Consider the following 71,368-nt stretch of genomic DNA (forward strand, 5'->3'; position numbering starts at 1 on the left):
ATCACAGGCCTGGAGGAGGTAAGACTCTGCTCCTGATGGCAAGAAACCAGCTTAGATGAAGTTATTATCATGGCGGAGCTATTAAAAGCATCAATGGAAAATGATGAAAGCTTCCATTTAGTTCAGTTACTTTTGCTAGTAAATGATGTAGACAAGTACAGAATTTTTCAGCACCTGTTAAAACATAGAATGGTACAAAAGCTCACTTGTTACGGTGATCTTTTGAAAATTGTCCAACATGATCATTTACCTGCAAACTGTGATTTTTGTTGTTGAACGTGAACTCAAAGGCTTCCAAAGAAAAAAACAAAACACAACTGTAAAAGAAAACACATTATTATGACATTATCCATCAGTGGGACAATAAGACATTTAAAGTCACGACTGAAGACTACATGCTTTTTACCTAATAACCAAACTCTTACGGTCTCAATAAAGATATTTCTGTTTTTCAGGTGAATTTTAGAGGGCAGAAGGTCCAGCTGATTCGGATCAGAAACCCCTGGGGTCAGGTTGAATGGAACGGCCCCTGGAGTGACAAGTAAGAATGCTTACTTTCATAATGCAAAAAAATTTAAAGTATACCCATATACAGATTATAAGGCAACAAGAAATGATCAGCTGGAGAAAGTACACAGCAGTTGTGTGTTCTTTTTTTGTCCCTTCTCAGCAGTTCTCTGTGTGTTAATGGCGTTTTTCACGTCATTGCCTCTTATAACTGTTTTTAATGTGTTTTTTTAGTGAATTGTTGCTTCTCCCTGATTCCTGCATGTTAAAATCTTTGGTCTGTTTCAGGTCCAGGGAGTGGAATTATGTTGACTCAGCAGAAAAAAATCGCATCCTACAGAATTCAGCTGAAGATGGAGAATTCTGGTGAGGCCACACGGTGAATTCAGATCCAACTCAAACATAAGATTCGTGTGTAAATGTGTGAAAGTTTGTCATAGGATTGGAGTGTAATATTTGTATGTAGTCATGGAACAAATGAAAGGTCAGGAATATTATGTTAATGTGCCACAGGAAGTGTGCAGTTATGGACCAAGACTTTTAAGCAACTAAATCTACAGGAAGATGAATTTATTATCACTAGATTTCAGAATTCTTACACATCTTTGACAAAACAGGAAAAAATACCTTAAAATTCCTGTGTTGGGTTTTAAAAAAGGAAGAAAAGATGTACAATATAAAACATCTGGATGACAGGATTATACAGCATAAATGAGGAGGACGTCAAACAACTTGCACATATCAGAAGGAACAAATCTGAAGTACATCAACACGTGTACAAACAGGGATCTGAGTGCATTTTCCGGCAAAATACACCTGAATCAAGAGCTCCTCATCTCAAGGATGATAAATTTCCAGAGCACACAAAGGGGCTGGACTCCACTGCTTCATTCACAGCCTTTAATGTGTAAACAGACAATCATTGCAGCACTGCTTTGTCTTTGATAGAGTCCAAAATATCAAGAAATGATTGTTAGTTTTGCTGGACCTCAGTGTGCTTTTGTTTGGTGCAGAGCCAAATCAGCAAAATGGATTTAAAAAATTGCATTCTCAACAAATTAAAATTGGCTGTAATGTATGGTTGTCTTTAAAGCAGTGCACTGCTTTATGTTTAAAGTCTGTGGGGATGTCTTTGAAGCACATTGTGAGTGTATTAAATTGATAAAAAAAAACAATGATTGTGGTGATTGTCACTCCAGGATGGAATTTGAAGACTTCAAGAGGAACTATGACAAGGTTGAGATCTGCAACATGACCCCTGACTCGCTGACTGATGACACCAAGCGCCACTGGGAGGTCAGCTTGTTTGAGGGAAACTGGATTCGTGGCTCCACCGCTGGAGGCTGCAGGAACTACATCGGTGAGACCACCAGATCTGAAAATGAAAGATAATTCTTTTTTCTATATTGACTTGTTGCCTTTGAACACAGAATGGCTGAAATTCAAGCATGCTTGTGGTGGCCTCTGTATCTTAAACTGATCTCTCTTAAGCTCAGCATCTTTAATCTGCAGACACATTTTGGACCAACCCGCAGTTCAAGCTGCTGTTGGAAGATGCGGATGACGACGATGATGTGTGCAGTGTGGTGATCGCTCTGATGCAGAAGAACAGACGAAAGCTGAGGAAAGAAGGCCTAGACCTGGAGACCATCGGCTTTGCAGTGTATGAGGTCAGACGGAAACAAGTTTGAAACTCAGACTTCTGCTTGTGTGTTTTTCGGGGCGGGGGTTTAGTTTATGCATAATGCCACTTTTAGCAGTTTGTGATCTATACAAGAGCTATTTCTTGGCAGTGTTGTCATCAGGACAGAATTTCCTAACCTATGAGTCAGGAGTCAACATTGGCTTCAACTACTCATGTTCCTTTCACTGTGCCAAGATGGACTCATTTTAAATGTAGGACATAATATCATCTTGGTATAACTAACTTAGTAAATATATTGTCGTCAGAGTGCTCTTGGAAAAGCAGTGAGGATATAATATTATATGGTTAAATACATTTACATATACATTAACAATAAAAAAAGTCAGATTGTATGCAAAGTTAATGTCATACTATATATTTAATCATATTTTTACTGTAATACTACAGATCAGCTAAAAAGTACAGATCTATGCAGTAAGCTGAGTAATATTTTCAACTGACTGTGTCACTGAGATTGATAATAACGAACAATATTGTATCATCTGCATTAAATTGAACATTGCACCTTGAAAACACTTATTACGTCAGAGTAGATAGCACAGGGCTTAATACGTATCTCGGTGGGACATCTTGATCAGCAACTTTACCTGAAGCAATTTGCAGTACTAATTTGAGCTAACTATGAACAGAATCACCAAGAAATAGAAATAAATTTAACAATAAGTATCCGCCTTGTTGCTAACTATATCTTTGTTCCTATTGTATTAAAAATTATGTGATATTATTCAGGTCTAATGATCACTTTAGATTTTGGATGCACATGATGCATATATAAATATACTACCAGTCAAACGTTTGGACACACCTTCTCATTCAGTGGTTTTTATTTAATTATTTCCTACATTGTAGATTAATACTGAAGACATCAAAACTATAAAAGAATACATTTGGAATTATGAAGTAAACAGAAAGGTGTTAATCTTCAGTATTAATGTAAATTGTAGAAAATAATACAAATAAATAAAACACATTAAATGAGTAAGTGTGTCCAAACCTTTGACTGGTAGTGTGCATTTTATAGATTTTGGGCTTTCCTAAGACATAAACAGATCTGCAAAATGTGCAGTCTGGGATTTTTTTTGGCTCACTGAATATTTAAATAAATCAATAAATGTATTGTTAGCATTGATGATGAAGATACTACACATGGGTGACTAAAGATTAAAGTTTCTCAAGGTTATTTTAGTTTTGGAACTTTTTATCATATCACTTGATGTCCATTACCAGATGTGAGAAGGAGAAGTAAACTTGAGCAAGTAATCTAAAACATGGACGGATACAGAAAATTAGGACATCTATGTTTCCATAAGTTCAGTTGATATGATCAGAATCACCAGGATACCAACTAACTGGACCAGTTTTTAAATCAGTCAATCATCTGGATTCTTTTCAAATACTTTAAAAACATGATACTCTCAGATTTACAATTATGTCACACTTCCCTCTCTTTACGGATGTACTTTATATTCAGTATCGTACACTTTCCAATTAGAATTAATGACCTTTTACTGTTCGTTCAGGCTCCAGAAGATGATGACCAAGCGGGGAAAGATTTCTTCCGCTACCATGCGTCCAAGGCTCGCAGCAGGACCTACATCAACCTGCGGGAGGTGTCAGAGCGCTTCACACTGCCTCCTGGAAAATACCTTCTGGTCCCCACCACCTTCCAGCCCCACCACGAGGCCGACTTCCTCGTCCGCATCTTCTCTGAGAAGAAGGCCTCGGCACTGTGAGTGTTCCGCTCTGGATTCTGGGACAAAACCCAAACGGCAAACAAAAAGTTGATGCAATCTTGAAAAAAGAAAAACACCCCCCTCCCCCCAAACAAACAAACAAACAAACAAAAACAGAGAAGTCTCAAGACCATATAATAATGAAATCAGCAATAGTGCTCTTCTCCATGTCCACATTTTATTTCTTCTGCTAAATACTTCAGAAACCTTTCTGTCAATCAAATGCACAATCAAATCAGACATTATATCATGGTTGTGGATTTAGTTGGATTCAGTTTAACCCTCTGAACAACAAAACCCAGCATAAAAATTATTCAGAATGGCAGCATTTATCAGAGCCAGAAACTTTGAAAACAGAAAGAATCATTGAATTTTCACCTTTCTGATGGTCCATCAACTAATTATGTGTGATGGAGTTTGACCAGGAAAAGGATCCAAAACTAAACACAGAAAATTGTCATATTTCATGTCTCAATCAAAAATTTGCCAAAAATGTAACTGTTTGCGGTAACCACATTCTGTAAAAAAAACAAAAACAAACTAAAATCCTGTGCTCCTTGGTGTAACCCCACAGCCATTAGTAACTCAGCTGCAACCAACTGTCTAATGCTAAAAATTCAGGGGCTATTTGGCTGAACTGCAGGATGTGTTTACACACAGGACACAAGTATGGAAAGAAAAGGAAGGTGTAACTGATAAAATATCTACACCACATGGAGCCACATTTTTTCCTGCTTTGGCAACAACTGTAAAAACTTTGTACATGCTGATTCCAGATGTCATACTGCACAAAAGCCATTTCTGAGTTCTCTCTACTTCTAGTCGTAGTTGTTCTGTTTCCAAAGAGATTGCAGGACTTAATATTGCAGTGAAAAATGAGTCCACACTGAGTAAAAATGCAATATGAGCAAAAAAAACCCCCAAAAAAACAAAAACAAAAACACCCCAAAACTGTTCAGGGCGTTAAGCTTACCAACTGGGTGTATATGTGGTGATTTTAATCTGATAAGAAGAACATTTTTAGGGTAATACAGAGTAAGTGTTAAAAATAAAAACCTATTAAAAAAAATAAAAATAATGAAGGTTACACTGGCTTGTCTTGAAAACTTTTGGCTTCTTTCCTCAGAGAGATGGGCAACAACATTGATGCTGACCTGCCAGATGTGAGTAGACCCGCCAGGCGATGGATGATGATCATTCGCCTGATCAGCCGAGTCTGCTCTTATTGATGCTGTGCTATGCTTGTTTGTTCCAGCCGCCCATGCCCACCCAACCAGAGGAGGAGACGGACGAGGAGAAAGGCCTGAGGAGGCTGTTCAACCAGCTGTCTGGAGAGGTGAAAATATCGCAGCTTCGTCCAAATGAATGATAATGTTATTCTATACAGTAAAATCAGATATCGTTCCTCCATGTCTCCAAATAAATAGCTGAGGAAGGTTCAATATTTTAGGAAGATGAGATCTAAGCAATTTTCAGAAACAGCCAGAACATTTTGCCAACATAAAAGAAAATGTGAATTTGATGGTAAATACTGTAAACCTCACAGGGCTTTTCAAACTAGAGTTTTATATTATGATAAAAAAAAAGTAATGTTTGTAGTTTAGTATGCATTGTGGTACTTTCTGTGTTTTACTTTAGTATTTATCAACTGAAGTGTCTTCCACCCTGTTGTGCCTACAGGACAAGGCTATCTCTGTCAGAGAGCTCCAGCAGATGCTGAACGGCGTCCTCAGCAGGCGTAAGTAAACAAGTGTTTTGACTTATTTTATGTCCATTTTCTTCAGTTTTCTTTAGTCTGTCTTCATTTTTGCATCAAATTCTGTCAGTGTTCTTTCAAATAAAACCTTTTCCAAACCATATGTGTAAAATAAAAATCAGATGGTAAAGAAAGTTGCAAAGAAAAGTATGTGAACCCTTTGGGATTACTTGGATTTTTGTATAAATTGGTCATAAAATGTTTTCCAATCTTCATCTAAGTCACAGCAATAGACAAACAGTCTGCTTAGACTAAAACTGCACAAAAAATTATATGTTTTCATGTTTTTATTGCACACAACATGTAAACATTCACAGTGCAGGGTGGAAAAAGTATGTGAACCTTTGGAATTAATAACTGGTTGACTCTCATTTGGCAGCAATAACCTCAACCAAACATTTCCTGTAGTTGCAGGTCAGACCTGTACAATAGTCAGGAGGAATTTTGGACCATTCCTCTTTACAAAACTGTTTCAGTTCAACAGTATTCTTGGGATGACTGGTGTGAGTTGCTCTCTTGAGGTCATCCCACAGCATCTCAGTCAGGTTGAGGTCAGGAATCTGACTGGACCACTCCAGAGAGTGAAGCTGTTCTGTTGTTGATTTACTTCTATGCTTTGGGTCATTGTCCTGTTGCATCATCCATCCTCTGTTGAGCTTCAGATGGTGGACAGATGGTTCTAAATTTTCCCATAAAATTTCCTGATAAACTTGGGAATTCATTTTCGGTTGAAGACAGCAATCCATCCAGGCCCTGAGGCAACAAAACAAACCATGATGCCCCCTCCACCATATTTTACAGTTGGGATGAGGTTTTGATGTTGGTGTGCGTTGTGTGCTCCTTCCAAACAACTCAATTTTGGTTTCATCCATCCACAGAATATGTTGCCAGTAGTGCTGTGGACATCCAGATGCTCTTTTGCAAACTTCAAGCATGCAGCAATGTTTATTTTAGACATTAGTGACTTCCTCCATGGTGTCCTCCCATGAACTCCATTCTTGTTTAATGTTTTACTTGTTGTAGAGGGTAGGATTCTAGGATTCTTATTCACCTCATTGAGCATTTTCTGCTTTTGCAGTCACCTTTACAGGACGACCACACCTAGGGAGAATAGCAACAGTGCTGAACTTTCTCCAACTGGAGACAATCTCTCTTACCAATGAAACATGAACATCAAGGTTTTTAGTTATACTTTTGTAACACTTTCCAACTTCATGAAGTCAACAATTATTGATCGTAGGTCTTCTGAGAGCTCTTTTGTGGGAAGCATGGTTCACATCAGGCAATGCCTCTTGAGAACAGCAAACTCAAAACTGGTGTGTGTTTTTTATAGGGCAGAGCAGCTTAAACCAACACCTCCAATCTCATCACATAGATTGAACACCAGGTTGGCTGACTCCTGGCTCTAATTAGCTCTTGGAAAAATCATTAGCCTCATACTTTTTCCACCCTGCACTGTGAATGTTTACATGTTGTGTTCAATGAAAACATGAAAACATATATATTTTTTTGTGTGGTATTAGTTTAAGCAGACTGTGTTTGTCTATTGCTGTGACTTAGATGAAGATCAGAACACATTTTATGACCAATTTATGCAAAAATCCAAGTAATTCCAAAGGGTTCACATACTTTTTCTTGCAACTGTATAACATGTATGGAGCTCCACAAGGCTTTTGTCTTGGACTACTTCTTTTTAATCTTTAAATTTGACTCTGATAAAAGCAAACAAACTAACAGCATATATGAAGATGATGTATAATTTTATATTTACAGTTTCCCAAGATACAATGATGACTTGAAGCTGACCTCAGTTGCTTTAAAGGCTGCAAAAGGCTTTACAGGGCATTTTAATACCTCCTGCAGTTAATGTTTGGTTACAAAGTTTCACAGGCAACTTTAGCCTGCTGACATGTTATAATGAATTCAGTTGTTTAGGCCAAAATTCACAGAAAGTGTCCCGTGTTTAAAATCTAGAGACTAGGTTGCTCATCCTCCATGATAATGTGTATAATTCTGGATATACACGAGTTGGACAAGATTACAAACGAGAACTGAATACACAGGACATCATAGCTGCTTTTTAGGTGCTTAGCAAACATAGAATATATAAAACAGTTCATCAACATGCTCATTGAAACAACAAATACATAAATAAAATATCTTTATTGAGATGTGAAGTTCAGATATTTGCTCGCATATATGAGTGTTAGGTAGAAACTGAAGGAAAAACCTCAGCACCAAGAATAGATGTGATTTGAAAATAACGTATAAAAATTACGAGTGACAACAATTAGATGTCAAAATCATTTTTAGCAATCTAATATGTTCAATGTGTGGCTGCTCTCCTCTCATCTTGCTGTGCTGTGTATTATTAGCGGTCAGATTCACTAAATATCTTCACAGATTTTTTTGCATCTAGTTATTTTGTTGAACTTTGTGTCACAGTTTTAATCCTTTGTCCTCAGGAAGAGAAATCAAATTTGACGGTCTGAGTCTGAGCACCTGCCACAGTATCATCAACCTCATGGATGTATCCTTCAGAGTTAACGCCTGACTGGTGATTTTAGACGACCTGTGTAGAAGTAAAGTTGTCTTGACTTTATCTTTTTTTTCTTTTGTTTTGATTTGTTTTGGTTTTGCTGAAGTACAAGCTACATGGGGTCTCTTCACAAAAATCTTCATCAGTCTGTGAGAAATATTTCAAAGGTCCTGGCATAACTTTTACACCAAGCACATCATGAACATAGCAAACCGTCTATACTTGGTATACTTTCACTACTTTTTCTCCTTTTGCCATGACAGCAGCTTGCCTGACATTAGTAATATGTCTGTCACTGCACATTTACCCAGTTGTTGCTGTTATATTTTAGAGGTGGACTCATGCACTCCACCGTTGTGGGTTTGAATGCATTCAGCAGTTGAAATAATTCCTGATGTGTTGACAGTGTTTTTTCAGGTACTGCATTACAGGAGATACAGTCCTCCAGTATCTTTCTTCCTGTATATAGTGAACTAAAGAATCAATCAGGACCATTTTTTCCCCTGATTTCTTGTTGATTTTTACAATCCAAGCCAAGTATTCAAGGCTTAATCATTTGCTTCTTCTGGCTGATTGATTCCTTACCATTCTGTTGGAAAAATCATTGCATTTATTTGCATGTTGGTTTATCTCAGCTGGCCTCATAGCTTCGTCTAACAGATCACACACTGTGGTCTTCCATCACTGCTCTCGATAAACCAAAGACTTGTGGTGAATTGGTGTTAGTTTGACTAATTTAAGTCAAGTGACTGCGATGAATGACGATTCAAGAGTTCACTGAGCGACCAGCATCATGGTGCCGACTGATAGCAGTTGTAATGTTGCTGATGTGTCACATCATATCAGAACTTTTATTTTGGCTCAAGGCTAGTTTGAGTATAAGTACCACAGTTGTATTTGTTTTATGGGACCATGCATTGCAAGTGGTGTACATGTACATGCACTTTTAATGAATCAATACAGTTTTACCAATATTTGAAGGATTTAAAGAATATTTTTCTGCTCTTTAAGAACCACAAAGCTATATTTAACCACTGTATCAGTGATTTCCTTGTGTTTTTTGTTGGTGTATGTATAAGAATTAGAAGAATGGTTTTAGTATTATGGATAAGTTGATTAGTAAAATGCTTTTGAAGTTTTTTCTTGACATAGTAAACCAGGTGGACAACACAGGGAAGCTGGAGTTCCAAGAGTTTAAGGTCTTCTGGGAAAAGATGAAGAAATGGATTGTACGTTGATTTATGTGTTAAAACAGTGAATCATCTGTAGTGGTGGAGGTTTGGGGAGTCTTTGTAGCTCAGATTGTGAAGAGAAGCTTGTGTTGTTGCAGATGCTCTTCCTGTCCTTTGACACAGACCGATCAGGGAAGATGTCGTCCTATGAACTTCGCATCGCTCTCAAAGCTGCAGGTAAGAGTCGGCTGAATTCTGTCTGAAGAACACCCTAATTTTTAGATTATTTTATTGGAAATTCTATATGTTAATGTCTCACTGTACTCTGAAATGAAAGCATAGAACAAATAAACAAATGAAGTTAAAAAAAATCAATGAGAAATCAAAATGTAATCTAAACTTCTGAGTCATCAAAGTACCACCTTTGACCTTTTTGTATAATTCTGAATTGTACATTATTTTTCAGTTTTGCATAACCTTACCCTTTTTTAAAAAAAAAACCTCTGGCAGTTCACGGCATACCTTTATTCCATTTTAAGCTATTCATTGGACTTGAATTACTTGAGTTTCAAAAAAAAACTGGAAAAATTGGAGTATTCTAAAACTTTTGACCGGTAGTGTATGTTGGCAACATTTAGTAGCAGACTATGTTCTTGTCTCTTTTCATAGTCACATGGAAATGTTCATCAAAATGCAATGCTGTCAATTTAAAAAATGTAACTGAAGGACCTTTTATTAACTACTTTTCTGAGTGAAGAACATCTTATAGTTATTCTTAGTGGATGGACCAAGTCTCAGTGACAAACGAGGAAACGCCATTCAAGTCAATAATTTGCAGATAAAAGCCCAAGATTAAACCAGTAAAGGGACTTTGAGTTGAACTGAACTTTCTAAAAGTGAGTCCATTATTTTGCATACTCAGTATTGCACATTATAGAATACTGTATAACTGTATTCTATTGAGAAATACTGTCTTCTTGGTGATATGCTTGCAGTTTATTATAGAACACACAGATTATCCCCATGTTTAATACACTGTATATTTCAATACGTTTGAATTCCATATTATGCATATAATTTCAGCAGCTAAATTACATTTGATTATTATATATGCTAATATGAGTAAAAGTGGTAGTCGACCAGTTTGTTCTGTCATGAACAGGGGGAGTAAAAAGGATAATAAAACTGACAAAAGCTATAAACAGTAAAAATTATGAAAAGAAGTAACAAAAAACCCCACTACATCCAATCAAATTAATAGCCATCAGCTTTTGGGAATGGTTTATTGTTTATTCATGTGGGTGTTTGGGTTTGAAAGCTAACTGCTGCTCTTTTCCTATGAAGGAATGCATCTGAACAACAAGCTCCTGCAGCTGGTGGGCTTGAGGTTTGCTGACGACAGCTATGACATCGACTTTGATGATTACCTCACCTGCATCGTCCGTCTGGAGAACATGTTCAGTACGTAAAAATGTTACAATGAAATTATCCACTAAGTATTCAGTAACTACATCTATACTTTGAAATGATCAAAGTTAAGATTGATGTTAAAATGAATCTGAAGAAGCTTTTGGCCACTTTAACTGACTGAAACTGTATGTTTTACACAGGAGCTTTCCAGGCTTTGGACAAGTTTAAGAGGGGGCGGGTGAAGATGAACATCATGCAGGTAAAACCACATCTATGCAACACCTGATTCACTTCATCTCTGCGAGTAATTCAGCTGTTTGTTTAACCAAACCTGCTACACAGATTGGAGGGATTTATCTGAGTCCTGTGGCTGCTTTTCAGGCTTTTGTTTAGGTCCCTTTACTCTGAAAATGTGAACAAATTTGTTATTTTCTGAGAATTTATTTTCATGCAGATCTTTTTGAATTCACTGTGCTTTTTCCTCTTTACTTCACAGTTCCTGATGCTGTCGATGAACGTTTGAGGAGGAGCTGAAAGCAAGCAAACACCAGCAGAAGAACAAAACACAGCAGACAGTCTTAGAATGTAATAATCAGACTATAGTGATGCATGCACACATTTTCGTTTTCCATGGTTTTCTTTTCCACATCTGTCCAGTCTATCTGCCATTATTTCATCAAATAATGTGAAATGCTGTCTGAGCTAAAGTTTTTTTTTGTTTTTTAATTTTGGGGAAAGGGTTGAACTTTGAATTTTGCTGACTTGAAATTTTGGATAAAATATTGGTTTATTTTCTCTGCTTGCTGGATCAGTGGAAATACATTTTGAATAAAATGCTTGTCTTTGTCTTTCCTCTCCCATTTATCATTTTACAATACCTTAGATGTTTCAGGTGACCCTTAGGGAGGACCCCTAGAATTGAAACCATTGGACTAAAGTAGGTATCTGTGCACCAGTTAGTTAAATTTGGCTCCATCTCCAGCAATTGCAACTGTAAAATGCTGCTTATATATTGATGCATCATAATATACCATCCATGGCAGAATGATACTTTTAACACATAGTACACTTAACTAATACTACCTCTGTTTGTCACTCAAGGGACATTTGGATTTGCATTTTTGCATTATTGTTTCTGTCATTTTAAAATTTAAGATAGTGAATAATCCAAACACACACATGTGAAACACATTAAACCCCGTCCCAACATTGCTTTGACCAAAAAGAAACTACTGAGAAATATCTCCAAAACTTTCATCAAAATTCAAACACTCAAAGTCTTTTTCTTTCTTCCTTTCTTTTTTTTTTGCAGTGGATGGATGGATATGGTGATTGCTTGTGATATGTCCGTTCACTTGTGTGTTTTCTTTGGTTGCATTTGAGACACGGCCACCATGGATTTTATTTTGATAAATGCAGATAATCTTCATGCAAGAGAAGTGCAGTGTAAAAGGTGTCTGGATTGTAGATTGGGTGGGAGTATTGTTACGGAAGACAAAAAAAACAAAACAAAACAAAAAAAACCTTAATTCAGTTGGAAAAACTGGAAGCAAAATGGTTCAAAACCATTAATGTCTACGATGGCATGTGGAAAAAAGTCATTTGATGGGTGGTGAACAAACAGCTTTTTTCAAACCAAGAAGTACTGCTAATAGGATAATGTTTGTGCTTTGGAGCCAATGATAGTCACACATTTGTTTATACCTGTGTTTTACCTGCCATGGCATTCTCCAATGTATTCCTTTAAATTAGCTCACAAACTCAGCACACAATAAATATTCCTCCTGGAAAACACCAGTGACACGGATTTTCTATGTATTAATTGGATGAGAGTCCCCTTCCCCCCAAATATATGTTTCAGTAAATGGTCCTTCTCTTTGATCTTCAGAGTTTCACAATATAAAGACATTTTCACGTCTTTTTTTTTTTAAAAATAGGAAATCACATCGTGAACATGATTTTCTGCAGACTGCACAGTAACAGGTTTGCTTTGTTTGGCTTCCTGCCCATCTACTGTAGGCGTGAAAGGAATGAAGGCCTGAACCTGCTAAACTGTCACTGAACTCACAAACTGATTTTGTTAAGTAAAACTCTGGTGTTCTGTATTTTTCTTATTGTCAACAAACAAAGGACTCAGGCCAACAATGAACCAATTCTACAAACAAGTATAGAATCTAAGGCCTGTTATAAATGACTTCTCTGTGCCATAGGCCTAAACTTTGTAGTTTATTTTAACTCAATCCCACATACACTGTCTTGCTATCGCACTGCTAATGAAAAGAGTCCTTTAGCAGTTTTACTTTTTGGAATAAAGAAAACAAGTCTTATAAAAACAAGACATAATATATATTAATAGACAGAAATATGCTTTTCTTTGATTTTCAGCACAACCTTTGTTATTTGTCATTGCAGTGCATATAAGAAAATCACAATATACAACATACTGCATGTCTTCAAAGCGTTGCATAACTTTGACTGATGTCATAAATATATCAGCAAACATAAAAATATTTCAGTTATCCTTGCCAAGTAAATCTGAAATACGATCATTTATGCACGTTTTTAAATCTGCTATTCCAAAAAAAACTATCTATCTGTCTGTATGTCTGTCTGTCTGTCTGTCTGTCCGTCCGTCCGTCCGTCTTGTTTTTAATTGTTTTATTTGGTTAAATTAAGCGCTGTATTGTCTTGTAAGAGCTGGTTTATCAATAAAGCTATTGCAAAAAACATATTTGGACTATACTAAGTCTGCCTTGTAGAAGAAGCACAACCACTTTCTAAAAAACGCACGTATTACGTTACTAACGAAACACACATATTGGTATTCGGTCATGGAGAAAAAAACAGGATAGTTTTCGGCAAAGAACGCAACATTATCGCATGTGTCTTTCGTATCAAATCGCACTGATCTCCTCGCCACACCCCCGCGGTTGTTGGAGATGGTTCTTTCCAGTAATGGCCGCCGCAGCATCGTGGTGAAGGAGAGTCCAGCGTGGATAAACAACGGCGACAGCTTGAGGATTTAATCGGTTTTGTGTTGTGACAGCTATTCGTAAGCCAATTTTTTTTAGGGTTCTTATCGTGACCTGTTGAAGAAAACCGTCAGAGATTCTGTGACAAAATGGTAAGATGACGTTTATACACTAAGCTAGCATGTTTAGCACAAAGCGGCTAATGTAGCCCATCAAAATACCACCTTAGTGGCAGAAACTGGTTGAAAAAGTGGTTAAGTAAATGTCTGTTTATTGCAATTTTTTTGCGAGTTTTAATTTAGATTGAAAGTACAACGATTCAATTTTGTTTTGTGGCCAGCCATCGTACCTGTTTCTTTACCAGCACTGGAAGACATTTGGTAGAAAATGAACTTTATTTTGATTCTGAGTTGAGATCCAGAAGGTCAAGTGTGGATTTAATTCTCCAGAAATCCCATGAGCAGTCGTTGAATTTTTACATCATAGGAAAGCTTAAAAGTTGGTTGTTGTTAAAATGACTAATCGCCCCTTTGCACTGTTTTGATATTAGGCACCTCTCATGAACAAGTTTTTAGTTTTTTACTTATTTCTTTACTACAGTCTTTTAAAGTTCAATTATTACTTGTATAAAAATAGGGTTATATATCATTCCAGTTAGTTCATAACTTGTTTACTCTGCAACACGTAACAAAAAATGTCACAACTTTTGCTGAACTGACGGTTACATCCTCAAATATCTTTCAGTCCAAAAAACCCCAGAACTTCAAATATCCAGTTTACAATGACTGAACTGAGTCATTATTAAACCTCAAAACTGAAAATCTTGAGCCATACTCATTTTGTTCTTCATACATCTTTGCGTACATTTCTTTCTGGTTTCTTTATATATTAAGGGAAATGGAATATTTTAAAAACTATTTAATAGGCTGTTGAAAAGCTGTGAAGTTGTGGGGTTATTGGTTTGTGTAAGGTACACTGACTGAGGGTCATAATGTAGAGAAAAATAATTAGTTTCTTTGTCTCTTCCAGCCTCACAGAAAGAAGAAATCGTTCATTGAAAAGAAGAAGGCTGTGACCTTTCACCTGGTCCACAGAAGTCAGAGGGACCCGCTGGCTGCAGATGAGAAAGCACCACAGCACGTCCTCCTGCCTGCCTCAAAGGTACAGGTTAGCTGTGTGGTATTTTAAATGTTACATTATTTTCTGCTGATAACTCTGATACAGAAATGGTGATTTTACAGCAGTAGTTCATTACCTTTTTTGCTTAATGACCAAGAAGAGCAATTAAGGATGCAAACTGCACACAATTTCTTTAACCAATAACCATTAAAATCCATATTTTTTTGCATTTGTTGATACATCCATTTTGAACTCCTACACATAACATTTCCTAATTGCTTTAATCAACATTGAAAACACAACACACCTGAAATATCAATCACCAAACACCTTGTTTAATTACTAGGATTTGAAAGTTCCCTTGGTACTCGTAATATATTTTTAATTAGTTAAATTATTACATGCAACTAAATGAAAAATAATTACTCATTAACACTTGTAAAATCAATAGAAACTAGTAACCTTTGGGTGCAGGTTGTATATATCAGTGAGTTCCAAATGGTACATCCAAATAGTTTGTAAAAGTTAAAGAAGCTAGAAGAGTTTAGCATCTCAAAATTAGAAGGAAATTACCAGCGAAACCTGTCATTAGATTTACCTGCCCGTCTCTTTAATTTGACCACACAATGTGATACAGTTGATTTCATAAATGTTCTGACTAATGTCATGATTGTGCATTTGACGTTCCTCAGGTGGAAGCGGAGAAGAGGCGTGAGGAGCAGAGGCAGTTTGGTGTTTTCTTCGATGATGACTATGACTACCTGCAGCACCTGAAGGAGGCGTCCGGCCAGTCTGAGCTGGTGGCAGCCGGGGCCTCATATCCTGACAGACAACCTTTACGGCTCCGAGATGAAGAGGAAGAAGACGAGGAGGAGAGAGACACAGACAAGGATATGCCTGTGAGTTCCCTTCAGCCTTGAAAGTCCTCACAAAAGTTCTTGTTTTTCAGTTTTGTTCAGTTACTTCTACTGAGATGCTAATATTTGTGGTTGTGTTTGTTCCTAAACAGTTAACTGATTTCAGTGAATCTTGGTAAAAAAGCAGGCAATTAGACCAATACATGACTGGCGTTTTTTTGTTTGTGTACAACGCCACCATGTGGCTGTTCAAGGCCCTTTTTACATTTTCAAATAAAGTTACTTCTACCTGCATTTTTACAAATACCTCCTAAACGGTGAAGCACAGAAGCAGTGGTTTACCTCCTGAATTTTTCTCTTTAGTCTAATATGTGACCATTGCTGTTTACATGTGATTTTACCAGGATCCCAAACAACTGCACATCCAAATGTCACTTTTTCCCTATTGTTGAAGATTGTCCAGTAGTGAATACAAGTATGAATCCAGCACTACAAAATGCTCCATTACAACTAAAAGTCCTGCACTGAAAGTATAATCAGGCAAATCAAAGTAAAAGTACTCAATGGGGAGAAGAGTGCCCTGTGACTGGAGCTTGTTGTGGTGAAACAACAATCTCAACACCAGAATTTGAAGCTGCAATCATGTCATCTGGGCTATTCTCCCATGAAAAACAGCATAAATGTTTTTCAGAATAGTCATCAATTAATTTTCTGTCAGTGGACAAATTTGTGGATCATTTCAGTTCTACTTGTATCATAATAGGGGAGAGCTATAATTCTAGAAAATGCTGGTAATGAGTTCAAATTAACCGCATATCCATGACAACTCAACTTTTCTCTTTCATTGTGTATTTAGAGTCGACTCTTCTCGGCTGCTGGCATGTATGTGAAAACCACAGATCTGTACATTTTGGCTTCAATAACACACTGAGAGTTTATCATCTAAATCATGTAGGCCATTATGTGTGGCCAAACTGAATGCACGCAATCGATTACTCATTTGACTGATGAATGTCTAGAAGATTTTAAGGAAAACTTGCCACTCGATAGACCATAAACAATAATAAGTTACCATATGACCACTCACAATATTTTCCATGTATTAAATTGCTTGCATTGTTGTAAGTCACAAGTGGCTGTTTAACCATCCCATTGGGGCTGGAGTCTATCTCAGCTGATTTAGGGTGAAGGCAGGAGACACCTGGACAGGTAACAGTCTATCACAGGGCTACATATAGAGACAAACAATCACACTCACATTCACACCTACAGACAATTTAGAATCACCAGTTAACCTCAGCATGTTTCTGGACTGTGGGAGGAAGCTGGAGAACCTGGAGAAAACTCACACATGCACATGGAGAACATGGAAACTCCATGCAGAAAGACCCTGGGATGGCTGGGACGTTAAATGGGGATCTTCTAGCTGCACGGTGAAAGTGCTAACCATCAAGACACTGTGTTTAACCAGCATTTTCAAAACATTTTGTCAATACCATAAACAAGCTACTACATTTTTGTATCCAGGCAGATCACACAGCATGATTGACATTGACAGACAAAAATAGGTAGTAAGAAGGAGGCTAATCTGCTGCATGTTGAGAACAGAAAACTTAGTATTTCGGTGGACCATCCACAGCAGCTGAGCATGTTGATGAGAAGCTGCAAAATACAGCAGATGACCTAAAGACCAAGAGAGAGAGATGAAGTGACAGAGATACCTCAGTATCACTACTAGATAAAGCCATGTCTTCAGGATGTTCAACACTGAAAATGCTTCCTCCTGAACAGTTTGGTGACAACCAAAAGGTTCTATTAGGAGGACCAAGGACAGGTCTACAGGGACACACAGACTTTTGTTTGGTCATGGAGCAGCTCTCCTTACATTAGGCCTTGACTGAATGAGCCTTTCGTGTGCCAGACATACAAGGATGCATATTGAACGTTCTCTGTAAAAATAACGATTTTGAGCATAATTGTGGTATTTCATAAAAGGCCAGTAGCCACAAGAAGCAAAAATCACAGAAAAATAAAGCTAGGATATCTCTGATTTAAACCCATTACCGGGTGTTTTTCCTCCCAAAAGGCATTTATAGCCTCCCCCTAATCATAGTTTAAAATCTCTGCATTTGTTCTATTTGTAAATCTTAATCTTGGAATGCTACAGGCAGCTACAGCAGTCAAATGTAATTTGGTATAAAGTACAATATTTATGTAGTGGAGCAGAATTATGATGTGGTATGAAAATAAAATACTCGCGTACCTTTAAATTCTACTTGGTTACATTCCTCCACTGGTTATTTGTAGATGCCACTCGTACTCAATACACACACTTGATCAATAAACAATGAGTAACATATTGAGTTAGCTTAGTTTTGTTGACATTTCTCTTAAGTCGTGTGCTTTGTGTGGAATCATGTTAAACTGATGTGAATTGATGTCCGTCTTGTTTGATAAACAGGCCGCTACCATCCATCTGCCCTCTTCAGTGTTCGCCTCAGAGTTTGAAGAAGAAGTTGGACTTCTGAACAAAGCTGCTCCTATTTCAGGTAAAAGGCTCACTGGTTACAGTTACAGTCATTAACTGTAGTTCCATACACTAGTAAAGACCGTGTCTGTCGTGGCAGCCTTGAGTTTCTTGTGACTCTTAGAACTCGGACTTTATTTTTTTGTGAAAAAAATCAGTCATGCAGTTTGGTTCATAGATTTATTTGAGGTTTTCTGGAAATCTAATAACATCTGCTGGGTCTTTCCAAATGAATGTAAACTTTTGTTCACAAGCAGCTCGTGATTTAATCAACCTCTGATGATCAGTAGGATCTACAACAGCTACCTGAAGCTGCTGCTTCGTCGCCTTCGATGTCACCATTTTGTTTGTTTCCGTTCAGGACCCCGACTGGACATGGACCCTGATATTGTAGCTGCTCTCGATGAAGACTTTGACTATGAAGACCCCGACAACATCCTGGAGGATGACTTCATCATGAAAGCAAACCGCTCAGGCGGAGCGGTGGACACAGAGTAAGGAGTGAAATATGACTAGATTTTTCTTTTCATTCTTGAGGTGATGTCATGATTTTATTTTAACCAGATTTTATTAATCAATCTGAAAAATTCAGCATAATACAGTACAATGCACAGATTCTATTCTAACAGATTAATTGTCTGCGTGATTTTGACGTTTGCTATCTATCACTGTGATTTCAATTTGTATTGTTGTTACAGCTGGTTGCTTAATGTGGCTCTGACAAAACATTCTGTCATTCTGGTTAGTAATAGTTTTAGTACATTTGTATTCTAAATACTGGCAGATTTCTTCTCACTGATTGTGAGTTAAATTTTGTCTTTGTCTTCTATCAGTTTGCTGAAATACACAGAATGAAAGGAAATGTTTCAGCATTTCCAGTTTGAGGATTTTCACATCGGACCCTGATTTCCTGTTTGTTTGTAACCTGTTACAGAGGAGCCTCTGATGATGACGACGACGATGATGATGAGTGGGAGGATACGGACGAGGAAGGAGATTTTGACTCTGAGGGTGGTTTTTCTGGCGATGAGGACATGGACGGTGACCGTCTTGGTCGAGAGTTTCTGTTCATGGACGAGGAGACCAAGAGTCGCTTCACAGAGTATTCGCTGACCTCATCTGTAATGAGGAGGAACGAGCAGCTCACCTTGCTGGACGACCGCTTCGAAAAGGTGAGATAATCTTACTTAGGATGAGTGACTACTTTTAAAAGTCCACTTCCCATCTGCACGTCATACTACTGTTCAAAGGACCAATTAAATTTTACTCCTATAGTGCCAATTACAATTCAGATCGTCTCAAGATGCTTTAAAGAACCCAATATACCTGAACTCCCAGAGCAAACCCTAAGGCAACAGTGGCAAGAAAAAACTCCCTTTTAACAGGAAGAAACCTTGAGCAGAATCCGGCTCATATGGAGGGACCCATCTGCCGCTGGCCTTCGGGTTGAGAGGGACAGAAGAGGTGTAGGGCGTAGGAGACAAGGAAACATATAACACACATTGGGAGACATGCATGATAAGAGTAACATAGATGATACATGCAAAGTACAAGCCAACATGTAAACTGATTCTTAAGTTTACTGTTATGGTGTACGGCTCTGCCATTAAATATACTACATGTATAGCTGGTAGTAAGATTCGAACAGTGTGTAGATGAGCATATCATAAGCATATCACGAGCATAACTGCACCATGCTGGTAAAATCTGTGACCAGTGTTTTCAAGCAGCATTTAGCTCATTTAATTTCTGGAATGAACCAAATGAATGACTTTGTGAAAGGTTTTTGAGAGTTCTTTAAGGCACAGAAAAGTGGCTTGATTCAAATAGGGACATTCTTCACCATTCTACTGAGTATTCAGATGGCTAGTTTTGTAACTGATTTGACTTCTGATCGTTCTGATTCATTCCAAGCAGTTTTTGCTGAAAGAAACAGGCGATCATATCAAACTTAATTTGGAAGTCTGTTTTTTTTTTTATGTGTTTTGGTGCAAGTTATGGGAGCTCCACAGAACACACACGAGTGTCTTTGCAGGTTTGAAACATATAAATGGTTTGTAATAATTCCTTGTTGATAATTACTCTCACATCCCGATTATTTTCTGGATGAATCAGTGAGGCATTTGGTCTATAATGAGACAGGGAAATAGGCCAATGCCAGTTACCAATGATCCAAAGTGAGGTCAGCAATTCCAAAAGGCAACCATGTACAGATTGCAATAATGTAGAGAAAAGCAGAAAGAGAAACAAAATAAGACAATAGAAAAACCTTCCAAACAACTATTACAGGTTGTTGATTAATTTCTTAAAAACTTATGTCTGTGAATCGTAGTTTCAAATTTAGAAGTTATTTCCATGAAAACAACACTTTCCTGCCCTAAAATAGTGTTGATGTAGCTTTGCAGTCTAGAATGTGCAGATTTGTGATTTCACAGTTCTTTCTCCACTTCTAGATGCTAAGACAAGTCCACACTACACAATGGCAAGCTGTAATGGAGTAATTCAATCATGCATGTTGAAGCCAGACACCGATTCTGAAGAATAATAACTCAGCACTACAAACAACTGTCCCATGTGGAGATGCTTAAATGGTGTAGTCCAAAGCAACCTTACAAATACATGTAGTTGTTAAACAGAAAACACTGCAGAGGCACAGAGGAGCCAATAACTGCCAGTTACAGCAGTGGTGAGCACATGACGTCGCTGCACACAGAAGCTGTTGTGGTTTGTCACCCATGGGTGTCAACCTGACAACAGTAAGCGTTCAGCCATCACGGACTGACATGGAACAAAAACATAGTGCTGTTGTGCATCCATGTACATAGACAGATTCACCTGTGAATGACAGGTCAAGTCATTAAACTTCTGGTATATTAAATCATGATAAAACGGTGAGACATTTAGCAGTTTAGTAGATAATTATTAACACTTAATGATAGTAAAAAGTGGTTCTATGTGGTTGGTACAAGGTGAAGTTAATTTTTATTCAAGGTTGTACCTGTGTAGAGTGCAATGCTCAATGTGCAAAGAAAAAAAGAAAAAAAAACCTGCTGATTAACTCAAATCTTATTTGTCTTGGACCTTATAATACAAATGTACAAATAAACATACTGTAACTACTCCGCTCTGATGTAGTAAAGGCCATGCATCATACAGGTGTCTTTTAACATTTATTTTTCTCCTCAGTCAGCTGACACTGTGAAAACTATGAAAATAAAGGACATACAAACCTTTCAAGTATACACAAAGTTGCACAAAACACTTCTCTAATTAGACAGATTTCAAAAATAAGTCTTCCAAGCTAGTTGTCTGTCATTAGATGGGTCCAATACATGTCTCCCAGTATCATAGCTCTACACTACATACTGGTTACCTACTGGTTCATACCCAGTGTGGATATTTTGATACAGTAGAGTCCTGAGCAGACTCATTTTTCCAGTCTTTTATATTTAATATGACATGCATGCTCAGTCCAAAACTGCATCCGTGTTGTTTCAGTTTTACGAACAGTTTGATGATGATGAGATCGGTGCTCTGGACAACGCCGAGCTGGAGGGTTTTATTGAACCAGACAGCGCTCGCCTGGAGGAAGTCATCAAAGACTACTTCAAGCAGAAAGCAAAAGAGTGAGCGGTTGTTATTTTTCCACCATTCTGATCTGAATCAGCTATTTGTTTTACGATGGAAAGTTTATTAAAACATACGATGAGTTGTTCATCATCAAATTATTGTTCATTTTAACATGGAATTGTGGCTTTAAATGACTAATGCGTGTCTTGTTTGCCGGTCAGGTCCCTGAGGCCTGAAGATTTGGGTCCTAAAGAGCTTCCTGCTGTGAAAGAGGAGGAGGAGGAAGATGAGGAGGGGGAGGAAGAAGAGATGGAGACTGTTGTCATTGAGGCTCCAGAAGAGAAGTGGGACTGTGAAACCATCATCAGTGAGTTTTATTTCACTTGATGTCACTTTATCGTGAAGTAATGTACTCTACCAGTCAAAAGTTTGGACACATCTTCTCATTTAATGGTTTTTCTTTATTTTCATGACTGTTTACATTGTAGATTCTCACTGAAGGCATCAAAACTATGAATGAACACATATGGAATTATGTAGTGAACAAAAAAGTGTGAAATAAGTCAAAACATGTTTTATAGTTTAGATTCTTCAAACATCCAGCCTTTGCTTTGATTACTGCTTTTCACACTCTTGGCATTATCTTGATGAGCTTCATGAGGTAGTCTCCTGAAATGGTTTTCCAACAGTCTTGAAGGATTTCCTAGAGATGCTGAGCACTTGTTGGTCCTTTTGTTGCCTTCACTCTGTGGTCCATCTCAGTCCAGACCATCTGGATTGGGTTTAGGTCAGGTGACTGTGGAGGCCAGGTCATCTGACCTAAGCAGCACTCCATCACTCTCCATCTTGGTCAGATAGTCCTTACACAGCCTGGAGGTGTGTTTAGGGTCATTGTCCTGTTGAAAAATAAATGATGGTCCAACTAAACGCAAACCAGATGGGATGGCATGTCGCTGCAGGATGCTGGGGTAGCCATGCTGGTTCAGTGTGCCTTCAGTTTGGAATAAATCTCCAACAGTGTCACCAGCAAAGCACTCCCACACCATCACACCTCCTCCTCCATGCTTTACAGTGGGAACCATGCATGTAGAGACCATCCGTTCACCTTTTCTGTGTCACACAAAGACACGACAGGTCAATTCAATTTCAATTCAATTTTATTTATATAGCGCCAATTACAGTCAAATTGTCTCGAGACGCTTTACAGAACCCGTATGCCTGACACCCAGAGCAAGCCAAAAGGTGACAGTGGCAAGGAAAACACCCTTTTAACAGGGAAAAAAACCTCGAGCAGAACCCGGCTCTAATGTGGGGGAACCTATCTGCCTGCTGGCCGGGCGGGTTGAGAGGGACAGAAGAGGTAGAGAGATAGAGATAGAGGGATGGAGGTAGAGGGATAGAGGTAGAGAGGTGGGGGGGACACAAGGACATGGAAAGTAATTATAGTTTACTGCAATGGTGTACGGCTCTGGCATTAAATATACTACATATATATCTGGTGGTAAATTCAAAAATATGTAGACAAGCAAATCAAGTATAGTAAGGGCAATGCAGAGTAGATCGGTGGAAATGGGCAGCTGGAGGTGGGAGAACAACCACACATCTGAAGCATCCAGCTCTGGGACCAGGGACACTCAGAGAAAGGACACAGGTGGAACCAAAGATCTGAAATTTGGACTCATCAGACCAAAGCACAGATTTCCACTGGTCTAATGTCCATTCCTTGCATTTCTTGACCCAAACATCTCTTCTGCTTGTTGCTTTTCCTTAGTAGTGGTTTCTTAGCAGCTATTTGACCATAAAGGCCTGATTGGTTCAGTCTCCTCTGAACAGTTGATGTAGAGATGTGTCTGCTACTAGAACTCTGTGTGGCATTTATCTGGGCTCTAATCTGAGCTGCTGTTAACTTGCCATTTTTGAAGCCAGAAGTCAGATGAACTTATCCTCAGCAGCAGAGATGACTCTTGGTCTTCCTTTCCTGGGGCGGTCCTCATGTGAGCCAGTTTGGTCGTAGCGCTTGATGGTTTTTGCGACTGTACTTGGGGGTACATTCAAAGTTTTTGCAATCTTCCAGACTGACTGACCTACAGTTCTTAAAGTAATGATGGACTATTATTTCTCTTTCCTTAGCTGATTGATTCTTGCCATAATATGGATTCTAACAGCTGTCAAATAGGGCTGTCAACTCTGTACCAACCTGACTTCTGCACAACTGATGGTCCCAACCTCATTAAGAAGGCAAAAAAATCCACAAATGAACCTTGACAAGACACACCTGTGAAGTGAAAACTATTTCAGGTGACTACCTCATGAAGCTTATTGAGAGAAGGCCAAGGGTTTGCAAAGCAGTAATCAATGCAAAGGGTGGCTACTTTGAGGATTCTAAAATATAAAACATATTTAGTTGAGTTAATCCACAATTGTTTGTTTGCTACATAATTGTTTATAAGTTGTTTCATAGTTTTGATGCCTTCAGTGAGAATCTACAATGTAGAAAGTAGTAAAAATAAAGAAAAAAACATTGAATAAGAAGGTGTGTCCAAACTTTTGACTGGTAGTGTATTTTATTAGCTTTATCTGCGACTGGAGGCAATCTAAATGAGTTTCCTTCTCATATAATGACTTTAATTTCATCCATTGAAACATCCAGTCAAAGTCCTCTTTAACGACCTGACCTGTGATTCATTCAGCAGCTCATGTAAAACCAGTAAATCCACTAAGGTCAGGTAATTATTGGTTTACTCACACAAGCTGGACATGTGCGTTGCTGTCTTTCCGGAAGCATTACTTTAAACACAGTGTGGTTAAAACTAAAGACCTGCTGTTTCCCTCAACTTTCAGTGGTGTTCAGATGCATAGCTAGGCTCAACGTCTCAAAATTCAATAAGAAAGAAATGCAGCATATGCCTTTAAAATGTTGAGGTATGCCTCCAAAGGTCATATTGTGCCGTTTTTCGACAAATCATCTTAAGTCTCATCTGGCCACAGAGTGTGTCTTTCAGTTTTTCTGCTTAAAATAATGCAAAGACGGTTCATTTTACAATGACTGTATAAGCTCTGGTTTTAGGGCTGTTCTGAACAGACTGTTTTGCTCAGAAAACCAATGAGATGCTGCTTTTCCCGTCTTTGTATCTCATGTTGCACCTCCAAATTTGTAATAACCACAGTAACAATTTATTTTTACCATATGGGACCTTAGCAACAAACACAGCTGTAATATTTGAGACAACACCTGCTAATGTGTCACACTGTTGGAAAGTCTGCGCTAATTTAAAAGAGATGTGCATTTGTCAAAGATCATAGTTTAGTGAAGTTGTCACACAGTCAGCAAATGGTAGAGGTAACTCCAAAGAAAAGGAACAAAAGAAACTTTATTAAATGCAATGACCAGGACTTTCTGTAAGAAAACATTAGGGTCCACGCTGCAGTGTTTTAACTGTCAGAGATACAGAATTTGACTCTGATTTGTAAAAAAAAACAAAACTGTAGTATAGTGTATTTAGTTTACTTACGCTGGACTCATGAGTTTCCAAATACCCTCTCCATTGTCAGAGAGGCACTCAACACAAGATTTGAAGAGATTATGGTGGCAGAGGAAGCAGAGGAACATCTCATGTGATCTCAGAAAACAAATGGAAACAAAATAGGGACTGTGGTGGAATGACTTGCAGGAACGCTAGCAATACATTCCAGTCAGAAAAACAAAAGCAGAAGACTAAATGAGGCTGGATGAGAAAAAGAAGTTGGGTCGGCGAGGCGAATATTCAGATCTCAAAATAAATATTCGGATACTGTCGTCATGACCGAATATTCGGATATTCAGGTCCAGCCCTAGATCATACCCATTTGTATTTTAACTTGTAAATACCAAACATGATTGATATGAAGGAGTCTTTGAGTAGGTTTCACACTGGATCTGTATGTAATTTGGACCAACATCGGTTTAGACCAAGATTCCATTCCAGAGTTGTCCACTGATTGTCAGAAAGGGTGAAATGTTGTCTCTGGAGCCGGCGTATTGAGTCAGTTTAGTTTAGCGTGGAGCCTAAATGTGTCATTTTCCCTGCATGTTGACAACTAGTAAGCATCAGTTGAAAATCAAAATTTCACACCTTACATGAGTAGAGTGAAATACAAAGTCTGCATCTTTATTTTTCAGGTTTTAAAGATTGTAAAAATTCTGTGATTTCTTTTGTTGTCTTTTGTTAAAGTCTCACATTTGGCAATGAAATTTTCAAATGTCAACTCATTGATGAAAAGTCAAATCTTATACATTAAGAAAACGTAATTATTATTTTAATTGAATGTGCAGTATTTATAGTGAGACACTGACATTAGTATATCTGCTTTAAATATTGACTGTGTTTCTTCCCCAGGTACATACTCCAACATATATAACAGACCCAAAGTCATTCAGGAACCACCAAAGGTATGAGAAAACTCCTTCTTTTATCTGCTAAACTATATTATACACATGTTGAATAAGAGCACGTGAAAAACAATCATTAGGTTAACCATCCCATACTGTGAGTGCTACTTGACCAGCTGCCACATACAACCTCAGACTGTATATAAACTGTCATTTATGGACCTTAAGCTAGTTAATTATTTATTTTAGTTTTGTTAGTCCTGTTTATCCAAGCTCAGATCTGATATTATCAGAAGCTATTGTCATATACCCGGGCTTGTTTCAGTTAACAAATCATGACACTGTATATTAAAAAATATATATCTAAACTTCTAAAGTTTATTTAAATGAAGTTGCTGCAGGCTCCTGTTTTTAAGAAGAGTCTCTGTGCACTAAAATGTCTGATAAACACTGTTAACGACGAGCTGGGGAACACAGCGGAGCATTTAGCAGAGCCACAGATCTCCTCAGGAATTGATAAAGACCAAACACAGAGCTAAAAGAGAGGACTTCGATTCTTCTGGATTACACAAACATGACTTCAAATGAATGATTATGTTGCTTCAATAAGTACTGGATTTATAATAACTGAGTAATTTTAAGCAAAGTGATGTATAAATGTTGTCTTCATTCTGCCACCTCCAGATGGCCAAAGAAATCTGTTATTGCATGTTTTAAAAACCTGAGATAACTGTAGTGACCTCGGACTTGGAGGTGCTGATCCACGTCTTCGCCACACTTTACAGCAGTATATATCGTAATACTGGAGTCACAGCAATTTTAGAAAAAGTCTAGAAATGAACAAGATGACAAATTTTTGGGTTTAACTGAGCAAGAGCCCGATATGATGAATATGACAGAATCTAGATTTCTAATTTCACTAATTTGTTATTGCTTGTAAACAGGGTATTGCCAACATAAGTAGAGTCAGCCATTCTCTCCCTTTTTCTTTGTCCTCAGCCCAAGCCGATCCGTGTGTCCAGTAAGACGGGCATCCCCCTGGACGTCCTCCCTGCCAGAGGCCTGACGGCCAAGCAGGAAGAGCGCATGACGAGAATCAACGACTCTGACCTGCCTCGTGTCTCCACTCAGCCCCGGAACAAGGAGGAGAGCAAAGAGGAGAGGAAGGCAAGGAAACAGGCTGTGAAAGAAGAACGCAAGGTGAGGACGCTGCGTAGAGTTTTACCCACAGGGTTGCTGGCATTAATAGTTGGTGTGTGGCTGTTTTAAATAGTTCTGTGTTGATTTTTTAACAGACTGTAATGCCTCGTTCATCCCTGAGAGAAGATGTGTTACTTGTCAAAGATTGTTGTGTAGTAGCAGGATGGCGAAGCAGCAGAATTCAGAGCTTTTCTACTGATAAGATAAATCTTTACTAATCCCACAGTGGGGGAATTTACAGTGTTACAGCAGCAAAGACAGTGCAACATTAAGGAAATTAAGTACAAAATAAAAAATGTCCAAAATAAACCAAGATATACATAAGTACTAAATAGAAATAACATTCTTGCACATGCCAGTTTTGCACAGATTCTTACATAAATGGAAATATTGACTTAAGTGTTAATATTGTACAGATTTTTATGCATTTAAATTAATACCTAAACTTACAGAGAAACCTAAAGATTTGAAACCGGGTCTTAATTGGTTTCACTTGACCCATCACTGTAACGTTTTTGTTCTAACACTTTATTCCATGTTATAATATAAAGCATGCTATAATATGTTTTTATAGCTAAATATACAACAAGCAAAGTTTAGTCTGCCTCACCAGGACTGTGTCAGTGTGGTTAGGACAGATTTTATTCACAGTAGGGCTGCAGCTGTCCATTATTTTAGTAATCGAGTATTCTATCGATTATTCTGGCGATTAATCAAGCAAGTAATCGGATTCTGCCCTTGGCATACGTGTTACAGCATCAAAAGCAGAAGTGAACGCGCTGTGCAACAAGAATAACCATCCCGGTGGAACATGGGCAGTCGTATAGTATAGTGTAGTGTAGTGTAGCATAGCATAGCATAGTACAAGGGTATTGTACATATATACTATAGAACAGAGGTATAGTACATATATAGTATAGTACAGGGTTATGTTGGTGATGCAGAAATCCACTAAACATATTTTTATGTTTGGTCCGTTTAAACTGCTGCGACTGCAGCTGATAAAACACAAATAAGAAACCTGATCAGTTTATTAGTATTGACTACAGAGAATATTCAATCAGGAACTTTAGTTTCACTTTGATTTGGTCACAAATTAAAGTGATTTCCTTCATTATGAGACAGTGTCAGACCTACATGCACTTCAGTACAATATCATGTTTGAATAGATGAAGTTTAATAGTTTTATTGTGCAGCTGTTGGAAAAGCATAAACAGCTGCATTGATCGGTAAAATAAATACATTAATGCATGTTTAACAGTTTTGTACCCTTGTTCCTGTCATACATCATTTCCAGTTGCAGCTTTTTACCATCATAAATGTTGATGTTCCTCAAGTCAGAGAATTTTGCCTTGAGGAGTTTTAGTAATTAAATTACTCTAATTACTCGTGGAATTGTTACAGCCCTAATTCACTGTGACCTGGCAGAAATAGCCCTACAACCCTACAGATGTCATGACATTTTGAAATAAATCTGCTGATTTATAAAGTCTGTGAATCTGGATAGAGATGGGTTGTATTTGAATAGTTAGCGTGTTGTTCCCACTGCCTCTTGCAGCACACAGTGAACAGACACCTAGCGTGCCACAATAAGATATTAACTGAATTTGATAAAATGTGTACTGGACTAGAATTACTGACTTCATCTTTAATTCTTTCTCATGTTTTCCAAAGGAAGCACTTTCTGCTTTAAACCAATGACATGAAGACAGACAGAAACAGAAACTTCTGAAGGAAAACAATCCAAAGAGTTCTAACTTTGACAGAAAATGGATCTTATCTTTTATACTGAGAGGCTGATGGAAAAATACAGCATAAAATTATAACGCGTGATATGAGTTTGAGACAATAAGAAAAATCTAGTATGATGCTGGTCTGATCCTATGACTAAACAAAATATTAATAAGATATTTGATGTCTGAGATTTAGGTGTAATGCAAGTGCAAATGACATGAGCACTATAATCTTTGTTCACATATTTACCAAGGCTATCATCAGTTCAGCGATTAATCCTTTAAGTGATAGGATAAGCTGCCAGCCATTGAGGCAAGGCTGCCAGCAAATAACTGAGGTGTGTAAACATTTGTACAGTAAGTCTTAAATCTACATCTATGTTTTGTTCAGGAGAGGAGAGCTGAGAAGAAAGCCAACAAGATGGCGTTCAAGGAAGAAAAAGTGCGACAGGAGAAACAAATGTTGAACCTGAGAACAAACGTTCAAGGCCTGAAGCTTTAGTGGACGACTGTTGGCACTCTGCCTGGACTGACTTTTTACATGTTGGTGTGTCATCAGTGGACACGCTGCTCCTCACTTCAGTGGACGAGAAAGGACCCTAAACAAGAAGGCTGGGAGGCTCTGGGTTTTTAGACCAGAGGGGAATTTTCTCAAAGCAAAAATTATTTTTGTCACCAATAAACCAGCTCAGAACTTAATGCCGTTACCATGTGGCATCCAGGAATACTAAAAGTTCTGTATCCAACTTCACTTTTTGGTACTAGCCAAATGTTTTCATAGTACTGTGTACTTAAAATGTCCTAATAAAACTTTTTTTAAAATCTAAATCTTAACACAGTTAATGTATTAACTTATTTTTGTGTGTATGCATGTATTTATTGATTTATTTAGTACTGTTAGCATATCAGAGTTCTGAGTGAATTTTTCTTAAGATAGGCAAAGGCCATTTATTGATTACATATAGGCTCTTAAATGTTTATTAAAAACTAAAAAGCATTTAAAAAAAACAACTTAGGCATTTATTGAGTCACTAAAATACTGTAGAGTACAGACCACATCAGCATGATTATAAGCATCCTCTGGTAAATGAACAACCAGATACTGATGTCTCTCACCATATGGACTTCAGGAGATGACTGGGGGATGATAAACTGTGACCTACTGGTTGGGTTCTCTCTGTTCTCATGTTTCTTACATGTTTGTCCCCTGACAGCCGGGTCCTAATGTTTTTCAGCAACACACCATACTATGACGTTTTTACAATGATGGTTCTACTATGGAACCAGTTTGACATGTTCAGGTGTTCTTTGTGTGAAAACTCAGAGATTTCAGGTATCAGAAGGTGGTTTTCAACTTTCTTTGTTAACTTTCTGCTTCAACTTTAAATTAAATTTCCTTCACTAACCCAGCCCTCTGGACTTCCAGGAAGCTGTGTTCCTATTGGCTGTCCAGGTGGCTGCTAGGTGTTATCAGGAACACCTGAGCAGCTCAGTGTCTTCCTGCTTTATTTAGCTGCAGACAAACATTTCCTCTGCTTCTGTTCACCACTGAACCGGGTTTAGCTCTGTTGCTATAGTTTGTTCTTTAGGCATTGGCTTGCAGCTTCCAGCAGTAAAATCGTCTTTAATGTGTTTCTTGGTGTGTTTTAGGGCTTTGTACTGGATAGTTGTCTTGGTAAAGGTGGTTCTTTAGCCACAGTTAGCACGTGGTGCTAATGTGTGCAGTGATTAGTGGATTTGATGCAGCTGAGTTGTGTCTTTATCTTGGCTGTAGTGAGTCTTTAGAGGTTTTTGGTCAGACACATTCTGTATTCTTGTTTGAGAACCAACGTTGGTTGTCCAGAAGGTAAGAGTTCCTGTCCTGATTCACTGTTCTCAGAGGTTCTCTGGTAGGCTGCAGGAGACTTTAGTGTTTGGGTTGTGCTAGTTTGGTTTTTGTATGGTTTCATTTGGACGACTATCTTGAGGCTCCTCCATGTGGTTTAGTGAGGTTTTCTGGAACAGTTCTACAAAGCAGCCTGCAGCAGAAGAGACTTTGAGAGTTTTTAGGAAGTTCTGGAGAGCAGACTTTAGAGCAGCAGAAACATTTGTCAGCAGTTTGAGCAGGAGAAGGTGATCTTCAGAGTAGAAATGAGAAGGAAACCTTCTTGACCCGTGTGGTGAGGTCCTGTACCAAGAGTTTGAGCAGGTTGTGAAGAGTCCAGTTCTTTGGTCTGAAAGCACAAGAAGAGTCGACTCATTAAAGGAGAAAACAGGAGATATTGTTGGTTCTTCTGTCACTCTGCAGTTTCCTTAGACTGAATATCAAGTTTACATTTTAAATGATTTCCCATGTGAGCCCAAGAAGACTTCAATAAACTCCCTCCATCCCCTGAACACAACATATTTTATTACCATGTTAAATCTTTTTTTTTTTTAATGTTTTTGAGTTTTAATCATAGTTTCAGCATAGTTTTTTTTCTCTTTGCTTGTTTAGTTTTGTCATCTGTGTAAAAGGTGCTAAACAAATAAAGGTGAATTGATAAACTGAATAACTAACTCATGATTGTGACAACAGGAGTATTTTCATTGTGATTTAAGGGTTTATTTCATTTTTAAGGTTGGGGTTAAAATCTTGACAGAAAGAAGATTAAAGAAATAAACTACATAACAAAAAGCAATTAAATCAGAGGGAAAAAAATTAATACAATAAAACTTTTAAAAAGGTTTATTATTAAAACGTATTTTTTGAATATTTAATGAAAATATTTTATCTGTAATTTTTAATATTTGTATTTGAAAAATTATGTTTAATTTCATAATGACATGTATTGTATCTTGTTTAATTATCTAATTCAATATTTTTTCTGTTTAATATCATTTAATTGTATTTAATGTTTAACTATATTAAACAGACAAAATATTGAATTAGATAATTAAACAAGATACAATACATGTCATTATGAAATTAAACAAAATTTTTAAAATACAAATATTAAAAATTACAGATAAAATATTTTTGATAATTACACATTTAAAAAATACAATTAAACAAGAAGAATATTAAACATTTAAAAAATACAATTAAACAAGAAGAATATTAAACATTTAAAAAATACAATTAAACAAGAAGAATATTAAACATTTTAAAAAATACTAAATATTTAATTAGATTATTAAACCTTTAAAAAGACAAAACATTCAATTAAAAAAATGTTTAATTAGAAAATTACATCTTAAAGACAATAAAACTTCAAATAGGAATTAAAGAGAAAATACAGTGAAGCATTTAAAAAGAAAATTAAACATTAAAAGGTGGTAAAACATTTAAAAAGAAAAACCGTAAAGATTTAATCGAAAAATTAAATATTGGGAAAGAAAAAAAAATTCAAACAAGCCGATAAAACATTTGAAAAAACAATTAAACATTAAAAAGACAAAACATTTCGAAATCAAATCAGACATTAGAAAAGAATAAAAGGTGAGAAAAGAGCAAAACTAAACATTTAAGAAGAATCAAACTAAAGACAAAACATTTGAAAAGACACCAGTTAAGCTTTGGAAGATCAAATTAAACAGAAGAGACAATAAAACGATCAAAAAGAGCAAAAACAGATAAAGGTCTTTAAGCATTTTGTAGTCTGAAATGAAAACAAGTTGTTTCTTCAAACATTTCCTCTTTGTATGTTCTTGGTTTGATTGCAGACAGATTTACTAAGTGCTCATTTCAGAAAACTGCTTTCCAGATAAAGTCTACTAGTAGTTGAAGGCATTGATCAAACTAATGTTACCTTCTGATCTCCATAAACTTTACTGTTCAGTGAAGAGAATCAAAGTTTGTTGAGGATTTCTAAAAAACCCACAAGTGAAGGTCTGAGAAGAACTCAGATCCATGGTCTAAATGTGAAATCAAGACTCATGGTCACAAGTTTTAAGGCTTCTGTTAACCAGAAAGTTCACACTAACAGAGAAGTACTGAGAAACTTTCAAAATTTCAATCCTCAGACTGTCGAAAGGTTCAAACTAACAGAGCAGTACTGAGAAACCTTTAAAACTTCAGCCCTCAGACTGTCGAAAGGTTCAAACTAACAGAGAACTACTCAAGAACTTAGAAGATATCAGTCCTTGGACTGTCTGAAAGTTAAATCTAACAGAGAACTACTGTGGGACTTAGAAAATTTCAGCCCTCAGACTGTGTGAAAGCTCAGGTCCTGAGGACTCGGGAGGTGTGGAGGCTTTGGAAAGTCTTGGAACTGAAGGTTCAACCCACCAGCACAAAGGCTGAAGTCCAACCTCCTGAGAAAAACGGTCAAGATGGACCTCGAGTTAAAAAAAAATTCAAAAACGACAAAAAATAGATGATAAATGTGCAAAAACCAGAAGCTTTAGTATCTGAGCGAATAGCTCAGGGGGATAAGAAGAGAGACTACAGAGCGGAAGGTCGCAGGTTCAAGACCCACCACCGGCATTTTTCTCTCTTTGTCTTTGTCAGAATTTTGATAAAGTTTAAGAAGGGTCTGGTCTTGAACCAGCGACCTGCAGCTCCATAGGCAAATCCTTAACTCACTGAGCTACAGATCAGATGAAAAGAAATAATTTCGTCGTCCCTTTGGCATCGTAGTTAATGAAGTGACCACATGGGCGGAGCCAAGGCGGAGTCTGGGTGGTGTCAGGGCGGAGAGTAGGCGGGGAGGTGGGTGGGGAGTAGAGGTGGGAGGCCGCCACCCACCTCTCCACCTACTCTCCGCCCTGACTCCCCCCACCGCCCACCACACCTTCCCCCGTCCGATGAGTTTTTCGAGTCTCCACGAGTTCTTCGAGTCTCCACGAGTTCTTCGAGTCTCCACGGGTTTTCCCGAGTTTCTGGAGTTTCCACCATGTCTGAGGCAGAACAAGTTGTCATGAAGAGGTGTTGAAGTCGGTCAGGATGGACTGACTTTTTACAGTGACTAGAAGGAAGACCACTAGAAGAGCAGGTCTTTAACCACCATCCATAAAATCCATGGAGTCGGTTCCAGAGAAATGAAGGGAGGTCACCTTTTATCAACCTCCATCCAGACGTTCAACTTGATATCTTTACTTGGAGATTTTTAGCACCACAAATCTTTAGTATCACACTTTATTATCATTTATTAGGACTTTCATGGAATCCACCAGCAGATTTACTTTTTGTTGACAAACTTTATTCTTGTCGTCATGGAACTGCAGTATTTAAAACTGTTCCTTCTATTTGACCTCATGTTTATTAGTTTTAGTGGAGAAAGTTATTTTAGTTGACGATTAGTCTCTTAAAAACCAAACAATAAATTGGATTAGTCAAGAGGTTTAAATTTCTTACTTTGTCATATTTTAAATATGACAAAAAAATATAAAAATAAAGCGTCTTGAGACAATTTGACCTGTAATTGGCGTTATATAAATAAAACTGAATTTAAATTGTATGTATCTTGTAATGTTGGAGTAATTCAGCCATATATGTTGGAAAATACATTTTCCTTTGTCCATTAACCCGTTGATTGTTTTCTGCAGTAATTCATTTCTTGTTTTGGTTTATAAAATGTCAAACCCAAATATATTCAGTTTACTGTCATAAAAACCAAAAAGATTTACATTCACGATGCAGGAATCAAGCGGTTTTTCACTTTTTATCTTAGTTTAGTCAGAAAGATAGTTGATAATGTGTGAATTGTTGCAGCTTGTGAGCCGGAAAAGGTTTTAATCTTTGGGGCCGAGTTTAAAAAAATATTTAGAAAACAACATCAACAAAACACTCAACAAAGATTTGAACATCATTAAAGGGAAATCCGACTTTTGCATGACAATGTCTAATTAAAGGACATTTATTTACAACGTAAATGTGTGATATTCATCCTCTGGAGCTTTCTCTTCACATCGTCTTCCATCTGGACTGGTTTGGTCGGGAGCATGTGCAACAAACATTTGAAAAACTGCACTTTAACATCAATGAATGACACTGAAGTTTAATCTCTACATAAATGAGACTGAGTCTGGATGTGCTGCTCTGTCATTAACTCCTAAGTTTAGGAAAAGTTCAAACAAAAGAGGACAGTTCAGATCAGACTTGAGAATGAGCTTATTTTGAACAAACATCTCAGACTTTCTGAGCTTCAGCACCTACAGCAAGATATTTTAACAACAAGCAACTCAAGAGATCCAGAAGTTGGAGAGAGTTAGCTTTAGCTGAGCCAAAGAACATGTGGGATGCTAACCTAGCAAACATTTCAGACTTTTCTCTGTGAATTCTGAGAAATAATTTCCTATTTAATGACAGAGCTACACATCTTAACTCAGTCTCATTAAAACAGACTCTAATTCAGTGTCATCCATCCATATTAAAGTGCAGTTACCTAAAATGTTTGTTGCATGAGCTCCAACAAAACCTGTCCAGGTAGAAGGCCACTTTGACAAACAGGAAGTGGACGATTCCAAGCAGATTTATAGAAGGGGGAACCAGACTGTACTAAGTGTGGTCGAGTATAGAGGGGTGTTTTGTGGGTTTTTAAGGCTGATAATGATTATTAGTGAGACATTTGGCGTATATTCATTTGCATATTCATTTGCAGTAAATGAAAGTATTTAAAATCTTGGAGTTAACCTTACAAGAACACAAACTTACACAAACTTGTTTTGTTTACAGATGTTAAGTTAAAGGAGTTTTATTGGTGACGTATAACCAATCAAATCACTCCAGAAGACAGAGCGACCACAGGTAGATAAAGGTTCAGAGCCAAAGTAGCACCATTTTTAAGTTGATTTATTACCATAAATCAGTAAAAAATAAAATACTGATAATCAGTAAATCAGTCAGCCCACAATTACTACAACTCTACAATGTATGTCTCTTTCCTTTGACTTGTTATTTGTACAATATACGATGTACATGATGGCGTTTTTTCATACCAAAGGCTATACTATGATGTTTTCTAAGAGACATACGATGCTACTCTGTTTGTTCTGGCCCTGAGCCGCTGCACTTCTCCTCTGTTGTTTTCTGGATTGTACTCAGCTGCATGCCTTCGTTAACCCGGCCTCCGTTGACTTGTCCCGCCTGCCGTCTCTGGAGCTGAAGCTGGATTGGAACAGACCAAAGTACAGTCCAATCATGATGCCAGCTGCCTCTCAAAAGGCTCCTTCATCTGGCAGGTGGCGGCACTTCTTCTGAGGGGAAGCTGAGCTGGCCCAGCAGAACTTTGGAGATGTGTTCCAGTGGTTGGTGGATGTGTGGGGAGATAGAGAGGGACCTTTGAATTGTTCAGAAAGGAAAACAGGGAACCCATTGGTAGTTTTAGTTTAGGGTGCTACTGCGGTGTGTTTTTGGGTTTTAAGAGGTGAACAGGAAGAGTTTTTTTTTTTCATATTATCTTTTACTTTGTTCCTGGTTGGAATGCCCATCAATGTCAACATGAAGTTCACTTTTAGTTCTGTTTATTTATTTTTATTTTACTAACACCCATTTGTTTTTAACCCCCTCACATGTTGTGTTGTTGTAAACTTACTCTTTCAAATAAATTCTCGTCTAACCCTCTGGAAACCAGCGTTTGGACTGTTTTTGTGTTGCTCCTCACCTACTGACAGCTGTGGACTAAAGGCTATACTGTGACGTTTTTAGAGCGACATGCTATACTGTGACGTTTGTTGGGCGACACTCTATACTATAGGCTTTTTTAATTGACATATTACTGTGAAGTTTTTTTTGTTTTAGTTTTTCTGTTTTTTTTTAGCAACATAAGAATTTGAACAGTTTTAAAAGTTACTATACTTTTACTTGTGCAATGAAATTATTATTCTACGGCATTTTTTAGATGACATATTATACTCTGATGTTTTCTTGAATTACATACTATTTTGACAATATACTGCACTATGACATTTTTTGAACCACATATCATACATGACAATTTTAGGCAACATCCTATCATTTTGCGCTTTTTGAACCACATAATAATCTATGTTTTGTTTTTTTTTCTTGCCAACATGCTGTACTATGAACTACAGGCCATACTATGTTATTCTTGAGTAAAGTATACTATACTTTGACATTTTCTGAACTACATCCTATACTATGGCATTATACACAGAGTGCTTTGGTGACATGTTGATTTATAATCTAGATTTTTTTCTGTTTTGTTTTTTGACGGGATTACCACAGACCTGACCGTGAACACTGTCGACACCCACCTCAGGGAGATGCTGCCTAAGATCTCAAGGCTGCTTGGTCGTGGTCTTTCTGGCACGTACTCTTCCAAGATGAGCCGGGAAGTTAAACACTGATGGAATGACACCAGGTCTAAGCCGACAAACTTCCAATTCCTCCTCAACCCATAGTCTCTGGGAAACCTACATGGAGTAAGAAAAGTAGACAGAGAAGTAATTAAGTCTGTACACAACATATTAAAAAGAAATCATGCTAATAAATTAAGTACAAAGAACCGAATTCACCAATATACTGGAGACCAGAGCTATTTAATTTGATAAGTATAACCTTGTTTAGTAACATTTCAATTATTTGAGAGCAGTCCTAAAGAACTGCCTGTAATCCCAATCATAAAATGGGTTTGGAGGAAGAACATAGATGGTAACCTGGATATATATGAGTTAGGCTTTATAACTACTATTGGTAATATTGATGGTAGTAATAGCAATGTGACTACTACTAGTAGTAGTGGTAGTACACTAACTACTGCTGCTGATACTGGCACTGCTACTACAACTTGTAATACTATTACAAATGCTGATACTACTTCTACGACTCTAACAGCTGTTTATACTACTACTACTGCTTGTACTTTTAGTATTACTACTACTGCTTGTACAACTATACTACAGCTACTATTAATCATCTGGTATTTGGTTGTCAAGTTGCTAGCTCGCCTTAGTGTTTTGCTAGTGGCTAACTAGTTAACTGTCATAGACTGGAAGCTCTCAACAAGATTTCATAATGAAAAAAGAGCCAAAAACTATTCTTACCTATGAAAAGTCATTCCAAGTTTCCTTGTCTCAATTGTAGGACGCAGTGTGCAATTGTATGCAGCACAGTGAGACGGCATACTTGTTTCCGCTGTTCCAGTTTAACTTGTGATCAGGTTAACTGGCCATAGTCGCAGTCTCCAGATCAGCTCGACAAGCATTCCGCTTCATCTACATAGAGCACTGTCATCCTGTCAGGTGTTTAACACCTGGTCATCATTCAGGAAACATGCCCATGTCAACTGGGGATAGTCGCAACTTAACACACAAAACAGACATTCTTGGTCAGCATATGTGGCAAGTACAGATTAAAAAAAAATGGGCCCCACACATTAAAATAAATTAACAATTGTAAAATTTAATGTGAGTGCTTTTTAAAAGATCATGTTAAAAAGTTAACTGTATATGGCAACAAGACATTCAACTCCCCATAGCATTAAAAAAGAAAAAGAGCAAACCTGAAGTAATGTTAACAACAAAGCAAATCCTCTTTAACACAGACTGATGACACACCCACACATTACTGCAGACCTGTTCTGCAGGTCACAAGTTCCAACGCCAGCAGATGAACACAGATGCAATTGTTTTGAGGTGTAGAAAGATATTTCTGACACCTGCTCCCAAGAGTGGAAAGTCCTGACTGAGCTGCCCAACATTCCTTCAAAACTCTTAAATGTCACAGCCATTAGTAAGAGTCTTTAATGCCCTTAACATTTTTCTGGGGTTATTAAACATGAAGACAGATTTGTTTTATTTGTCCAGCATTTTACTGCCAACACTGCAGAATGATGGAGCTTAATGGAATCTTGTCTCCATGATTATTTCTTACAACCCAACGAGAAATCGTTTCCATTGTGACTATTTTCTAAAAATAAATAATCTTAGTTAGTGTTCTGTAAACACCACAATTAAAATTGTGTCACATTAGGATGAGTCTATATAAAAAAATCTCAGACACAGATTAACCAGTGCAAATACGACACCAGCCATCTATATGAATAGCTACCACTTAATGCAAGCAAAAAACATTCATGTGCATCATTTGGGTGATCTGTCTTTTTGAATTATAAAAGTATAAATGCTGGAGAAGACGTAAACAAGGCACTGAGCAGATTCTTCAACTAAAAGTGTGTTTGATGTATCCTTCTTCTGGAGATTGTTTTCTTGACAGTCTCGCTTTGGTATTTTGAAGCAGCCATTCTTTGTTGCATCTGATAAAATGCCACAGGAGCAGAGGGTGACGGTGGTGTTATCTTTACAGAGATCCAGCCAGCAGCCTCCGTAACCAGACAGAAAACAGACTGAAGGGCGACTGGAAGATCACCATATTGTTTCCCTGAGACAAGACACTTTCATAACCACTGTAGCCTCTTAAAATGTGGGTGGAGACATCACACTGTTGGCATGTCATTCTCCAGAATGCCTCAGTATACCAAAATATAAAATATCCTAATATCCAATTCTATTCCACAATTTGTTTCAACTCTGTGACTTCCTCCAGTTTCTGTCGTTCAAAAAGGCTTAACGGTGCATAGATTACTGTTGCATGTAAATTTTTTTCTGAAGCTGTCTGCAGGTAGCCCTCAATGCTGCCTAAGGTCCTAAAAAATCTCCTTGGATCAAGAAAAAGAGGGTTTTCGTTTCAGACTGCAGCTTTACTTAAAATCTGACAGGGCAGTCAGAGCATCAGGATACAGCATCACTCAAGTGTCTCCTGAGTGTGCAGGTTTAGCCTCTACTGGCCACAGTTAGCCTTCAGGTGCAAACATACAAACTAGTCCTGGGTCACCTGAGATAAAACCATCACTTAAGCAACTTCAGTCCCAAAATAAGTGCTTTGAAAGTTGATTTACTACCCCTTGTAACCTGTGACCATGTCCCCATCACCCAAGTCCAGCATCACAGCCTGTGGACTGTCGTAGGGTGACACAGATTCCTGTTCGTCCTCTTCTGAACCCAGAGAAACACACTCTGTCTTCACGGAATCATCTGCAGAGTCATTGTCTGTCCCACTTCCCTCAGGTATCATCTCTGCATCTTCCAGCTCCTGGTTGCTGCTCTCTGAAAGCCGTCTATCCGGGTAGAGGTAGCTGTCAGAAAGGGGTTGATCAGAGCCAGCCTTGCTGTCCCGGTCGTCCTCAGAGCTGACCGACGACCACTTCTGGACGTAGACCTTACTGAAGACTTCGTTGTGCACAGGGTAACAGCACCCATTTTCTTGCCAGTGGTCCAATCGCTGTGTTTGAGGCAAAGTATTTCATAAATGTTAAAAACAACTTACACAACGACACCACCAAATAAGTTCTTTGTGTTTTTTCACTTTGACACCTTACCAGAGCCTCGGGATCTTTCTTGTGTACGTGCATTGTCCAGGCATTCGACTTACAAATGTAAACTACCACCACAATGATTATGAAGACAAGGACGCAGAACAGTATAACAGTGACCATTACCACATCGACTTCTGCAAGAAAAACAAAATGAATTTATTATTTGACTCAAGTAATGGAAAAGTCAAAGCACTGATACAAATAAGAAATGACTTTACACCCCTGACAAGTGACTTTCTTCTAGAATTGTGACTCCTTCCATTAAAATATTCCCAGGGAACCAAAAGTAGTATTTCAAGGTGTGTGCACCCTCCAAAGTTTTCTCGCAAACCTCGAAGAGAAACTAAAAGATACTCCCATAACCTACAGAGAACCAAGTGGAGCCAGCTCAGACAACTACTGGAGAAAATATGAACCAGATTGGCAACAATGCTCATATTTTCTGATTTCGCTCCTTACTTGACAATTTTTTTTTCCAAATTTTACAGAATATATCCCCTTTGCGCCCTACAAGTTGTGTTCTTTTCCAAAGTGTAAGCTGATCCGTTCCAACCACACAGTGTTTGGAATAGCATCCCCATCTTACAAGCCATACCTTTAATAAAATGAGACAAAAATTATAAATATATTCTTCATTAGACAGTAAACAAACACAGTTTTCAGCCCATAACAGCAGCTGGCCTCATCAATGGGACCACAGATGCCCCCTACTTGCTACTCTCCTCCCACTTCCAACATACACACCGACTGACTGCATGACATTAACACACAGCTTTTAAAATAGGATTAATATTATCCATTAAACTGAAGTATAATCGTGCACAAAAAATGTTTCACACTATAAATACTGCAATTAGTTTGATTACTTTTTCTAATCATACCTTGAGTCTCTAGACTTGCTCTTTATTTGACTAATGATACATGTTTTTCATTTGTCTTCTAACACACTGTGTATTAACGTGCAACAACGGCTATCTCAGTATTTTATCTTTTAAAATGTTCTACTTGCCAGTATATACTGTCATGCACCAGAACCCCATGACAAATTCCTCATGTATAAAAACCTGCTTGTCAGTGATACAGTTTCTGATGATGCTGTAATGAAAAACGGCATATAATTTTGTAAAAGATCCAAAATACACTATTCTTCGACACTTTTATACCAAATGGTATTCTAATTAGAAAACTAAACAGGCTCTCCTAACACCCTCTTACAATCATTTTTACAAATAATAGCCTAATGACAAATCAAATACAATATGAGATAGAAAATATGCTACAGTGAGATGCTGTGTTGCTGTAATTAGAGACATTTCCAAAAAATAAAGAAGGATGTGTTTGCTGCCCTGAAAATATATTTCAGTGCGATCCATAAGTAGTCCTTCAATTCTATGACCAGAACATTCTGAGGGAAGGGTTAAAACCAGTCAGTATCTGGTGTGACCGCCATTTGCCTGACGCAGTGCAGCACATCTTCTTCACATAGAGTTGATCAGGTTGCTGATCATGGAATGTTGGTCCACTCCTCTTCCATGGCTGTGTGAAGTTGCTGGATACTGGCAGGAAATGAAAAACGCTGTCGTATGCGCTGAGCCAGAGTATCCCAAACATGCTCAATGGGTGACATGTCCAGTGAGTATGCTGGCCAAGTACGAACTGGGATGCTTTCAGCTTCCAGGAATTGCGTCCAGATCCTTGCAACACGGGGCCGTGCATTATCACACTGCAGCATGAGGTGACGGTCGTGGATGAACGGCACAGCTATGGGCCTCAGGATCTCGTCACGGTAACTCTGTGCATTCAAAATGCCATCAATAAAATGCACCTGGGTTCGTTGTCCATAACATACGCCTGCCCATACCACAACCCCACCGCCAACATGGGCCACTTAATTAACAACACTGACATCAGCAAACAGCAACGATGAACTGCAGTCAGGTCGAGACCCTGATGAGGACGATGAGCATGCAGATAAGTTTCCTGGAGACAGTTTTTGACAGTTTGTGTAGAAATTCTTTGGTTATGCAGAGCGACTGTTGCAGCAGCTGTCTGGCTGGCTGGTCTCAGACCGTTGTGGAGGTCCTGGACTGGTGTGGTTACACGTGGTCTGCGGTTGTGAGGTTGGTTGGATGTACTGCCAAATTCTTTGAAACGCCTTTTGAGACGGCTTATAGTAGAGAAATGAACATTCAATTCACGGGCAACAGCTAAGCCTGTCTAAATCTGTTAGTGCTCACTAACAGATTTAGGCAAATTTGTGAACAATATTTGAGAGAAATAGACCTTTTGTGTACACAGAAAAAGTCTTCGATCTTTGAGTTCAGCTCGTGAAAAATGGAAGCAAAAACAAAAGTGTTGCATTTCTATTTTTGTTCAGTGTAGCTGATGAGGAAACAAAAACAACAAATGGCTGACAAGGGAGCATAAAGAGGTAAGAAATTACTTCACACAACAGACTGTGACGGTTACTCTGTATGAGGAAGATAGATAGACAGATGAAGTACGTGATTAGGTCTGCAGAGTTAGTTATCTAACGCCCCACCCTGTTTCCATCTTAGCTGTGTAAATACTGAACTACTTCCTTCAGCAGGCATGTCTGAGGCACTAACAGTATACAACAGAAGTAATACATTCAAATTGAATCACTGCATCTCAGCTGAACAACGGAGGTGAATGGTCAAAAAGTGATTCTTTAGAATAGACACACTGAACACATACAGGCCCCAACGTAGAAAATCAGTGCAACAAAAGTGAACGCATCCTGTGACACACAAGTTAGAGAACCTGAGAGTTCTGAAAGTAAATTAAATACACCTGTGAAAAATAATTAATTTAATAATACTAGTTTTTTATTTTGTATAAGAGCAAATATCCTACTGTTGTAGTCAGAAATAATACAATTAAATGGTGAATAGGTAACTGGTATGCATTTATTAAACGCTTTTTTACTTTACTGCCACTCAAAGCAATTTTGAATAATTTGACAGTTGTGTTTTTTTTTTTTTTTGCATCATTCAGTATTATGCAAGTCTTTGAAGAAACCCTCCCAGTTTGAACTTACCAGCTGAAACATGGGCACAGATCTCTGCCGTCTCTCTGACCACCAGCTGGTTAACAAAATTGCTATCAAACAGCGTTCCTTTCAGCCTGACGCACTTCTTCACTCCATCAGGGAACGGCACATCAAGTTTGCAGGTGTCAACTCTCTCCATGCAATTTTCTTCAAACTGTCGCTGAAAGTGACAGAAGAAAACATAATGATTACAATAATGAGCGCAAAGCATTTGATCTAAGCTGTATTGTTTTATTTTCACATATACTGAGCATATGCAGTCTCAGCAGAAGATGAAACTTGGACAGAAACCAGTCTAATAAGTGATTACTTCATGAACAGTGAGTTCCAACTGTTTTGTAGATATTTACTGTTATTTATAAACACACAAAATTTTACTGGTTTCAGCTCTCAAAATTCTGGATTTTTTGCACATTTCTGTTTCATATTATTGTAAAATGAACATCTTTGTTCTGACCTATGAGTCTGAACAAAGAAAATGCCATTTAAAGACACCACCTCTGTGACATTATAGAACAGATTAAACAGAGAAATAACCCACAGATAAATAGGTCATTTATAACCCCATCCCCAAAATGCAGCTAATGAAACATTTTAATGGAGTTATTTAGAAGTTATTTTATCTTCTGTACATAAATGAGACATAACACAATGTGCTTTTTAAAAATAATAATGTAAAAAATAACGTAAAAATCCATGAAGATGTAAAAGCAAATACTTTTACGATGTCCAATGTGCAATAATGTTCTTATCAGTGCACCAAGGCTAAGAAGGCTGTTTATGGACTGTTCCTGTAATCCTTCATGCCACCTCATGCTCTCCCTGAGTTCTTGCTGTACAAAAGTCACCTACTGTGAGATATTAAATGCCATTTGTGTCCAAAAAAATACTAGAAGAAGGTTTCACTGACTGAAATTTGTAGCACGGCAAATATTAAGATTAAGGTGGATCGTGCCTTTTTGCTGCTATGCTGATTTTTCTACTTCAACTCAGCATAAGCAAAATGTTTCCTTCGTGTGCAGACCTGTTTTCCCCCTTACAGACCCAAGAAGTGCCACCATCAGAAAAAAAAGAAGAATTTGTGACCCAGCTGCTGGTAAAGCTCAACTAACATCAACTTTTTAGTGCTTTTCTTCTGTGCAGCATCCATTTTATATTAGTCCTAAAGAAACAGTCAAGTGTCACATGACAGAGCAGGGTTTGGGATTCTTGTTTTTCCTGTTCATGCTGCCCAACAGAGAATCGCTTCTTCGTGCACTTAATGTCGGTGATAATGATGCAACGGCTGCATTCTGTGTTCTAATATCCCTCCACTGCAGCTCGGCAAAGAAACACTGTTCAGAAAACTCACTACACGGTTTGGACACTTGAGTTAATTCATCCTCACATCAACTCCAGGTGAACTTTGGAGCACATACAACACCCTGAACTGTAGATCTGATCCCCCACCAGCCACACCGGAAGCTTGAATAACCAGTGTGCACCAGAGGAATGATTACTGCGTTTATGTTCTCATGGGCACCGGGCTGTTGTTTTAGAGACCTTCTTAAGGGAAAATCAATCTTTTTTACCTTGTAAACATGGCACCAGCATGATTGTTTTTAATATATGCTGCAAAACATTAAGCCAGTTTTGTCTATGTAGTTTTTGCTTGTTTGTATATTGCTTTTTACTGTTAGAATTACATTAATTTTCATATGAACTTTTCCTAATAACACTGGATATGTAACACAACAAGACACAATTATTTCAGTAGCTAATAATCTCAAAGCTCCACTCTGGTAAAAATGTAGTTTTTACCTTGACATGTCCATGTCCATGTCCACAGTTTATATGTTAGTGGGATATCAGGAGTGCTATAATCAGTCAGCATTGCTATCTTGAAATTGCAGTGTTCTGACACAGATTCAAACTGGCTTCATAGGCACCAAACCTAAAGAATCAATCCTTTCAGCTTGCATGAGGCTTTCTGTCATTGTTTTTGATTTGTTTGAATTGGTTTCCAGTTTGGGGCTGCACAGTGGCTTGGTGGTTAGCACTTTTGCCTTGCAGCTAGTTTGTGTCCTGACCTCCCTGGGATCTTTCTGCATGGAGTTTGCATGTTCTCCCTGTGCATGTGTGGGTTTTCTCCAGGTTCTCTGGCTTCCTTTCAGTCCAAAAACATGCTGAGGTTAATTGATGTTTCTAAACTGTCCTTAGGTGTAATTGTGAGTGTGATTGTTTGTCTCTATATGTAGCCCTGTTATAGACTGGTGACCTGTCCAGGTGTCCCCTGCCTTCATTCTAAATCAGCTGGGATAGACTCCAGCTCCCCTGTGACCCTAATGAGGATAAAGTAGTGTAGAGATAATGGACAGATGGATGGCTTCCAGTTTAAACATGTATGACTGGATTATTCCAATTTTCCAACTTGCTACTGTGTAGTGTAGAGTAGTTTACAGAGGAGTTATGAGTTATATCGAAGTCATTTTAAGGCAGGAAGGGAACACTTACATGGAATTTAAGTATGAGACAAGTTTTCAGTGGTTTAATCAGTGATCAGAGAGGGACTTTATGAAAGATTTGAAAAAAAATATATAAATTTGTCCCTTAAATGTGCCTTGTGGGTTTTTCTTGTACACAGTGTTTAATGCATCTCTTCCCTCATAAAGCATATGCTTAGTTGAAAATTTTGAAGCCTGCTTTATTTATATGCAAACCTAAGGGGGGGACCAACATATTAAAACATTGCTATGTAGCACTAGTAGTGGTCTAAAGCGTATGGTTGAATGTACGGCTTGCATATCATACCACATACCAAATGCAATAAATAAATAAATAACCCACTTTAAAACTGGGTACCGTTAACAGAGTGTACACTGAGGAATGCCGGCCATGCCTTACTTACAATATATGCTGTGTGATTTTTGACTGAAGAGACGATGTACTGAAATACGGGGACTGCATCTGGATTGACAGTTTGCTCCAGTTCCTTGTAGAAGTGGACCGGATTTGGGAAACTCACTGTGGCCCCCGACTCGTCCTCTTTAACATCCACAGGAGGGAAATCCAAAGAACCTGACGAGAGAAATTTAAGTCCAATCTCTACATAAATCCTTCCTATCTAATTTGAATCACATTCTACAAATATCTGCACATTACTTACATTGTGTATCAACCGTCTTTAAATAGTTAAAGGAGAATGAGTTAGATTGTACTCCTTCAGACTGGCTGTCTCCCTGTATGGCCGTTACAGTGACGTAAAGGAAGTCCTTGTAGTTCTCTTCAGATTTCCAGACGAAGTGGCTCAGATCAAAGTGGTGGTCTGTGGTTCTGCTTACTTCCCAGTTCCTTCAGTAAAAGCAAGAAAGCAGCAGAATAATCATCAACTGTGAATTCATGCCAAATGTAAAATAACTTTGGAAAATAAGGTCTGCAAAGTATACAAGATTTTTATGTAAAGCTACATGTAAAAACTCATGATCTAAAGCGAACAATGTATTATTGTAATTATAATCCTAAGTATTTGTTTATTGACCATAGTTTTACTTTCCCCCCTCCAAAGGTAAACCCTAAATTACTTTACAGGTGAACAAAGTTCTCTTAACATGAATTAGTCAAATATACAAGATTGTTATATCAAGTTCTAAGTAAATATAAATATTACACTTGATTTTGTCTTCCGTCAACACCAGATACTTGTATTTAGAAATTACTACTTTCACTGTATACATTTATTTACTTTTATTATTATTATTATTATTATTATTATTATTATTATTATTATTATTATTATTATTATTATTATTATTATTATTATTATTATTATTTTAACATAAAATTACATAATAAAACCCAACTAACAATGGGACTTTTCTACAGTATCCAGCCTGGTTATTTGTATTGTAACATCATTGAACCATGTTTAGCCAATAAATAAATTAAACACATTATGTCATATTAAGGCTAAAAAAAAGTATTTCAGCTATACAGAATTACAGTTGTTTATGAGGTGGTTATTTTCTGTTATTTTGCAGTAGTTCTTGGCACCACAGCTGCTGCTTTCAATAGGTTTTTTACAGTGTAAATGTAACACAGGAAATTTGTTGGTTAATCAAAAATGAGTGCAAAGAGTTCAAAGTTTCCAGCTCTCAGCTCCTAAATGTGACTAAGATAATCCCAGGTTATTCACCATATTATGATTCATACTTTCATATTTTTCAGTAGAACAGCAGCTGATTCTTACTCAGAAGATCCGCTAATGTTTATCCTGAAGATGGTGTGCGGTTGCTGTTTGCTGTAATCCCAGCTGACTGAGACTTTGGCATTTTGGCAGCTCACATGTACATTTCTTGGAGGTGGAACTGCAAGAAAGAAAAGAAAGACCAACCTATAAACAAATATGTAACTGAAGGTCTATTCATCTCAAAACATTTGAACATCTGAGCCAGCACGCTGAACATACCAAATCTGGATTTATGCATTTTTTAAATTTTTAGTAAGATGATTTTTAGTAACTTACATGGGTCGTCCCAGAATTGGAGGACATTTTACGTCCCACCCATAAAATTTCAAATAATCCATGTACAAAATACTAAAACATGCAGTTGTTGTGTAAATATACTTGTCCTGAGACCAAATCTAAAAAAAAAAAAAAAAAACAGGAGAAAAGAATGTTTGAAAATATTTTTAAAATACCAAATAAGTCTGGAGTTCCCCCTAAAATGTCATTTTTCTGTTGTCCCACCCCACTGATGACCAAATTGAATCTCAAATAGAACAGTTAAAATGAAAATTGAATCTTCTTTTTACGGTATTATTTTTTTCACTGATGTCTCTTCTGATTGTGGGAACATTTTTTTAATCAACATAACATTTTAAATAATAACTATTATACATGGAACGTGTGTCCCACAACAACCCTGTTAGCATAACCTTTATAGCTGGTAGAAGAAAACAGTGAATCACATGAAACGCTGGAATTAACATCATGAAACAGTTTTCTAAAAGAATGTGTAGAGCAAAGCTATGTACTCTACTATTTTTCGGATTTTCAGAACATTGTCAGCCTTGATTGAATGCCTCACGCTACCTCATACAACACTGTTATTCATGTTATCAGAAAAAGACAAATTCTTTTTACTTTTCTTTACTGTTTTCCATCAGTCAGTTTGTCCTCTTGGTCAACAGTAACAGCATGTTAAATATCTAGCTTCTATTCCTGAGAAAAAGCTAAAATTAGCATGGATTAGCAACCCTGTTACTGTGATTAGAGTACGATCAGCAAACAACAAACAAAACATGAAACAAAAATGGTACCATTGATAGTTTATTACCTATTATTGATGAATATGTAGCATAAAATTGTAAAAGGTTTATTTTTCTAAAATTTTGAAGCCCAAATGTCCTCCAATTCTAGAATGATCCATTTTCCAATAGCAGATAGATGACAGAATAACAGAGGAAGAAAACTGGTCCACAGTCAGACTCCAACTGGCCATGCTGTAGTTTACAATCACCATCATTTGAACTCTGCTACAAGAAAATGATGTACCTTTCTACCCCTCCCCGCAGGTCAAGAGTCTGAGTGTCGACCTCGACGGCACTCTGTCATTCCAAACCCACATCAATAACATCACTCGGTCTGCATATTTCCATCTTGGTAACATCAACTGGAACTCCCTCCCACCTGACATCCCAAACATCGACACGCTGGACATTTTCAAATCCCATCTTAAAACCCACCTGTTCAAACAAGCAGACTCACTTTGACTTCCATTCCTCTTTCTTCATCTGTTGTTTTAAAAAGGCTAAATTTCCTTCTTTAAATTTTTAAAAAATCTTTTAGTTTTATATTGTTTATTTAAATGTGTTTTAACTCTGTTTACTTTGTATGGTGTCCTTGAGTGTTCTGAAAGGTGCCTATAAATAAAATCTATTATTATTATTATTATTATTATTATTATTATTATTATTATTATTATTATTACATTGAGGACAGTCATGCTCCCCTGCAGGGCTGGATGCTTATAATGTTCTATGGACTAATGCCAAATCAACTTTGGAAATATGTTACTCACCCAGCTGTAACTCATAAAATGGCACCTGACTGAAACCAGTTCAGCCTCAGCCAACGGTCCTGCTATAACTCCTGCCTGAATTACAGTTTCAATGTTAAGTGTTTGGCAAAAGTGTCATTTAGCTCATGCTCATTGATAAGAATTGGCTGTTGTGCTACATTTAGCGAGGTGTGTCTGAATGTCAGATTGCACTTTTATTAGTAATGACCTCATGGCCTTTTTTCAAGTGCCAGCCATGTGCTGAAGTGCTGACAGTAGGCAGGTTTGATTTCAATCAAAGACTTGAACCAATGATCACCTCTCCTGCAGCAGAAGAAAATCATGACTGATATCACCAGCAGGAATGAGTAGGAGTGATCATCTCTATATTTCCTTCTTTGTCAGGGCCAAGCGAATCTCCTTAAAGTTTTGGAAGTTCGAGTTTCTTACATGCTGCTGCTGGGGCCAGAATCAACTTTCAACTACAGCGATGGAGGCAATAATCACTCAACCAATCGAATCTGTGCAGACATGAAACTCTCTACAGTTACAACACCGCTGCTGCACAACAACGGGGTGAGCAAAACAATAATTTTTACCATCATATTGCAGCCATAAAGGGTGTGTGAAGCAGCAACACATTCTACTGAACAATTCCAGTGACACACCTTTAAAGCACCACCCTCTGTCTTCTACCACAGTAGGACTGTGTTACTAGTTCTGTGGCTGCATCACGGAAACAAGAAGAAGAACGTAAAGCACAAACCGCTGTGTGGTTGCTCTTCAGCATTCCAACGGTTTGCCTCAATCGTTTCTCTCTGGAATTTATCTTACAAGAAACGTATCATGGAAAACAAGAACCTTTAAGATGAAAAAAATGATCACAAAAAACCCAAACAAACTAAAAAAAACACGCCTTCATGCAAGCTTTGGAAGCAGTAGTGGAAAATTCCATATCGTTCGTTTACACAGCCATACAAAACGCTGACGGATTTCAAAACCACACGGAAACAGTGAAAGATGTTGTTGAAGTTCCGTCACAGCCGGAGAAACCACCACAGAAAGCTGCAGGTGTTCATCCTTCTCTGTGTGGTATATTTCTATCATAATGCATTTTAACAAAACATCACATCACAGAAGCTCTGCAATTTTCTGACCGCTGGATGTTAATAAAACACAAAAGCTTTAGTAAAGATGTGTAGTGCCCACAGCTGTCACCAACACTGGAAAATATGGGGACTCCTCATGTGGTTGACAGGCAATTTGACGATTATATTTACATTTTCACAACTTCAGCACAGTCCGTGTTTCTCTCTCTACTCTGCACATCAACTCTAAAAAGCGGTTTCATCGTGTTAAATGATTGCTCCAACTATTTGCTCCTCTATGTACCATTTTTGAGCCATGCTGCAGTTATTTTAGAGAAGCAGAATGTTTTATTTTCCTCTCATTCTCTCTTGCCATCTCCTCTCTGCTCTGTGGAAACACTGCCTGCAGTTCACCTGAAAGCTCTCAGATATTTTCTCACATGACTTCTGGTCAGCACGAGTCAATCATGGCCTCTCGGTCACGTTCAGCAGTGCTGATGTTTTGTAATTACAAGATTTGGCACAAACAGGTCATTCTTGACCTGAAATACTCACATCGAATGAAGGGATTTCAATTCAATATCACAGTTTAAAGCTTATGTCCCTGATAGAACCATACGTCACGTATGATACCTTCTTGGACAAAGTCTAAAATCCAATAATTCTTTTTGTTTTACAGTTTCTTTCTCCCAGAAATTCTGCCATATTGGTGATTTTGTTTTGAAAATTGGCTGAAAATCCAAACCCACAAATAACTCCCTTGAATAAGACTGTGGTTGGCATAGCAAATCAAATCTAGCCAAGTTTAAAACCTGAGTTAAGCAAAGTCCTGGCAGGCAGCAACAACAATATGCATAAAAAGCAACGCAGGAAAAAAGACTTAAAACTCCATTTGTAAAACAAAATGAAATGGTATGAAATATAGAAGCAAGGAAAAACAGGATATTAACTTGAAAAATAAAGTTCAGTAGTAAAATAAAGACAACTAAATTTAAAATAAATAAATAAAAATCAGACTGTCAGTCATAAACACAAATCGGATATTCATGTGAAAATCACTCAAGCTAAACATGATTACTTTTTGCCATTATTTAAATCCCAAAGGTGTAGCATGAAGTAGGCCTGTCGCCTTCTTCTACAGAAAATGAAGTTAGAAAAACATTGTTGTCTAAAATATAATCCCTTTAAAGCAACCAGAGAAACAGCTACAGAACAAAACAACATTCCCAAATACTTCTGACCAAACGCTGTGCTGGTTTGTTTACTGGATGTTTTATTCAGATGATTCAATTCTAAAGACGCTGTAGTGACTCAAATAAAATGAGCAGGTGGTAATCACTCAGGAGATGTTTTCATCAGAGATTTTCCAAACACACAGAGATATTTTATGCTTTGCCCTTTGCTTTCTAATGGGGACTTTTACAGTGTCGCGGTTGATCAGGTGAAAGTGAACTCCAGCACATGAAATGATCTGGAAACCTTTAGGATGGGTCGTTGAGCAGTGCAGAATGTGAACGCACCACAGAGGACTGGTTAGGTGTGTTCCCAGACAACAGCAACAAGCACTCATCAGGGAAATGAGACCTGAGGCAACTTTAGCTCTTCAGGCGAAAGAGGAACTGTAACTCTAATAGGACTTTTTTGAGCCGTAGAAGTCAGACCTCAGAGAAACCCCATTCCACTCACTTCTGCCTTAAGAAAAAGGCAAAAACATCCAGAAATTCCACATTAGTTTAAACTGACAATAACTGTCAGAGGTTCTCAATGATTTCCATGTGTTAAAAAAAAGTCCAGAGGGCACAGAAGTTTTGGTTGCTTATTGATGGGACTGTAAAATGGCACCAATTAAAAGGGAAATAATCTCAGACAGAGATGCAGCCTGGACCTTGGACAGTTGTAACTCTTCAGAAAAACTTTTATATGTCTAAAGTCTAAGAACATGGCTGACTTCCAGTAAACACAACATGAAAGGTGTTCAAAAGTCTCTTGTTTGGAGCTTTAATTGATTTCCATTCTGTAACTTACCGGCACATTTGTCACAGGTGACACTGCGGAAACTGCTTCAGTTAAATTTGGAGGATTGTGTGAAATCCTGTTGCCATGTGAACCACTGTTTTGTGTTCTGGATTTCTCTGTGTGTGTCTACCCCTTTCAATTAAGTGCAAATGAGGGGGTTAGAAGTAGACTGGTCTAACCCACAACCAGAGTTTTACATAGTTTCTGTAATATTTTACGTGTCAAAGTGGTCGAACCCACAGTGGCGCTTCCCATGTTACACCATTCTTGAAAACACAAAACTTTGAACCCATTTTTCTCAAAAACTACACAAAGTGGGTCAGACCACTCTGCTTCCAAACCCTTCACAAATAAATTTGCCAAAATATTTCAGTATTAACCTGAAACATAGACAGACCCCTGCTGCTGTAACCTGAACATGGGCTCTGATTGGGGCTGCAATCATCCAAAGGTGTAGCACACAGTGGAGGTCGGCTTCATAACTAGTGGCACTGTCATGTACAAATAGGACAAACGCAAACCGCTGGCAGAACTTTAGATAAACAGTATTGTCTAAGATGTCACTAAGCTCCACCAAGCCAACCAGAATAATAATCACAGAACAAGATAACTAAAGTACGTCCACATACTTTTGACCACATGTTGCACTGGTGTATTTATAGATATTCATCCCCACCCCGACTGTGAGTCCGACATATATTTTCTATACACATTATCTATTAATCAGCAAATCATTTTCTCAGTTAAATTATTTGTACTTTATAAATGTCAGACCTCGGTGACGTCAATCACTGCTTTGTTTTGTTCAACCTACAATTCAAAATCATTCAGTTTGCTGGGATATGTAATCAGGGAAACCCAGAAAATCTTATCACGACTCAAAATAGATGTTTTTTTGGGCACCATTGCTCAGCTGGGGGTTCAACTAACTGATCATTTATCCAAACAGCTGACAATTCACCATTAGATGAATAAAAATAAATAAATCACAAAGTAGAAATGGAGAGTTCACGAATGGCCTTATCACAGCCATGATTTAAATCCCACTGAAATGTTCTGAGGGGATTAGAAACAGGCAGAACACACAAGAAAACACTCAAATATCTTGTAAGCTGATGTCAGACATGGTGGACTATTGTGGAAAACACTGAGAAGAAGCTATTTGTGCTAAAGGGAACAATACTAGCATCTGATTCTAGGTTTAAATAATACATCTTTTGATATTTCATCAAATAAACGACTGACAAAGCTCACTTTTGTTGAAGCTGTGTTCAAATATATCACCTCTGTTGGAGGCTCAAAGATGAGCCTCTCCTGTACCAAAGAGGGTCAAATAGTTGCTCATCCAAATGTACTTGTTTTTTTTTTTTTTTTACATAACTGTACTGAACAAACATATTTCCATTCAATTTTGCAATATTTGAGTGTAACAAGTACATATTACATATAAATTTGTATGATTATATTCATGTTCACAATGTTCCGTTTCTCCCTGTTGTTGGTTCTCTCTCCTGATTTTTAAAACGTATATAATCATTTAGCTATCTTAGAATTTTCCCCCTGCCTCTTATTTCTAAAGGAAACATGTTAGACAAATAAAATGGGATTGATTGGAAGTAACGCGCTAGCTCATTAATTGAAAACTATGAAAAGAAATTTATGTTCTACGGACAATTGTGACTTCTTTTGCCTGTAGTTTTGATTAAACGCCAGGTTTAACAGAACAAACCTGCTGTCAGATCAGGTAGTAGAGCAACAAGTAGCCAGCCGTTGACTAAAGAAGAGTCTTCTTACCAGGTACAGCAGAAACCCCGCCGACCAGGAGGAGCAGGACCGTGAACGCACCGTCCGGCAGCATGTTCAGGCCTCTGTCCACCGACAAATCAAACCGGAGTCACCGAATCGCGGCTCCTCGTTCACTCAGCAGACCGTCAGATGAGCGACATGCGGAGCTTCTCGTCAGCGCCTTTCCTGGTTTTTCCTCTGTACCTCCACAGAAAGCTGAGCATGAGCGCAGACTCACATCCTCGACTGATCATCCGCCACTGAGTCACATGACACCGAACAGGAAGCTCACCTGAAAAACACCTGGCTGACGTCACTGAACGTAGTCAGCGCCAAGGTTTGGTGTTGTCAACATAAAGGTCGTTTAGAATGATAATATTAATTCTACGTCCCCTCCTCCTCCTCCTACTAATGATAATAATTATTTTTATAATATCACTACTAACACTAATAATCATAATTTCATTATTATTCTTATTATTCATAGTATTTTACTTCTATTAGTGGTAGTAATAATACAAATTCATTCATTGATTTGATGAATACGTTTGCTCAGTGAAAGTAAGGTGCTGTAGTGATGTGATGACATTGGAGTCTATCCCAGCTGATTTAGGGTGAAGGCAGGAGACACCTGGACAGGTCACAGTCTATCACAGGACTACACAGAGAGACAAACAATCACACTCACATTCACACCTACAGACTATTTGGAGTCACCAGTTAACCTCAGCATGTTTTTGGACTGTGTGACGAAGCCGAATTACCCAGAGAAAATACACGCATGTACAGGGAGAACATGGAAAAAATGCAGAAAGATCCCAGGCCCAGACGCAAACCAGGGATCTTCTGGCTGTGAGGTGACTATGCTAACCACAGAGCCACTGTGCAGCCCAAGGTTGTTTATGAATAAACTTAAAAAAGCACTGAAGTATCAAAATAATTTAACGTAATTTTAAAATTTCCAGCTGAAGTATTTGTTATGGATTATACACTACCATTCAGAAGTTTGGGGTCACTGAGAAGTGTCCTTATTTTTAAAAGGAAACAGCTGATTTTTAATGGAATATCTCCATAGAGGTACAGAGGAACATTTCCAGCAACCATCACTCCTGTGTTCTAATGCTACATTGTGTTAGCTAATGGTGTTGAAAGGCTAATTAATGATTAGAAAACCTTTGTGCAATTATGTTAGCACATGAATAAAAGTGTGAGTTTTCATGGAAAACATGAAATTACCTGGGTGAGCCCAAACTTTTGAACAGTAGGTATATTAATTTACCATTCAGCTTCACTCATCGAGCTGTTTTGATTCCAAGCTGCTGTGACAAAGCAAGTTTACTTAACACACAGTTGTAACAGCAAGAGAAGCGGCACTCCGTCCTTCTACAGTGTTCTGTTGCACTTAATCACCTGTAAATGTTTGTAAATGTCTTCAACTGTTCTGTACCTCACTAAACAAAAGCTAAATTCAGATTTTCATGAGCCCATATTTCTGGTTTCCACAAGGGGGAAAATGTGCTCACAATTTAGTAAAGCAAAGAGCTAAAGTGAGTAATGCAAACTGATTTTTTTTAAACTTTTGCACTGAAGCTGTGACTCTTGTAAATCTTCTCAACCCTAAAACTAAGCCCTTCTTTTCTTTTGTTTACATTTTTTCAGCAATTGTCTGGTAACTTAAATGCATACACTACTGTTCAAACGTTTGGGGTCACCCAGGTAATTTCATGTTTTCTATTAAAACTCACACTTTTATTCATGTGCTAACATAACTGCACGAGGGTTTTCTAATCATCAATTAGTCTTTCAACACCATTAGCTAACACAATGTAGCATTAGAACACAGGAGTGATGGTTGCTGGAAATGTTCCTCTGTACCCCTATGTAGATATTCTATTAAAAATCAACCATTTCCAGCTAGAATAGCCATTTACCACATTAACAATGTCTAGACTGTATTTCTGATACATTTGATGTTATCTTCATTGAAAAAAAAAAGTGCCTTTCTTTCAAAAATAAGGACATTGTGACACAAGTGACCTCAAACTTTTGAACAGTCACGTACCTAAAGGTAAACTGAGGAAAATGGTGCATATCAATGAAAGCAAAGTCTGATCATGCAGTAAATCCATCCCAAAATCCACAGAATTTGTACTGGTTTTTATTATTTTTACCTTTTTAAGAAAGACATTGTGAACAGAAACTTCAAGTTGCTTCCAAATGTTTGGCTTGTAGTGTAAATAATGTGTTTTTTAAGGTAGTGCGAAGCTTGTAAAATACAATATATTTGAAGTGTATCAGCTTATTTCTGACTGTACACAAAGATGCTGTGTCCTGGAGCACCGCTGTGTGAGAAGTTTAACCATAGGAGATCAGCAATAAACAAGAATTTCAAGTTACTTTGAGATTCAACCAGCAGTTCTCAGCTGCTTTGCCTTGTGAGCACTGCTTTCATTTGAAAAATAGAAGCCCGGGGACACAACTTCATGAGATATTTCACAAACGGAACGAGATAAAGATTAGTGTGAAAATCTGTGAAATCATGTTTTTGTTTTTGTTTAAGAATTGTACACATCTTTAATGTTTAAGGGGATCAGACCCCTGTAAGGGAACCACTGGACTGATACACCTACATGTAAACTAGTTCAAACCATCTTCACAATCTTCACAATCTTCAGGCATATGGATTCTGTAAAGCATCTTGAGACAATCTGTATTGCAGTTGGTGCTGTAGAAATAAAATTGCATTCAACTGAAGTGTAGCTACAACAGCAAAATCATGTACTGATGCATCAATGTTAACTATTTATTAATGTCAGATTAAATGTTTTTCACTCACATGATCTCTTTTAATATTTAATGCAGGATTTCTATTTGCATGAATTATTTCCTCACTGTTGTATTGTGGGAATCTGAATGTTTTTTCTTCTACTTAAGTGTGAGTTGTAACAGTTGGTACACACACAGAATTTTTTAAAAAATGTGGTCAGTCGGGGCAGTGGGATTACTGAGAGAAGCAGCAGCGGTGTCATGACAGCTCTGACTCTTCCCATGATCCTCCTCTCCACCTCTGCATGCCAGGCCCTCGTATCTCTGCCCATTCAGCTGGCCACGTGAGCAGTAATTACAGCTGCCTTCTGCAGGCCCAGGCCAGTAATCCTGCAGCCACAAATCCCCCCCAGCCCCAACCCAAAGCACTGAGCATCCCGCTGGGTCTCCTCCAGACAGATGTTGAACCTAACAGCTGGATTGTGGACATGTTAGTGAGTTTTTGAACAGAATTGCTGCCAGCATTGTCATCAGCAACATCTGGAATTCCACAGCAGAATAGATAATCCTATTGGGTGCCATTGTTTAATGACCAGAAATTTGCACTGATTGGAAGGTTGGGAGTAATGAAGGACATTTAGTTGGGGTATGCAGCATCCATTAGATGGGTCATTCTAGAATTGGAAGACATTTGGGCTTTACATTTTTTAAAAATTAGCCTTCTCTTTTATGATTTTTTGTTACATATTCATCAATAATAGTAAATAAACTATCAAAGGCTTGATTGGCTCAACTTACACATCAATGGTACCATTTTTATTCCATGGTTTATTTGTTGTTTGCTAACCCTTCTCTAATCAGAGTAACAGGATTGCTAATCTGTGCTAATGTTAGCTTTTTCTCAGCAGTAGAAGCTAGATATTTAGCTAGCTGTTACTGCTGACCAAGAGGACAAACTTACTGATGGAAAACAGTTAGAAGAATTAGCCTGATCCTGATAACATGAGGTAGAGAGAGACATTCAATCAGGGCTGACAATGTCTGAAAATATGAAAACTAGAAGAGAGGACATAGCTTTGCTCTACCCATTTTTTTAGAAAACAATTTGATGATGTTAATTCAAGTGTTTCATGTGATTCACTGTTTTCTTCTTCTTCTACCAGATAAAAAAGTTATGCTAACATGTTGTGGGACACACGTTCCATGCATAATAATTATTATTTAAAATATTATGTTGATTTTTTTTCTCCCGCAATTACAAGAGACATCAATGGGAAAAATAACACAAAAAAAAAAAAAAACCCAGGAGATTTAAAGTTCATTTTAGTTGTTTTATTTTAGATTCAATTTGGTCATCAGAGGGGTGGGACAAGAGAAAAATGTCATTTTAGGGGGAACAACAGACTTATTTGTCTTTTTAAAAATATTTTCAAACATTCTTTTCTCTGAGTTTTTTTAGATTTGGTTTCAGGACAAGTACATTTACACAACAACTGCATGTTACATGGATTATTTGAAATTCGATGGGTGGGACGTAAAATGTGCTCCAATTCTGGAATGACCCAGATATCGGTGAAGATGCTTTCACAAGTCCTTTTTAACAAATACCTGCCAGCCCCAGTTAAAACCTGGGTGTAAAATGCAAACATAAAATATACCATTTGTTGGTCACCCAATTTTAAAATCCAAACAGTCAAGATCACGAAATACTTATTTGTTAATGAAGCTGACTTTGTGCATGCAGAGAGGCAGTGTCACGTTGAAACAAGAATGAAACAAACACGTAACAGTTTCAATGCAAAAAAGAAGAAACTGAGAATAGAAGTGGTGCCTCTTTGAATTAACTGGGGGTCAGGATAATTGATAAACAGCCTTGAACATATGCAATGTTTACATCCCTGCAATTGCTGTTGTCTAAATGTTAGTAGGAGCTGGGAAACAGTGGTTTTGTGTTTGCACCCTGTGGGTTAAATCCTGCCTTAAACATAAATATGTTGACAACCAAATAAAAGGAAATTCAGATGAGTATAACTAGGCAGCAGTCTAAAAGCCAATTGAGTTTTATAGTAAAATGAGCTACATAATATTGGGAAAATATTACATTTGCACCCCAGATACAACCATAATACAGCTGGTAAACTATAGTATAGTAATATAAAACTAAGGCCTAAACTAAGATTAGAAAAATGATCTTCAAGCAAAAGCTGCACAAAATTGTGTTGACATGGATGCCCTTCATCCCCTTCTCTAAATACTATTTAAGCACATAAAAAAGCAACCCAGACAGGTTAATCTTCTGCCCTGCTGCTGATAACAATGAAATCAAACACAACATCAGTTTTTGGATTAGCCACACAGAAATTTATTGCAGTAATTATCCATCTGTCCGGTCCTTCCGTCTGTTGTAAGCAGGAGAGCTCTGATTAACCCTAACTGATTTTTTGTTTGAAAACAATAAAATCATGCAAACAAAACCCAGATGATGTTGCAGAAGTACACAACTCAAGGAAGATGCTCAGTGTTAGTTGACTGATGAGGAGCTACTATTCCAACACTGTACTTAAATAGAACTTTGAGTTATTTGCACTTTATCTGAGTATTTCCCTTTCATCTTACTAAACATTTTATATTAAGAAAAAATACAATGACCTTAAAAATACAGTGCGCATTGTTCTAAGATAAGATAAACTTTATTGATCCCACAGTGGGGAAAGTTCACAGTTACAACAGCTCCAAAAAGAAAAAATATAAAGGCAGTACAAAAATAAATTAGAAACACACAGTGCAAAATTGCAGAGAACATTAAATACAGGAGATGAAATTATTTATTTATTTATTTATTTTAAGAAGACTACATACAAGAGGATGAGGTTGTAACAGCTATTGTATATAAGTAAGTGGCACCAGTGACAATAATCCAGTAACATAATGTATTAGCATGAGACTCATGTTATACTTTTACATTTTTAAATTGCTTTATTGCTACTTTCCATAAGTAAGAATCTGAATCTTCTGCCTCTTTTTACCACTGTGTTCCCATTGAAGCCCCTTTAATTTCAGATGTATTGGTTATATCTCTCTTTTTTTTTTTGGTTTTCATGTAGAACTAATAAAATCCATTTGGTTTTCATATATATCATGTGTTTTTTGCTTGTTCTGGCTTTGTCTATTTTTAATTTTCATTGAATAGCTTTTTCAAAATTCACTGGTAATCCCTCACTGGCTTCTCATGGGTTCAGTTAGATGTTTTTCCCCTTTCTCTTTAGTTTATTTCTTCAAAAGTCACTTTGTATTTTTGTATTTGTGTTTGGGTGGGATTTGGTAGTTAGGTTTGGAAATAGGCTGCATGTCTTCTGATGCACAGTGCTCAAAGTACAACAGTCAAATTAATGAGCTGTTAATTTGTTGCTATTCATGAATACATAAATGTAATGTTCTAGAGGAAAGGATTTTCCACATGTATTAGATTTCTTTTTGCCTACAGAGGGGAAAATGTTGGTTCATTTCTTATGTATACGTTTACACACAAGACATCTCTGCCTGGCAAAGCATTATACACTATGAGAAATCTCTTCAGGCTCCATCAGCAGCTTGATCTCAATGGCTTCTGTAAATCCCCAGACTGAAGGCTCATTGAGGATTTACACTAAAGTGCATAAAGATTCTGGTTTGTAAATCTGGGTTGATAATTAAGCTTCAGCTCCAGCAGAGTCGATGACACTTCTTAAGCTTGTGTGTGAAATCTGATGATGACTCCCGACAGGATTTTCTCATGAAATGCTGGTGTCAATTCTGCCAAAATCCAGGTGTGCAAAGCCTCTAGAGACTTACCCAAGAAAAGTCCAGACTGAAACTGGACAGAATCAATGGTCTGAATACTTTACTCAGCAAAAAAAATTCAGATTTATATTTTATTTTTAATTGTAAAAAATCCATCATGGGTTACTGATCGTAGATTGGAGGGGAAAAGAACCAGTGTTGGTGCTTTGATAAAGTTTTGATCAAATATTTGCATCATGTAACAAGTCAGGCCTGATTGGCTGTTTTAGTGAATTATCCATTTTAATGACAGTGCTCGCTTCCCCACATTCAATGTTCCAGCAAAACAACTCCCTCATCCCTATCACAGGCACATAGGATCATGAGCTTAGCACCTAAGATCACTGTGATTGGTTTAAAGAAATACAAACATGCCAGAGCATTTTCATTTCTTCAACGCAGCACCATGGCAGCGGAGCAAACCCCATCCACATTTATTAAACCTGTAACAACTTTGTCTATCAAAGTTAAATTTTTATTTTTTTTTTTTTACATTAAAATAATCCCTTCCTGCCTTTTAATGGCTTAGATGTAACTCTACACTGTGGCTTCCTCTAAAAATTAATGTTATAATATAAAAATAATGAAACAGAAAGTCCCACTCTGCAAGTTGACAGGATTGGTTCCTTGGGCTTGTAATGAATGAAGCCTTGAGACAGTCATCAGTACACTGCAGTTTCCAGGTAGAAATGCTCTGCTAGGGTACTGGCAGCTTATTTCACTAATAATATGTCTTTTAGAGTAAAAACAAATCCAACAAAAAAAAAAACCTTTATAGATATGTTAACAAAATAAAAACAATTACTAGTGAGGTCTGCTAGGATAACTGTGTTGTCAAATCATGCATTTCTATTCATTATTCGAAAAAAGAAATACAAAAATATGATATTCCAACAATGCATAGTAATATATAAATAAGCAAAACAGCACAGTTAAATAAAATGGGTTAAAACACAAGCATTTTCCTGACGGTAAGGAATCATTTTAACAGATGAACAATCATTTCCCCCCTGAGATTAACAGTGGTGACCTGACCTTACTGTCACTGGGGCCCTTCCGTACAATAAAACTTGCGGTTAATCTCATGGTGATCCATTGTATGCATATTTAATCAAATATTGCTTGCAGGTATTTACTCTCTCATGCAATATTGCAATGAGGATTAATGTAAGGAGGCTGCATGCCAGTGGCCAAAACAGTCGCCTTTGTCTGACTCGTGTTTGTCCTTCTGTCTGCTGTAGGTTTTATTAACATGTATACACGCACATTCAGGTCAGCACACAGATGTTTCATGAAAACTTCACATGTAAACTGAGCCACTGACAACCTGCACCAACCGCATTCATTTCTTACATGCTATAGTGAACCCCAAACCAGATGTGTTTTAGCAAGGGAAGCACACAAATAGACATTAATAGTGACTGTAAGCAAGCTGTAGTACCAGAGTCTTAGTATTTTGTGGAATGTAGCCATTGTCAGTGGTAGCACATCTGGATTTCAACTAGACAAAAATAGCACATCACCGCTTTGGTTAAGTCGCTTCACTGGCTTCCATTTGCTGTCCGCAGAAAATTCAAAACTCTGACACTTGCATTTGCAGTGTGCATTGCAAATGCAGTTTGCATGTTTAACGTTTGCATGTCTCTTTTAAACCTGCATCTCAGACCTGCAGTCAAAGATCCATCAAACCGCCAGAGTATGAATCCACAACTTAACTATCATGAGATGTGAGTTATGTCAAAATTCCCCACCTGTTCAGTTGTCATGTTTATATAAGTCTGACCACAAACATGTTTGTCTCTGCGGTAAAGTTTGTCATTTTAACACAGGGTCTGTGGAGATTGGTTAGTTTTTGGAGCCAGCTTCAAGTGGAAATTTAAGGAACTGCATTTATTGGCATTTCTTCATCGGCTCCATTTTTCAGCCTCTGTGGTTGATGCTTCACATTACTAGACCCATTTGCAATCAGTCAGTGACTTCAGTATTACTGCCAAACACTGAACCTGGGTTCCTTGAAATCTAACTTGAATTTAATCTTAGGACTGGGTTATGATTTCTGTGGACTGGTCCTTAAGATGTGCTGCCTTCATTGGAAACTCAGTAAGTTTATAGTTGATCTGAGCAGCAGATCTGGGAGGCAAACTGAAAGATGTCTGTATCTTCACAGATACAGGGGAGATGTATTATTGTTTAAAACGGGGATGACGCTGCACATTTTCAGACACTGATAGTGTTGTAGTGGGTTGTACACATGAAAAATGCCACAAATAGGGTAACAAATAAAACATCTACACAGCTGGCCAATCGCATTGTTAATGCTGGACATTGTTATCTTTAGTCTCAACCTTAATTTAAGCTAATAAGCTTTAACACACACACACACACACACACACACACACACACACACACACACACACACACACACACACACACACACACACACACACACACACACACACACACACGCACCCAGATGTAACAGATGTGTAGTTCCACCATCAGTTTGTTTTTTCCTCGAGTGTGTTCCACGTGCTTGAGGTTTCGTGTAAAGAGGAGCTCCGCCTTTTTCTGTCACCAAGCTTTACTGGCATGCGACCTGCACACACAAACACACACACACACACACACACACACACACACACACCCACACCCACACACACACACACACACCCACACACACACACACACACACACACATGCACACGCCACTCTGTCTATGATATAGGGCAGCTGCACGGCTGTAAATCCCATCATTGGCCTGAATCCTGTTGCTCTGCTGCATGTGTGGCCATGTGAGCAGCTGCTTAGCCGGTGGCCCCTCCCATCACCCTCCACCCCACCCCACCCTGCTGGGCACCAACTCACACATCTCACCCTCGATTCCCCCCTGACCACCAGTCGTCCCTTCCAAATTCTCTGCTCTGCTTACTCCTGAAACCTCCGGACCAACAGCTGGACACTTTAGTCGATCACCGTCCGCTGTCTGTACTCCACAAACACACGTTCCTCCATCCATCCAGCCCACTACTGCCACCGTCACCTGAGCATCATGCGGGTGCTACTGGAGAGCAGCTGGATGAGGTTTGGACCAGCAGGCAGAGGGTCGTACGACTGGGTGACAGGACCGCCTCCAACACAGGAGCAGCAGGTGTGTAGACTTCAGGTTCAACTGTGTAAACCTGACATTCTGCTGGTGAAAGTTTGGAGCTGAAAGTGTGCCATGTGGTATTGGCAGCCTATTTCACTAATAATATGTCTTTCAGTTTATAGTTAACAGAAAAAGAAGGATGCGTTCCTGCCAATTCTCTTTTTGTTTCTGCATGTGTCAGTAATGATCCTGATTTTAAATGTAACATTTAAAGCTTGAATGATTAGATGATTTAACTACAATGGAATTTACAATATACTTTAGAAAAATATAATATGTAATATTTACAGATAGAAGTAATAATACATATGAATGCTGCAGGGTGGAAGAGCTAAAAAGTTTTAGGTTAGTTTTTTTATTTTGGACCTTTGGATTATGTTGTTTGCCAGTTGTCATGGGAATTCTAAACACTTCAAGGATTTTTTTGTTCCTGTTGGCTTAAAACTTGAAACTGAAAGGTCATTCTAGGCTTTGGATGCAGCAGATGACAAAAGGATGATCGTGTGATTTGATCAAAAACTCCAGAAAAGTTACTAATTGAACCTTGAAGTAAGTTTTCTCTGTCAGCTGCCGTTTCCAGGATCAAGAGTAAACTTTGAATCTCATCTGTGGGTTACATCTACCAGTTCTTGAGGAGGGCTCTTTGACTCTAGAGCCACTTAGCATCACCCCATATACAGCTGAAAGTCCCAGTAAATTTCTGAAGTTGACACATTTAATTTTAAAAGGTTTAAATTACAGTACTGTTAAAGAGTTTTAGGCATCCAGTATGCCACACCATCAGAGACATCAAATATCCAGCGGAGTTATAAAGAACCATCCCCAGCCACAACAAGGGCCCTGCAACAGATGGTTTGACCCCCACAGAGCTCTCATCTAAACATCACGGAGTCAGTCTGGGATCATATGAGGAGACAAGACACTAAAACAGACTGAATCCACAGTAGATGCTGACACAACCAATCTGAGAACTCCTTTATCCCCTTAACATTCACCCTCATTTTAACTAAAAGGACTAAGAGCTTGGCAACATTTTGTTCGGTGAAACATTGTGTGAGGCACATAGTAAATGAACAGATATGTGCTTCTGCAGGTGAGATAAAAGGTAAGAAGCAGCTGTTTTGTCATTACAAAGTAAAGCACTACTGCTACTATCGTAGTCGTGGCATTGCTATCTTAAAATAGTTTTCACCTGTTGAGTCATATGACTTTGTGCCTTCAAATGATGTATTATTGGGGACAATGCCATTACAAATGCAGCAGCAAGATTTTCATATTTCTGGGTTTACTTTGTATGAAATTCATTGATCAACTATTTTCATGGATTATTTCTAAAAACATCCACACTTTCAGCACTTCAACTGTTGCACAGTACTGTATGTCATTTTATACATAATCTGCAGTTGATCAACCACCACAACAGAACCGGTTCATAACTGGACTCTGTTCTTCTGTGGTTCCTCGATGGTGGAACAAGTTGCCAAACTCTATTTGATCTGCAGAGTCTCTCTCAGTCTTTAGAAAAAATACTGAAAACTCAGCTCTTCACTGAACACCTTTGCACTTGACAGCCTACAAAATAATTTTAAAAATTCCTATTACTTCTGCTGCCTGTAGCCACCACGGCCCTATTATGACTCTTGAACTTGTTTCATGGCTCTTATTCAGGTTGTTTTCTCCTGACTAGATCCTTGCTTGTGTTGTATCTACCCTCAAATGTACGTCGCTTTGGATAAAAACATCTATTAAAATCTCTGTATTTTGTTTCACAGTTCAAAACATGCAAATGCTGAATTCAAATCATTCTTCAGTGGAGCTCTTGTCTAATTAAGAGGAGTAAAGCCCCCCTGACTCCCTCTAGTTTCCTTTTCTGCTTAAATTAAAGTTGTTTGTTTTGTGATAACATTTTTTTAAATTTATTTTTCTAATTACCATCTAAAAAATAAAAAAGCCGGACTGCAACAGCAGGTGTAAAAACTTTACCTGGCAGTCAACCAAAACTGGTCTGGAAATGCAGGAGTGTGTGAACTCCACTGGCATAAATCCTAGCGATACGACATCACAACATTGGGAACAGCCAGCTGACAGACGGACTGACAATTAGTCCTGCAGAGAACCACAGTCTGCAGGGTGTTGGGTCACCCAGGCAGCATTAACTAATTGCTAGAAAAATTGAGGCAGGGGGAATTTGGGACACTGTGTGCAGATGTTAGCAGCACTGCCACATGTTGTTCTGTCACAGCTGGAGGGATGCAGGATCTCCCTTCTTGTCTGGCTCAAACAGAGACTCAGGGTGGGTAATGCTTGATGAGCAGCACTGCAGGTTTGCAGCTGGCGCCGCTCAGTCTCAGAGATCACACCGTACACATTCACACCGATGCAAAGCCATCCGCAGCCAGCATGGGTCTGGTCTATTGAAAAGAAACTGATCGCCACAAGGTCACCTCTCAATGAAACAGTCTTTGTTAAAGCTTTGTTATTATTTTTAAGAGAACAGTAAGAAAGACTTTCGTTGAATGACAATAACTTGTCCTGCTCAACTAATGCAGAGAAATGATCAACATCAGACTGCAGGGCTTCACCTGCAAAATGACACAACGATAAAAAAAATACACAAAATAGCCACACAGAGATACAATCGACCACCAGAATGACAACCAACATACACGGAACTATTAGAGACTCAAAACAAGAAAGAGAAGAACCACAAAGAAATGCAACATGACCACAAAGAGACGTAAATCATTTACTTGGACATCAAAACTGAAACTGAACATGTTAAATTCTGATCATCCACATGGAAGCACAAATAGTGTAAGTACTGTCTGGTAGGGTTAAAGTTAAGGTACTGATGTCCATACTACACATGCAGCTACACTGAAGTTCACTTCTTTCATTTCAATGAGGACGTGGATCATTAAAAGGTTTTCTCTCCCAGCAGAAAATTCTATTTACTTTATATACTTTCCTTTCATCTGCTGTGTCTGTCTATAATTTGTACATCCCTGTACATGAAATATATATTTCTTTTACTTTGTGTTAATTATAATCTCTAGGATCTACTATAGTTGTTTCCTATTTATCTTGTAACACTTACTGTCAACTTGCCACGCTGGCGTTTTGAAAATCTTTCAACCTAAAATGTTCTACTTGGCAGGGTTTACTGTTGGGCACCAAAACAGCAAGTCAGTTTCAAATTGGCAACAAAACTGATTCTGGGGGGAGAAAAAGCAATTTTTTCATGATATCTTTCAAATTGCTCTCCAGGGCTTTAACTGGAATGAGTTGGAAATGGGAGAGGACAGAAAGTCAGAGCTGGTGGTCTACATTGTCCTGCCGGTCGTCTCTGTCCTCCTGCTGGCTCTGCTGGTTGCTCTGATCTATCGGCGTTGTTCCCGCAGTAAGCTGAGTCTGGCCAACATCATCGCTCTGGACCTGCAGGACGCCGAGAGCAGCGCCGAGTTCCTCTCCTCCCTGACCAGGAACGCTGAGCGCCACACCAGCACCAGCTCTGATGGATCAGATGGAGTCTTTGTCATGGTCTACCTGCCTCCACCTTACGAGGAAACGCTCACAAAGATCACCCGGGCTGCCAGCCTGTCCAGCTCCAAAGATGTGGAGTCGATAAAGATAGAAGATCTGGAGGCCAAGCTGTGTCCAGAGCTCAGGTCCAGTGGTCAATATGTGTGACATGGTGTTTTTGCCAGTGTAAAAAGACATTATAAATCCAAGGTTTTTGTTTTTTTTATAACTTTGTGTTCTGTAAATTATACTCAGCTTCTTTAACTATCATTCAGTTCTGCTGCTCTATTGCTCTATGAAGATATTTAACCGCTTTTATCACCTAGGTTGGATTTTAGTGCACATTTCAGCTGCTGTCAACTCTTGTCAACTTCATTTCCAGCAGCAGATGGCAGCAAACAAACTCTGATGAACTACCTACTCAACAGCAAACAACTGATAGATGATTTAAGGACTAACTGGGGAAGAAAAAGGAACATTCAGTCATTAAAGAGCCAACCTGCAGCTAAAGGACATGAGTACCATCCACAGCAGGAGAACAGTGCTCTGTCTACCAGACGTGTTGTTGGACACTCCTCTGTGGGTTGTCAGCTTGTTTTGGTTTTCTTCTGCTCTCTAATATCCGCAAAACAATAAACTGCAGCCTTTAACACCACTTCATTATAAGTGATCACTCTGATTGAACATTTCAAGCACTTATTGGCTCTGTTTGGTTGGAGAAGGTAGCAGCTGATGGGAGTGTTCTGTGTATCTGGTTCCACAGCACAGAACTGAACATACTGCAGTGTTGATGAAATCAAGACTATCTAGAGAGCATCTGCAAATTACCTGACAGTCCATCCAATATTGTTGGAGAGACTCATCACTACAGTCAGCAGGTTCCATCCTATACAGTAGAAACCTTGAAACACTATGATGTTGAGATGTTTCTCAGTGAGTGAAAACATTGACCTGCTGGTGGAACAGATGAAAAGGCTGAAGAATAACTTAGAAACAGCCAGTTAATAAGAGACACAGCAGAGAAACAGCTGTGCTGTAAAGCATCATAAAGAAATGTAGTCAAATGGACTTATGATACTTTGCTTAAGGTAAAAATGTGAGTTTTGCTAATTGAACTGAATATTTACATTCTTGACCTGTCCAGGTGTCCCCTGCCTTCAACCTAAGTCACCTGGGATAGACTTCAGCCCACCCACAACCCTACAACTTGTTAGTTGATAAGTTCTTAGAACTTGAGCCATTTTGCCCTAAAAGCATGAGTTGAATGATTGAATAGCTGAGAGTTCATTGAACTAATTAAAGTAAATTTTTAAGAAATATCCTTCCATCATCTATAACTGCTTTATCCTCTGTACGGTCCGGGGGGCTGGAGTCTATCCCAGCTGACTTAGGGAGAAGGCAGAAGACACCTGGACAGGTCACACAGGGCCACATATAAAGACAGGCAATTAAGTACACTCACATTCACACCTACAGACAATTTAGAATTACCAATTAACCTCAGCATATTATTTAGACTGTGGGAGGAAGCCAGAAAACATGGTGACAACCCAAGCTGCACTGGGAGAAAATGCAAACTCCACACAGAAAGATCCCAGGGATCTTTTTTCTAACCACCAAGCTACCCTGCTGCCCCCTGATGAGTACAATAATATAATAAAATGCGACCTCTAGTGGTGACAACAGGAGCTGCAGCATAGTGTTCATTAGTTTTGTGGCTTTAAACATCTTTAAACCAGCATGGTATGAAGTTAGAAGTGAGAAATTTCTATACTGTATGTTATATGGTGATGCTCTGTGAATGTGGCTGTTCATGACTGTGATGGACTGTTGAGCTATCCAGGGTGGATCCTGCCTCTCACCCAGTGTCAGCTGGGAAAGATTCCAACCACCATTACACTCTACAGGATAAACTGGTGGATGGGTGGAAGGATGGAATAATGTCTCTGAGCAGATACCCCCTGCTGCTCTTTAAGTTTAGGTCTGACAGGTTGAGACAGAAAATCAGATTATGAATTTCTTTTGAAATAGCAAAGGATAGTTTTTTAAGTGTTCTGTTGCCAGAATTAGCCCAGTGTGTGACAGTTTGTGGTGATTATTGAAACTAGTTTTTATTCCAAACTTGTCAGTAGTGATACATGATAGAAAATACATAGCTTTGAGACACTGGAATAGATAGTGAGAAGATGTTGCAAGGGAAGAACTGAGCAAAATGTTAATAAAGTTGAGGAGACTATTGGTTTATTATGACATGAAATATTCAGTACTTACCTACCACACATCCACTACTGTCCCTTATATCTGTGACTGTAATTACAGAAATCATCGTGTGTATAGTACAGTGGTGGTGATCTAGCCATACAATCAAATCATTTCTTCACATGTTGTCACTACAGTAACATGCTCAAAGTTAGATGATCCTTTCAATAAAGCCAGTGTTCGTGTTACATAATGTTTTGGCTTCCCATTGTTTCAGACTGACCTGCTTCAGGTGTCAGGCTTTGTTTTACTGGATCAAATGCATCAACATCATTTTCAGTTCTATAGCAACTCACATGTAAGCTGTTGTGTAATGCATACAAAACCCTTTGTCTACAGCAGGAGGTACTGAAAACTGTGTTGTGTATGCCATCTGACTGGAAACCAACAGGACAGGTTTTAATAAAGAAAGCTGTGCAGCAAAACCTCTCCAGCAAAGAGAAGCTGAAAAAAAAAGGGTGGCAAAAACATCTCTGCAGAAATATGGTACCCTCCATAATGTCGAGGGCTGAGTCTGCCTTCAAAAATAAAGGTGGGTATATGAAGTATTTTTGAAAGTCATCAATAAAAGGTGTGCTGACTTGTTGCAGTCAGTTCCTACCGTGGGACCTGTATTTACCTGTAATATGTTATTCATTCATGTTTCATTTCCAAAAGACTGAAAGACCAACTGACTGTACAAACAATCACTTTAACATTTGGTAAAACATGTTTTATTATGTTATTGTCATAAACACCAGCTCATTAGACAGGAGAATCATCGTTCCAATGACAGATAAGACAGATAAGGCACAAAATTACTTTTTCATGAGCAATCTGCAAAGTAATTGGAGGTTGTCTTATCTTTGTGCTCCTCCTGCAAAATGAGTCTGATCCTGCAAATAAAAAGATAAACAGAGGGGATCCACATTACTGAGGTGTTCACATCTTGTCATTTTTTTGAGTGAAGTGTCTGTACTGAACTCATGATTAAGTCACAGTTCATTCATAGTCTGTTGCATTTAAAAGGCAGATTGCCAAAAAGCAGAACATACTTTTTAAAGGCTTCACTTTGAAAATTGAGAAAGATGTAACTCACACTCGTCCTGACTCCTTAAAGTTGGGTGCACTGAAGCCGTTTTCTCTGTGGAAATATTCAGAATATGAATAGAAATACATTTCACTTATAGCATTTTGATCAGGGTTCCTCTCTGATTCACAAAAGGATCTTAAGCCAGCAGAGGTAGAAGCCCTTATCCATCCATCCATCCATTATCTATACACCGCTTCATCCTCATTAGGGTCGTGGGAGGCTGGAGTCTATCCCAGATGACTGACAGTCTATCACAGGGCTACATATAGAGACAAACAAGCACACTCACATTCACATCTACAGACAATTTAGAGTC

General features: G+C 38.1%; 5 protein-coding genes and 1 long non-coding RNA gene across 7 annotated transcripts in view; 3 read left to right on the top strand and 3 right to left on the bottom strand.

The window, feature by feature from the left end:
* The window catches only part of capn9 (calpain 9), a 14,335-nt gene extending 2,665 nt beyond the window's left edge, over positions 1 to 11,670 (top strand). Inside the window, exons 6-20 of the mRNA XM_023268923.3 lie at positions 1 to 18; positions 456 to 541; positions 796 to 873; positions 1,707 to 1,867; positions 2,020 to 2,177; positions 3,733 to 3,941; positions 5,072 to 5,108; positions 5,201 to 5,281; positions 5,626 to 5,683; positions 8,167 to 8,231; positions 9,401 to 9,469; positions 9,571 to 9,649; positions 10,757 to 10,873; positions 11,023 to 11,081; positions 11,319 to 11,670. The exon at positions 1 to 18 is cut by the window's left edge and continues 66 nt beyond it. Coding sequence (XP_023124691.1) covers positions 1 to 18; positions 456 to 541; positions 796 to 873; positions 1,707 to 1,867; positions 2,020 to 2,177; positions 3,733 to 3,941; positions 5,072 to 5,108; positions 5,201 to 5,281; positions 5,626 to 5,683; positions 8,167 to 8,231; positions 9,401 to 9,469; positions 9,571 to 9,649; positions 10,757 to 10,873; positions 11,023 to 11,081; positions 11,319 to 11,345 — 1,302 coding nt within the window. The 3' untranslated portion in view covers positions 11,346 to 11,670. The remainder of the gene's footprint in view (positions 19 to 455; positions 542 to 795; positions 874 to 1,706; positions 1,868 to 2,019; positions 2,178 to 3,732; positions 3,942 to 5,071; positions 5,109 to 5,200; positions 5,282 to 5,625; positions 5,684 to 8,166; positions 8,232 to 9,400; positions 9,470 to 9,570; positions 9,650 to 10,756; positions 10,874 to 11,022; positions 11,082 to 11,318) is intronic.
* A 2,083-nt stretch (positions 11,671 to 13,753) lies between these two features.
* ltv1 (LTV1 ribosome biogenesis factor) lies at positions 13,754 to 29,997 on the top strand. Its single transcript, XM_023268928.3, has 11 exons — positions 13,754 to 13,946; positions 14,824 to 14,955; positions 15,606 to 15,812; positions 18,232 to 18,319; positions 18,659 to 18,791; positions 19,232 to 19,469; positions 21,796 to 21,923; positions 22,089 to 22,234; positions 26,244 to 26,296; positions 27,236 to 27,436; positions 29,561 to 29,997. Exons 1-11 carry the CDS (start codon positions 13,944 to 13,946, stop codon positions 29,669 to 29,671), a joined length of 1,440 nt encoding a protein of 479 aa, XP_023124696.2. The 5' UTR covers positions 13,754 to 13,943; the 3' UTR covers positions 29,672 to 29,997.
* Positions 29,998 to 30,117: 120 nt separating this feature from the next.
* On the bottom strand, positions 30,118 to 54,733 carry ifngr1 (interferon gamma receptor 1). Of its 2 annotated transcripts, XM_023268930.3 has the most exons (7): positions 54,476 to 54,732; positions 47,765 to 47,882; positions 46,685 to 46,869; positions 46,427 to 46,596; positions 43,528 to 43,699; positions 40,470 to 40,600; positions 38,475 to 40,372 (listed from the first exon to the last, which is right to left on the bottom strand). In XM_023268930.3, the coding sequence occupies exons 1-7, from the start codon at positions 54,537 to 54,539 to the stop codon at positions 39,989 to 39,991; spliced, it is 1,224 nt and encodes a 407-aa protein (XP_023124698.2). In that variant the 5' UTR covers positions 54,540 to 54,732; the 3' UTR covers positions 38,475 to 39,988. The 2 variants fall into 2 exon arrangements, with proteins under 2 accessions (XP_054865878.1, XP_023124698.2); XM_055009903.1 differs by lacking the exons at positions 38,475 to 40,372; positions 40,470 to 40,600 and adding an exon at positions 30,118 to 31,382 and having other exon boundaries at positions 54,476 to 54,733.
* LOC129348751 (uncharacterized) lies at positions 32,349 to 38,130 on the bottom strand. The gene is made up of 2 exons (XR_008601431.1): positions 37,348 to 38,130; positions 32,349 to 36,410 (listed from the first exon to the last, which is right to left on the bottom strand). It is a non-coding gene; the product is annotated as an uncharacterized LOC129348751 (long non-coding RNA).
* Positions 54,734 to 63,919: 9,186 nt separating the features above from the next.
* On the top strand, positions 63,920 to 68,376 carry LOC111567666 (small integral membrane protein 28-like). Its single transcript, XM_023268924.3, has 2 exons — positions 63,920 to 64,199; positions 67,467 to 68,376. The coding sequence occupies exons 1-2, from the start codon at positions 64,101 to 64,103 to the stop codon at positions 67,887 to 67,889; spliced, it is 522 nt and encodes a 173-aa protein (XP_023124692.1). The 5' UTR covers positions 63,920 to 64,100; the 3' UTR covers positions 67,890 to 68,376.
* A 2,294-nt stretch (positions 68,377 to 70,670) lies between these two features.
* The window catches only part of LOC118470196 (uncharacterized), a 3,406-nt gene continuing 2,708 nt past the window's right edge, over positions 70,671 to 71,368 (bottom strand). Inside the window, exons 4-5 of the mRNA XM_035947555.2 lie at positions 71,059 to 71,103; positions 70,671 to 70,855 (exon numbers count right to left, since the gene is read on the bottom strand). Of these exons, the coding sequence (XP_035803448.2) occupies positions 70,786 to 70,855; positions 71,059 to 71,103 (115 nt within the window). The 3' untranslated portion in view covers positions 70,671 to 70,785. The remainder of the gene's footprint in view (positions 70,856 to 71,058; positions 71,104 to 71,368) is intronic.

This window comes from Amphiprion ocellaris, chromosome 4, assembly GCF_022539595.1.
Source record: "Amphiprion ocellaris isolate individual 3 ecotype Okinawa chromosome 4, ASM2253959v1, whole genome shotgun sequence".
Taxonomy (NCBI): Eukaryota; Metazoa; Chordata; class Actinopteri; family Pomacentridae; genus Amphiprion; species Amphiprion ocellaris.

Excerpts from the sequence above, each read along its gene's own strand:
- ltv1 (XM_023268928.3), top strand. Across the intron at positions 15,813-18,231 it reads ACACAGACAAGGATATGCCT|GCCGCTACCATCCATCTGCC; the intron begins GTGAGTTCCCTT and ends TTTGATAAACAG. Across the intron at positions 22,235-26,243 it reads GGACTGTGAAACCATCATCA|GTACATACTCCAACATATAT; the intron begins GTGAGTTTTATT and ends TTTCTTCCCCAG.
- ifngr1 (XM_023268930.3), bottom strand. The coding sequence starts at position 54,539 with ATGCTGCCGGACGGTGCGTTCACGGTCCTGCTCCTCCTGGTCGGCGGG. Across the intron at positions 46,597-46,684 it reads AAAGACGGTTGATACACAAT|GTTCTTTGGATTTCCCTCCT; the intron begins GTAAGTAATGTG and ends TTCTCTCGTCAG. Across the intron at positions 40,373-40,469 it reads AGAAAGATCCCGAGGCTCTG|CGATTGGACCACTGGCAAGA; the intron begins GTAAGGTGTCAA and ends CCTCAAACACAG.
- LOC111567666 (XM_023268924.3), top strand. The coding sequence starts at position 64,101 with ATGCGGGTGCTACTGGAGAGCAGCTGGATGAGGTTTGGACCAGCAGGC. Across the intron at positions 64,200-67,466 it reads CTCCAACACAGGAGCAGCAG|GGCTTTAACTGGAATGAGTT; the intron begins GTGTGTAGACTT and ends ATTGCTCTCCAG.